Here is a 68,152-nt window from a genome sequence, read left to right on the forward strand (position 1 = left end):
TAAAATTTTGTGACTTGTGAAGGGGTTTCTTACTCCAAATAAATATTCTCCTTCACAGCTAATTTTGTATTCTTTTTCTTAAAGCACGCTCGCCAGATTTTATAAGCTTTAGACAACAGAAAACCTCAATATGTTCTGACCATCTGATGGGAGGAAGAATTTTTCACAGATCAGCTTCGGGCTCTGTGCAGCTCAGCCCTTGTTTCTCTTCTCCTACCTGCATACTTCTGGTGCTAGTAGTGACGAGGCTCTAGCCCTGCACCTGTCACCACATCAGGTGAATACCCACAGTGAGCGGTGGTAATATTCCAGAAAGCTATTCCTAACCAGATCACCTAGCAATCAATGTATCACACAACATAAATGTATTACATATAATCCGACTGAGTGTTTTCCCAACATAACCAAATGAATATATGACAGTAAACTCAAATGAATATATTCCCAACTCAAATTTCCTTAGTCACCCCCAAATGCTGCAGCCACCTCCCCCCCCTGACATGGAAGAAGGTGTAACAGAAGAGAAATTGGGTGGAGACAGTGGACTGAACCTGCAGGAGACATCAGTATTCATAAACCCAATCACTCCTCTTCTTGTGCATTTTCTTGATTTAATTTACCCTCTTAGTTTTTAAACCAAAATTTCTTCTGAGAAAATTCCAGGCTCATCTTTGCTGAATAGAAAAAGGGCAAAGGGATTTAGCTCCACCCAGGCCAGGTCAGTTGTAGGGATCAGATCACCCCAAGGGGTAGGCATGGCGGGGACAGAGCTTCAGCGGTGCCAGAGCCTCACGTGAGCCGGTGGAAGGGGGAAGTCAATGCCAGCATATATAGGAGGCTCTGTGATTTACAAAACGTCTTTCACATCCATTATCTCACTTGAGCTCCACACTCTCTCTGGGAGGTACATTGTGTAGGTGTTAGAATCAATCTTTTCTAGGTAAGAGAGATTAAGCAATTTACCCAAGTGTTTTCAACTAACAAGTAGCAAGGTCAGGATTTGAACCCAGGTCTTCCAAATTCAAATCCATAACAAAGCCAAAGACAGCTGTATCTGGGTTTACCATTATTACCAATAATAATACTACCTACCTTGTTTTTTTAGGCTTAATATGTGTCAGACCGTGCTGGTACTTTTCACGAATTCTCTTATTTAATCCTCACATCCTCTGACATGAGCTGGGTTTGAAGGATGGGGGGTTGGGCAGATCGAGACGGGCAGCAGTCCTCGGAGTGCACAACGTAAGCAAAGGCTCAAAGGCAGGACGAGGGAGCTCATTCAGCCACTTTCGCCACACCTGCACTGCTGCTGTCCTTGGGCCCCTAGTCAGGTAGGCCTCTGGGACCCCTCACCAGCACACTTCTCTCTTAGTGGAAAGGGGCTACTCCCACCTAAAGTGAGCTCTGACGTAGCCCCTGGCAGCAGCAGCTGGAAGAGGCCCCCAGCCTGCAACTACCCATATGGTTGCTGCTCTGTAAGGCCTGCCAGGGGGAGCTGGTATGTCACTGAGTCTCCCAACTTTCCAGCCAAGTGATGGGCTTGGCTCCCAACCCTCAGCTTTGAAGTTTAATGGGGCTCCTGGCAGCCCGGGCCTTGGCCAGCTCTGCCCTTTAGCTCCCCTTCCATTCCCCACCAGGGGCTTGGAGTCCTGGCAACTCCCTACATTAGTTGCCTCCCCGAGCCTATTTGGGTCAGGAGGTGAAGGGGGGGTAGAAAGCATAGGCTCTCCCTTGATGGTACAGCAGAAGCCTCAGGAGGCACAGGATGGTGGGACTGGATGGAGAAGTGCCTGCCAGACTGGCTTCCTGTGGTCCCAGAAGTCAGAGGCCCCCAGTCTTTCTCTGGCTTGGGTGATGAACAGGACACTAACAGTTCTCTCACCAATGTGCTCTGGATTTGACTTCCTGCCCCGAACCTCCCCCGCCTTTGAGCTTGTCTGACATCCTGACACCTAGACCCATCACTGGACATATAACCTTGGACAAGTTACTTTTCCGTGCCTCTGTTTCCTCATCTGTAAAATGGGAATAGTCATTGTCTTTACCTTGTAGGTTGAAGAATAAATGAGGTCACACAGACAGGGCTTAGAACAGGGCGTGGTGCCGAGGTACATGTTGGCCATTGTTATTACAAGAGTTCTGAGATTGTTCCCTTGGGCTCTTCGGTGTTTCCCTTGGGGGGTTTCAGTCACTTAAAATGGATTGAGTTTTCAGGGCAAGTGCTAGAGAAACTTTAAAATTCCTCCTCGTGAGGCCTTTTCCCTTTTTAAAATTTATTGATTTGAGAGAGAGATCGATTGATATGTTACTTATTTATGCATTCATTGGTTGGTTCTTGTATGTGCCCTGACTGAGGATCGAACCCACAACCTTGGCTAATTGGGATAATGCTCTAACCAACTGAGCTATCCGGCCAAGGCCTAGTGAGACGTTTGAGGCTGGCTTGTTTTTTCCCTCCTGCCACTGCCAGTCCCAGGCTAGCTTCCCCACTCCGGCTCGGTCTGTTTCAGCTTAGACACAGCTGCTAGCCGGCGGAGAGGTGTTTAATACCTCATTAGCACCTCCCCACTGCTTGTTGTGGGCACTAATCACTTCAGTTTGCTCCCTTTGGAGTGACTCTGAGCTGCCTTTGAAAAGTAGACCATGGGATGGCCGGGAGACTTCCCCAGCTGGTCCCAATTCTCTCCCTAGGCTGCGCCCTTTACCCAGAAAGTGAAACAATTTACTGCTTAGATTTTGGTGATACATATGCACATTAAAAAAAAAAAAAATAGATCATACCCTTAATCCTTCTGCAGCACCTGAAATAAAATCTTTAAGCAGCTTTTCCAAGAGCCTTCCTACCCCTTTTCTTCCTCAACCCACACCTGCAGACCTGCCCCTCGCCCTTGCCACCCACGGTTTGGTACAGGAATCAGGGAGAAGGCAAGGGCCCAAATCTGAAGCAGATGTTTGGGACGGTGAGTGAGCTTGGGGTGGAGACAATAGGAAGGATGTGGACCCTGCGAGAACTGCTTGTTGCTCTGACCCACTGCCAAGGCTGAGAAAAATAGAGTAACTGTTCCTGGTTAAATACCCAGCTTTTACTCGTGCCAAACTTTCCTGGGCCTCGGTCCTCGGAGTCTCTGGCTCTGTTTCCACAGTTCTCCGTATCCTTGTGCCAACCACTATCTTGGCCCATTTTTCCCACCACGCCAAGCCCCTAAGCTCAGCCTGACCCCCAAAAGTCAGGATTAGAGTTTTGCTTTGCTTTTTGTCCTCTCAGAGTTAATCCACAGTGACATTTTTGGAGCCCAAACTCAAGATAAGGTCTGACAAAGAGTCTTGCGCTGCTTCCGAGTGTGAGAGTCTATAAGACATAGCCTGGATGCCCCAACAATAGACTTTTCAAGGTGTAGAGGAATCAGAAGTCAGAACTGTTGAAACCAGAGCCATTGTGGGACAGGCAGATGTGTGGCTGCCATACCCACACCCACATTCAGACATTTCCAGAGCTACACACATGAGCCTGCCAGGATCCAACGTGTCTGCCTATCCTGATGGGGACAGCAAGTGTCAGGTCTACAGGAAAACACCCAAGTTTAATTCTATTGCCTTGACTTTTTGAGGCGACACAGGCTGGCATCATTACAAACAAGGTGTCAGAGAAGAAACCCCTCTGGGAAAGAAAGCCTGAAGTTTTTCCTAAAGACAGTGGCCTGACCCAAGACCCATCCAGCTGTGATCCAGCTCAGAAGCTTGGAGAATCAACGTCAAGGTCAGCCCCAACCCAGAGAAGAACAGGCATCAGCTGCAGCACACTACAAAGGGATGACCAAGGACTCCAGTCTCCTGGGTTTGATTAACATCGAGGGAAGCTGGAGTGAAGCTCAGTGTTTCCACCCACATTGGTCACAACCAACCAACTTCATGGCTGTTTGTGAAGTGGACTTGCCTCTTCATGCCTCTGGTTCATTAGAAATGGCGTTACTTTGTCTTTCCTCTGCCACCCCCTGGTCATCTGACCATAGTACAAATCCTTCTGATTGTTGTTAGTGTTGGAGGTACTTCCCTCTCCCCATCCACTCAAGATTTTAATTTCATTCACCGAGCTGCAGGCTGCTGGCCAGTCCCTGCTGCCAAAGTCAACACCTCAGGGCTGCTTTGTCTGGGAGAGTAGGTAAAAGGGAGAGTGGGTCCTAAGACCATGGAGTTTCCTTTCCCAGGACCTGCTCAGGTGATGGCATATTTATGGCACAATAAGGGGCTTGCTCCTTGGGTCTCTTGGTTTAAAATTCATCTTTGCAAGGGTTCTTGCTTCTCTGAAAATCAATAGGGAGAGTAATTTCCTTTCCTTTGTACATGTGTAAGGAGCTAGACAAATTTTACTTGCAGCTGTTACTCTGTACTATGGAAAGTCTCCAAATGCATAAACAGAAATGTTCCCCCCCTCCCCAATTAAACAGGAATGAGAGAAATTATGGGAGTGGGTGGCGATGGGTTTGGGCACTCAAGCTTTGGGGGAAGAAAGCCCTAAGGAAGATAGATTGTTTATATATGTCTCCCCCAAGAAGACTGTGAGCTGCTCAGAGGCAGGGACCACATTCTATCTTGTGTGTCTCTAGCTCCCTGCCCAGTGCCCGATACACAGGAACTGTCTGCTGAAATGCGGAGATGCAAAGAACTGAAGGGAAAAGGGAGGCCACAAACTCAGGGATGGAACAGAAACATCACATTTTCTTTTCTTTGTTTTGGCGGTGTGGCTGGGAGAGGTACATTATAAGAAATGAAATGACAACTTGGAGTAGGATTAGACCTACTAGCACAAAATGATGACACACACATAATTTCCTCTTACACAATAACACAACATTTTGTTTTCAACAAACATAAAAGCCATCAAAGGCTCTCCAGCTGGCTTGCGAGTACTCTGATATCCCTGACTCTGCTAATGGGCAAGCAGAGGAATGTCCTGGCAACTCCTTTGAGTGGGAGTTCTGAGGAAGAGGGAACATTGCTGGTCTGCGGAAAGAGGACAGACAGATTCCGAAAGATTCCTTCATGTGCAAATCCATAATGCAGATAAAGTGGGGTCTGTAGAGATGGCGACCTCATGCTAGAGAGGGACAGGACCCTCCCCCTGGAGATGGCATCTATGCTCATAGTTCTGGTAGAGTTGCAGTCTTGCTTGAGGTGTGTATCTGTCTCCCTCTAACTATAGCAATCTTGAAAATGTTTGCTTCCTCAGGCCACCAGGACTTTTGCCTTTGCCAAATGGTGCTGTGTTTCATGTAAGCAGAGTTTAGAGACGAAAGATTTATTTAAATGAGAACTTTTCTACAGTCTAAATTACCAGAGATGAACGTTGGGGTGTTGTGCAGTGGGTCTGACCTCATTCTAACTATTTTATTTGCCTTCGACCTACAGATTTCCCACCAAAGTGGGGATATTAAAATTGCAGGATTTCTACCCATTATATCCTTGGGGTGTCTTGTATTTTTTATGCAGGATTCATTTCCACTTGGAAGTCACTTCACTCAAGTCACTAGTTGGTATTCTATGGAACTTTGTACAAGCAAAGGATTTTAAAGCCATTACTAATAGCTGTATCTCAAAGTAGGGCCTTCTCATAAATCCCAAATCCTCAAGTGACCGAGACAGATAAACAAAGGTATAAAGTGTTCATCTGTCACACAGTGTCGCTAAGGGAACGTGAGGTAGAGTCAGGGAGCTCTGGTGGCCCAGTGCCTGGGCTGTTTTTAGACTAAACTAATCTGCCTGAGACAGACCAGCAATGCAGAGAGTTTAGACTTTGACATGAAACAGACCCATGTTCAACTACAGCTCTGCCACTTACTAGGTAAGGAAACGTGGCAGTTACTTATTATCCTCTCTGAGTCTCAACCGTCTTGTGTAGAATGGAGAAAACAAATCCTACCTTGCAGGGTCATTGTCAATATGAGACAACATGTATTAAAGCTCCAAGCATACGGAAAGTCTCAAACAATGGCAGATATTATCATGATTCAGTATTCAAGTAAGTTAATTAAACACCTTGCTGACCAGTCACAAAATAACTCATGTCTGCACTTACCTTAATTTCAGTAATTTTTTTTTATGTCTTTATTGATTTCAGAGAGAGATAGAAACACCAATGATGAGAAGATCATTATTGATCTACTGCCTCCTGCACACCCCCAACTGAGGATCGAGCCTGTAACCCGGGAATGTGCCCTGATTGGGAATTGAGCTGTGATCTCCTGGATCTCAGGTGATGCTCAACCACTGAGCCACGCCTGGTCAGGCTCAGTAATTTTAAATACTTTGTTGACCAAAGTAGCCAGCTGCATGGGTGAGTTCTGGTTCAAAACAGCCAGTCAGCAAGGTGTTAAGTCAAAGATATTAGGCTGCCTATTATTAGATTGCTTACCACATGACACAGGTTTAACATGCAGTCCCCTCAAATACCTCCTCTGGCCTTTAGAGGGTCCTATAAAGGAGGGAGAGGAGGTCTCTTCTGGGGACTCCTTCACAGATGTTCGGGCTAGGTGTCTTGGATACCCATTCTCTCTGGCCTGCCTCGAGATAAGGTGGGAAAAGAGCCACGACCCCATACCAGTCATCCACTCTATCACACTCTGCTGCTCCCAGATCCATATAGCCTCCAGCTATGGAAATTACCAGGGCCTTAGGCCATAGTCAATATGGCATCACACACGCTATATACAGAAAACTTTTTTCCAAGAGCTCCAAGTTATTAGCTGATTTTCTTATTTAGTTAATAGCATCATTTTTCAGGTCAGGAAACTCATATTAAAAAAAAGATTGTGTGCCCAAGTTGGAACCATGGAAGTTAAAAAATAAAATATGATTGTTCAAGTCTATCATCATCTCACTCTATCCTTTGGGGATCCCATTCTGCACACTTGATGCAAAAGTGTCCAAGAATATCTTCTTTGCGAAAAGACCAAATGACACGAGATGACTGTGCTGCAGGGGAGGCTGAAGGCCCAGGGGCCCTGGAGTCAGAAACAGAGGATACAAGTAGGCTCCTGTCATCAGGACGGGCCACCTGGTCAAGCATACATGAGGTTTAAAAAAGAAATTTATCTCCTCACCTAGCTCCTTGAGTAGTCCAATGCTGGCTTCTTCCTAGAGTCATCCCTAAGAGATGAAGTTCTATGACCTGGCTCACTCCGAAAGCTGCCTGGTTTGCCAGCTGAACCTGGTCTGAGGCATTCATAGCCATCAGACTACAAAGGCCATGTTGGTCTGCTAATTGGGTACACCAGAGAAGTAGCAACCACACCTGCAGACTTCATCCTGGATAAATTACCCATCATCTTCCTGAAGGAAGGCTACAAGGGCAACTAGACAGGCGTCCCACACTGTTCTTTAAAGGTGACTGAATGCTACAGTTTTGTGCTGTTTTGTCTGATCCCTGACCCTAGAGGTACCAACAGTGCTACCACCTTATGTTTAAGAAGCTGCTGCTTCCGGCTGGTATTAATAAGCCAGAGTTCTATTGACAACCTAGACAACTTTGTTAAAACCACCTCTGATGCCGTATCAAAAGCCTACAGCTTTCACTCCTGACTTCTGGTAATAAACTGTGTCCTCCACATCTCCTTACCAGGAATTCCCTGACAGCCTGGAGAGACTACACCCGAGTTCACTGCAGAGAACCAGGTGGGTCCCTGCTGTGGTTACCACGAAGTGTTCCTCTATGAACAAAATTAAAGTGAATAGAATCAGCTGGCAGGGGTGGGGGGGGAGCATTCACAGCAAAGCATAGACCAACTCTAGGCACCGTCACGCCATCAAACCAACCAAGATCATCACAGTACACCCTAAATCCACCCCCTTTGAACTCCAAACAGAAAAACTAAGCTCTCCAGTAACTCTGGGATGGCTGTTGGATGGTGTGGATTCCATGCTCAGAGTCACAAATCCTAGCCCATTCCACAACTTTTGAGACAATTTAGTGCCAAGTCATTTTCAGTGCTACTACACTTACATGATACTCAAGAACCTGCTGCTGACCACCAGAGAATCATAATCATGTAAGACCAGCCCACAAGACCTGTTCAGGGTACTGCAGAGGAGCATCCAGTGTAGACACCTGCGGGGGAATCTTGGCAAAGAGACCTTGTAGGCATTGAATACAATTGATCAGATTCAGCATCAGGAATCTTCACTAGAGTCTCATGGGGCAATGATGGTCTCAGGGGACTTTTTAAACAAATTGTGAAGCATAGCAATTACTATGGACACTCTGACTTTGCTTAGCATCTTATTAAGAGGCCACATGGGCTCTTTCTTCCCTTCTCCCCACTGTGAATTTTAGAACGGGCTGTTTGGAAAGGGAACAGGAAAAATGATCAGCATACAAGTTGGGACAATAGCTACTGCTAAAGGGGTAGGATGAGACCTGCACTGCAGTGCTGCAATGTTTTATTTCTTTACCCAGACGGTGGTCACACTTATAATTACTTATTAAATTATACATGCTCATATACCCTTTTTTTTTGTATATACATTACATCTCAAAATAAAAGTTTCTCATTTTTAAATATAAGTATTACAAGATACCTGGAGCTGGTCTATTATACTTTAGGATCTAAGTGAAGCCAAAGTAGAGGTAAGGAGTCCTCTGGTTCAGCCTCTACTGTGGTCCTAAGAAGTGTGGCTGAAAGCTGTCTGCAGTGGTTCAGAGGTAACAGTGCATGAGAAGCTGAAACTAGCATTTATTGTTTTAATTCAAGAGTCATCTTACTAGCCTCTTGAGAACTTAGTGATGGGCTAAAATCAAAGAGTGTTCATAGTGACCCATTCAAAGCCACAAGAACAGCAAGTACAAAAGACGTAGGATGGTTAACCTAAAAACGTAGTCAGAGATAGAATTTTGTTTTGTTTTGTGACAACTCATACCATTCAGGAGCTTGATAAAATAGGGGTAGAATAAATGCACTGTAAAAGTTTTCTAGCTAAAATTCCAATTCATTGGGGCTGCGGATAGGGGCAAAAATCTGTATTTTAAAAAGAATTCCAAATGAGATTTTGATTTTCCATATTGGAAACCACTGTACAAGACACCATGTTACTTCTCTTAGAAAGCCAGGGTCCCTAATACTTTTCTTTCTAGACCCAAATCAGGCCCGGTTTTCTCTGCCAAGCTTATCTTTGGTTGGAAAAGAATTGGTACCACCTGCCAATTTTGAGGAGCTGTGATTTTGTTTGCCACACCCAGAGCACTTGTGGGAGGGGGTGGAGTGGGGGGATGTTGGGAAATAAATGTGATTATATGCAAATCAGGATATATAAAGTGTTTATAGTGGTTACCTCTGGATGGCAGGTGATTTATCCCTTGCATTTTTTATTTCCAAATTTTCTACACTGGTTTCTTATGTAGTAAAACTATAACAAATTATTGTTTAAAAGACTGATGAGAACAGACATCCTCTGCTCTTGTCAAACTGCACAAGCACTTGTCCCGCCCATTGGTTATCTGTGCAATGACAGTGCCCCTGCTTGGCACCATGGACAGCAATCAGGGAAGGGTGAAAGGGCAAGAGGCCTGGGATAAGCCAAGGCTCCCAGTGCACATTCTACCCTGAGCTGCCTGCTTCTGAAGGAATTCCTGGGAAAATGCAAAAAACATTTCTACTCCTTAGTCCTTTTAAACATTTATTTATTTACTGTACAAAATATTTACACAATCACTGCAACTGTCTGGCCCTTTTGCCTGGCCTGACAAATTTGCAGCAGGGCTTGGTCTCCACTGAAGTTCTAGAAACATGCCAATGTTCTCCTTGGTGTTCAGTTGGTGTCTGGTCTCCTTCAGAGACACTGAAAGGCCAGGAGGTTAGCTGACCCCAAAGTACCTGGGCCACAAGGACATAAATAAAGAAGTGGCCAAAATAAGAAACATGAATAGAAAATTGCCCAAAAAGTAACAGACACTAGTCCTTCTCTCTGACATTCTGTACCTTTCCCCACACTGCCTAGTACCAAAGCAGGATTAGAAAGAGAAGGTAAAAGAAAGGCCAAAAAAAGCAACGATACATTTGAACAGAGTTAGGAGAGAGAGTAAACTGGAAGAATAGAAAACCACAACAGTACCAAAGGGTTTTGTTAAACAAAGGCCCTGGGGCCCAGGACCACCACAGGGACACAGCTGCCCCTGCTGGGCGGCAGTGGTGCCCAGGGCGCTTTGAGAAGTGCTATGACTAGAGCTTAAAATGACAGGTCTAGCCAAGAAAATCAAATAGAGCTCCAGCATCAGTCTGTGGAGGGCTGCTGGAAGGGAGAAAGCAGAATCCAGAAGAGGAATAACTGCCAAAGACAGCAGAGCCAGCCCAAGTGCCCCCTGCTGGAAACTCCTCTCTGGGCCGGAGGGGGCAGCTTCGTGTTTCCCAGGGTGATGACCAAGCTTGCCTTTACACATCCCGTGGGAAACACTGGGGCAAGCAGCAGCACCTTGTCCTGGTCCCTGAGGAGAGCAGTGACCGTGTGGCATGGAGGACCCTGTGGTGTAGAGGCCCTGATGATGGATCCTGGACCCCAAGAATGAGTGAGGTCAGCACCCACACCAAGGACAAATGACAACTGCGAAGGAGTGAGGTCAGGCAGGAACAGCAGCAGCTCAGGAAGGCTTGTTCCTTGTGATCCCTGGGAACAGAAGGGCTCAGACTTGCTTCCAGGAGGCCAAGGCAATGCCACAAGTCCTGCCTCCTCTCTGGACTCTGTGTACTTGCTGGTTTTGGCAATAAAGATGGCTTGTAATAGTCTCAGAGTTGAGCGCCCCACTGGGAATGGTGGCTTACAGCAAAGCCTTCTTAAAAACAGAAATTTTGGATAGTTGATGAGATTTTGAGTCTTGGAAATGTTTTCATTCAAATCGTAATGGAAAGGGATGTTGCCATAATCCAAGAGACAGCAGCAGGTTCTCTTCCATCATCACGTAATAGTGAACCTAATATATCTCCCTCCCTTCTTAGTTCCCCTGCTGGTAACTGATGGAGTAAAGGGAAGTAACTGGGACAGCTAGGTGTTTACTGCCTGACAGATCTCCTCTATCTGATCCGTGTCCTGACCCCAAGGACCAGTGATAAGCCTTAAACTACAGGTCCCTTTTCCCTTGCCTCAGTGGGGCCAGAGAACACCAGAGAGAGAAGCAGGGATCACTGGCATTCTAGTCTTACGGTCCCAGTCCCTTGCTCCAAAATGTTCTTCAGTAGAAAGCAAAAGAATCCCCAGCTATTAGCAGACTGCATAACTCGGAGGTAGGTGGCCAGACCCAGCCACGCTCCAGTGTGAAGAACAAACTCAGGGACAAGCATCAGTAGTCTTCAAGCCAGCCATGTGCCTAGATGTGCCCCAAACCTTACATAAGATCAGATTCAGCACTGAGGCCATAGCCCAGCTATCTTTCACATGCTTAGGTCTTCTCACTGGCTCAAACTCAAGAAAAAGCTTAGAGTTCTTCTTTAGAGATTAATGACCATTTCCAGAAACACCTGCAGGGAAAGCTCCTTTTCCAGTTCAGCCACCACACAAAAAGATCCTTTTGTGCTCTCAGCCCCCATTAGAGGTAGTCCAGTGGCACCGCCTATGCCTGCCATTGTGCAGAGAGACAAAACCAAAGACAGAGCATGTGGGCCACTTCCTGTCTGTGCTTCTCCTGGCTGCTGATGAAAAGAGGCAATAACCCTGCCTACAAGAAGGACTCACAGACCTCAGGTCAAGTAATGAGGGCCCAGAAGGACCTCGAAGGAGCATAAGCAGAGGAGGTTGAGCAAGGCGAGGACACCAGCTACCCAATTGGAGCTGAGCCCTTTGTGTAATCTCCTTCAGCTAATGAGGCAGCTCCTGCTACTGAGATCTTCTAAGAGCCAAGTGGAATTATAGCAGCACGGTCCTCTTCTCGTGACTGAACAAGTAGCTCAGATTACGTACCATGCCAAAGTGGCTGGGGCGGTGGGGGGGACAATGGGGCAGGGAGAGGGCGAAGGAAGGACAAGGCTTGTAGGTGACAAAATAGTCCAGACACTGGGGTGCATGCAGCAGCTTCTGGTTGATGGTTAAGTGTCATGTTAGTATCAGTGGTTATGATGTCTGTTGCGTGCACCCAGATACTCCAGAAAGCACGGGAGCCAAGAGGATGGCAGGAGAGTGGTCAGAGCATGCCAAAGCCCTCACAGCCCTCGCTGATGGCCAGCTGCAGCATCCTGTGCACCTCTTCATACGAGTCGTACGTAGGGAGGCACAGCTGGTTAAAACTGGAAGGGCAAGATGAGAAGGGATTAACTCAGAAACACTGCAAAGGCTGGAAAGATAATCCCCCAGGAGAGCATGCACTGGGCAATCAGACACCTACCATGTGTGGGCGGTTGGGAGCGTGCTGTGGGTCGGAGCAGCAATAATCTGGAATGAGGGACAGAGCGCAGCAAAGCCTCCGGGTGGTAGCTGAGAGGAGCCTGTAGTGAACTGAAGCAGCCGAGCCAACTCCTCCTGGGTCAAACTGGAAACCACCGTCCAAAACCACCTCATGACCTGGCAGGGAGGGCACAAGGCTGGGGTCATACCAATATGCAGCTCAGGATTTGACCCTGGGGCAGGGAAGCAATAGGATACCCCAAAGAGGGGGTGTGGCCCAGTAACCATTCTATGAGGACATGGGTAGGAATGGTTAGAATTCACAAACTCTTTAGGAGTTTGCATTGTCACAGTCAGGAGGGAAGTCGTCGACTGCTTGGTTCTCTTTCTTTGACTTTCCCATGCACTGCTTCTGTGGCAGTCAGCATGATAGCCAAGAGAGACCAGGGCTCCCTTTTGCCTAAACCACCACCTGCCTTTCCCACATATATCATTTTCCCCAGCTGATATGTCTGCTTTTCTGACTCCTCAACTTTTCATTTTTAATCGTCACCTGAGGATATGTTTGGGGGGGGTGGGGGGGTGGAGAGAAATATTGGTATGAGCTTCCTGTATACACCCTGACCAGGGATGGAACCCACAACCATTTGGCACATGGGACAATGCTCCAACCAATTGAGCCATCAGGCCAGGGCTTCAACTTTTGTCTTCTGAAACCTTCTTTACAACATGGCACAAACCCAACTAAAATAAATTTGGCCCACTTACCTTTTCTCTGAAATGCCATGAGCCACCAACGACCATTGCATGAGCTTTGAAGTCAGACACACTAATGTCTCCAGTCCCACACATCAGCAGCTGGAGAAGATAGTCAGGTGTTACTAGGACAGTCAGAGGGAGAAAGACCCAGCATAAGGTCAATTACCTCTGTTAATATGCAAAAATGTGGAATAAAGAAAACACCAGGAAAAAGACAAAAGGTGAGGTCACAATGCCAAAATACAGCTTTAGGAAAATCAATTATAATAGGCCAATGGTTCGTAACCAGTGCGGTAAAAAATCATACAGCCTTTTTTTTTTTATGCAGTTTTTTGTTGTTTTTAAATATATCTTTTATTGATTTCAGAGACAGGGAGGGAGAGGGAGAGGGAGACAGAAACATCAGTGATGAGAGAGTCATTGATCGGCTGCCTCCTGCACACCCCCTACTGGGGATCGAGCCGGCAACCCTGGGCATGTGCCCTGAGCAGGAATCGAACAGCGATCTCCTGGTTCATAGGCGAATGTTCAACTGCTGAGCCATGCCGGCCGGGCTTTTTTAAATTGACTTTTGAGAGAGAGAAAGAGAGAAACATGGATGTGAGAGAGACACATCAACTGGCTGCCTCCAGCACATGCCCCAACCATGATCAAACCCATAACCTGAGTATCTGATTCCTGATCAGGAATCAAATCGGCTACCTTTAGGTGCATAGATGACTATCAGCCAACTGAGCCACACCAGCCAGGGCAAATCACACAGCACTTTAAAAAAGATATAGATGCCTGTGGCCTTATCCTAAACCTATTGAATCAGAATCTCTAGGAGTGGGTTACGAGCTTATATATTTTGAAAAAGTTCCCCAAGCATTTCTGATGTGCACACCTAATTACAAAAAGGGAACTAAGTAGCTATCTGACAGTCTTCTCTGGACATAGCCTGGAAATACCAGGGAGAAAAGCAGGCCCTTTCCCTTTGATGAAGACCCCCAGCCCCATTGATAAATCTTTCAGATGGCCTTTCCTTTTCTCCAGGATCCATCCTTTTGTGGACTGAACTTATACCACCTTCCTTCCCTTCAGCCCTGCCCCTATTTAATCAGATAAATTTAAAAGCACGCCAAAAAATAAGAACATTAATGAGATCAGCACCCTCAACATCTCGTTCATGTCTTGGTCTGGTTCAGGATCCTGCACCTTACTGCACAGACTGTGAGTACTCATCCAATAGCTATAAGGATGATACGTCCTAATCAAGAGACAAGAAAGGCTCAAATTAAGCCTCGGAGCCTCAGCTCCTTCAGAAAGAACTTGTTAAGCTAATGAGCAACCAAGAGCAACTGTAAGAGACAGTGTCCTTCCTTCCTACTCACTTTTACAAATTGTTATAAATGCTTTGCTTCGTGATAAAAACAAAATACACCAGTAGCTATTCCTCAGCCCAAAAAAATAACAGCACTAGGTTTCTATCGGACACTTTAAGCTGAGATGGAGAGTTCACTTTGTTTAGATTTCATATTTAAGGGGACAAAATGTGACAAAAATTGCACAAGACTTTGAGTCTTGTTCTCTAAAACAGTTCAGTTTATAAAAATAAAAACTACAAACAAGACCACCTAAACTTTCTTGGTTTTTCATTTTTAAAGAAAAACTTTCTCCATACAGGAAACAGTCCGCAAGAACACACTCCTCTTAAGAGCTACGGAAAGTTGAAACTAATAAATTGCATTATATGTATCATCTGTGAGCAGCAGGTAAAAACAAACTGATTTTAGGTTTTGTCTACACCTGATATGAACTTCTACTGTGCTACTTATAGAATGGCATTTACCATCTTAGAGCCATTTTTTGGTTGGTAGAGGATCTGAAATAAGAATATATTAACTGTATAGCATTGTGGCCCCAAACTTTAAAATATGTCTCCTTCACCGGAACGTAGCTCCATGAGGGCAGGGCTGTTTCATTCATTGCTATCTCCCTAGTGCTTTGAACGCATGCGGCATACAGGAGGCACTCAATAATAGTGCCTGAACAAATAAATTACATTATTGCCTTAAGTCACCTTTAAACGTCAAAGACTGTACATGATACCAATTCTTTAGTACTCAACCAGTATTAATAATATTTGATAAATAAGTGAATAGTAATTATTCTCTTCAAAAATGATTAGTTGCTTGCTGGTTTCTAATTTTCACATTCTAACGTTCTAAAAGCTGAAAAATGGGCCAATGCAATGGGAAGAAGGTAAAAGTGAAGTCAACCTTGCACAAAGGGCTTTCCTACCACATCTCAAACCAGAAGATGCAATAAGCTAGTTTCTGTGGGCAAGGTAAACACTGGGTCAAGACTGGGGGTTTGTGATTGTAAGCACTTACCTCAAGCTCATTTTCATCAAAAATAGCCAAAAGGTTCTCCGGGACCAACTCATTCAGGCCTGAAACAAAGTAGTCCAGTTAAAACCATACCCACACCATGGATACAGGTATTTCCATCTTAAAGCTAAGAGCAGACAGAGTCTCACCTTTCAGGAAATGTTCCACCTCCTCTTTCACTTGACTGGCCAGCCGATATTGGGCCAGCAAATTTAAATAGAAGATTTTATTAGCATTGGTGACTGGGGTTTGAGCTCCACCTGTCATGAGTTCTATAACCTAAAATAAGATGCAAAAGACAGACAGGGAGAGGCTGTGGATGAGAGTTTGTAAGAGGATATCTGCCCAGTATGTTCCACAAACACAGCATTAATGAGGTCCATCACAGTTGGAAGTTTCTGCTTCACATTCAGCTTAACACACTTGGTTTTATACAGTTACTAAGCTTCAGGGTTCCTACCACTATTGCTGTCTTCTACTAGCTATTTCTGAAGTGGGTATCTGAGGGAGTCTTCTCTGACCTGGTCAAACAGGTTTGTAATATTTTAATGTCTCCATGATCCGAAATTAAACCATCACTGACCTCTTCTCTTAAACCCCTGAGCCACTTGAGAATAAATAAAGCCAGATAAGTACTGAAGTCTTTTTAGGTCTCAGAAGTTCTAAGATGGGAATGGCTGTTCCCTTACACATCCTTCCCTTACAGTCCCACATTGGTCACAAAGGATATGTGATGATCAGTACAATGGTATCAATCAGTGGTCACAGTTTCTCAGTCATTGCTATTTTGTTTTCAATTGTATGTTATTGCGACTTTAGCTTCCCCTTTATCATTTGATAGACAGAACTACATTTGCATCAGAAATACTTTTGGATAATTTTGTTGTTGTTTTTTGTTTGTTTCATTTTGTTTTTAATATGTCTTTATTTTTTTCAGAGAGAGGAAGGGAGAGGAAGAGAGAGAGAGAAACATTAATGATGAGAGAGTCATTGATGGGCTGCCTCCTGCACGCCCCCCACTGGGGATCGAGCCCGAAACCCGGGCATGTGCCCTGAACGGGAATCGAAGCACAATCTCCTGGATCCTAGGTCGATGCTCAACCATTGAGCCATGCCCGGCTGGGCTTAGATAATTTTGTAATAAAAGGTTTAAAAATATATAGGTACAGTGTTAAAATAAGAGTTACCACCACTAACTAAGTTGAGATAGACACTTCTATCCCTTCCAAAGTTCCTTGTGCAGTGACAGACACTTCATATCACTAAGTTCTTTTTCTACTGGAAAGTAGAACAAGTGGGAGAAATGGGCCCATGTGTCTTTTGTTCCATTTACATGGGCCAAGATCATAAAGTGTGCGATGCAATGCCCTGAAGCTACGCTCCCCAATGTGGCTGCCACTAGCCACAGGCGGTTATTTACATTTAAGTAAATGAAAATTTAAAAATGAGAAATTCAGTTATTTGGTCATACTAGCCACATTTGGGGTGCTCAACATACAGCACAAATAGAGAACATTTCCATTATTGCAGAAAGTTCTATTAGACAGCACTGCTCTGGAAGAGGGTGGGAATCATGGGACCCACAGGCTCTGGTCCTCTTTCTCACCTTATCCAATTGGCCTGATTTGTTATATTTCTCTTCTGCAAAGACCAGCTCCATCTCACTCATGTCATTGTTGAGGATGAAACAAACTTTAGATTTGTAGAATTCTGGGTCATCTGTTTCAAAGTACTAAGGAGACAGAAAGAGACAGAATAGAACATACGACTCTTACCCAGACATGAAATTATAACTGCTTGGGACCAATTACCCCTTCAGCCTTAAGAAGAATTAGCTCAGAGCAGAGAGACTCCAGAGTTAATGGCCAGCGGCCTTAGTAGAAAAGACACACCTCAGACATTACCTTGTAATGCATACGTAATCCTATGATTTGGGCCAAGAAAGAGCGGGTGAAGCGAGCACGGACCAACTGCTTGTAGGCTCCTCCTAGAGAGGACTCATAGAGGCACTTGCCCACGAGCCGCCCCGCAAACTCGTACATCTTCAAGCGCAGGTGAGCAGGGCGATTAGGGTTGGGATGCACCTGCCAAAGACAGACATTAAAAGGCTCTGGGCCATTTTTCTTCAAGCCTAGTTCTGGAAAGACCCTCCCTCCAAATCCATTCCAAGGGAGCAAGAATTTCAGGATTCGATCAAAGAGCCCATCCAAACGGTATTGGCCTTTTGGTGGCCACTACTGAGTAATCCAGAGTGACGGGAGGGTGAGGGGCAAAGGTGGACTTACACTAGGCTGAAGAACCTTAATGAAGCTTGAGGCCTCATCTGGCTGACATGGAAGTGAATCAGTAGATGATGTGAGCCTTCTCCCTAAACCAGAACTTCTTTCAGCCAGTCTACTTCTCTACTCCTGACACCTCTGCCTAGTCAAAGGTCCAGTACAGAATTCAATAGCTTCAGGTATGTTTTGAGAAAATGGATTAATTATTATTATAATTAGTAAAATAGCCATTGCATTATAATGCTTTTTAGTAAAATATTCATCTGTCTGCATTTTCTCTTATTCTAGAGATGAAATAATGAAGGCAAAGCAGAGGGAGGCAATCTGATTAGTTCATATTATAGGTATCAAAATTAAGAACGGCACAGGTTGTCAGATTCCCAAGACAGGTTATTAACCTTAAACCCTTGTCAGTCTATTGCATTATAACATAATCTACACCCACCCATCTACAGGGAAGTCACAGACTCACTAATGCTTGGTTGTTGTCACTGAATCGGGTGAAGAGCTGGTTGGTGGTATCAAATAGTGCTTTGCAGATTAGCTCAAACCATTCCCGGCGAGGCCCTCCCCAGTCCAGAGCTGAAAAGCATAATAAAAATAAAAAGTGACTCTGGCCTGCTACCTTTTATCATGTTTGTTAATTAACTCATTATTTTCTACTCTCCACACTTCCTCCATTCCACTACTTTAGTGTTTCCCCCTTCCAACCCACCTAAGCTGGGGACTTATTTTGAAATCCCACCCTTCTATAGGATTAAAGGTCACTATTTCCCCTATTGTGGAAATACAGGAAATAAGAGATCCCAGGAAATGGACATTTTTCTTAGTTCTAAAAAGATTAAAAGTTTGCCCTTCTGCTTCAAACTCATAGAACTCTCCCTTCAAATCCCTGTATGTCTGCACTCTATGAGATCCACCAAATCATCCAGCCTGTAAACACCACCCTTTTTATCCTGACTCGTGATTTTTTTCCCTTGGAAAAAGAAGCTGAGATGTGTTTAAGGGGGTTTTGTTTTTTGGGGAGAGAGGGTAAGAAAGAGAACAGGAATGGGGAGTAGAATTAAAAAGATGAATATGAAATTTCAAAGCTGACCTTCTTCATCCTGGAAAACCACTTCAAAGTTTTTGCTCCAATCTGAGATGGAAAAATTCCGAGTGGCTTTCAGAGACTGAAAAGCAGGGAAAGGAAGTATCAGAACACTGGCTGGCATCTCTTGGGTGTTAACGACAAGAACACAAGAATAATGACATTGTCCACTAGTTCTCAGAGGCGACCTATTTCTCATAAACAAGCTTTAATAACACCATCCCATATTTAAAATGCCTGTGTCTCCAGAAGAAATTTAAGGTTTTAAGGTTTTAAACAATAATCTAATTCATCTAAAGTTGAAGCTGGTTTTTCTTTTTATAACCCTCATTAATGAGAAAACACTTAAAGAGCTAAAAATGGCTCAGATTAGTAAGCTGTCAGCAAGAGAACTAAGGAGTCCTGGTTTTCAGTAAAGCACAGTCTACTTGCTAGACATCTTTATCCGAGGCTAGGTTCAGACAGGGAGCCACACCACATGGAGAATGCAGCAGAGAAAAGGGGTTTCCAGTCACACCTACCAGAGCCAAACATCACAAACACATTCTGGACTGCGACCAAGCCTTCTCATTCTTGGGGAATGTAACAACTATGCCAGTGTCTGTGCAGTGGAGACAGACACACATCAGGTGTTCCTTTTCCATCAGACCAGAGAGACAACAAAAATCCTTGCCTTTTAATCCAACAAGAGCTCTTCTATTCCAGGGATTCAATAACAAGAACTTTCTTCTGTAACAACTACTTACACCTGCCCTGCATATGAGTTCCATGAGCTTATTCAGGAACTTGTGCAGTACAGATTCTAAAGCCAATTTGTCAACCAGTCTCTCTCCTCAATAACATACCTCCAACAAACCTGCCCCAAACTTAGTATGGCCAAACAGAAGAACAGTCTTTAATAGGTATGTTTAGAGAGGAGAGAAATTCAGGTTTCATGAAAAAGATAACCTGAAGAATATAACCAAATACCAAAGAAGTTTCTGGTTGGGAAACTTTGATAACTATCGACAGAGATGAAACTTTACTCACCGATTCCAACAAGGCATGTCTGCTAACCTTCAGGGTGACTTTGGAATGTGGTCTTTTCATATGTACCTGCCGAAGCTCTCGCTGGAAAAAGTTCACCTTGTCCTGAAAGGTCTCAGAGCCTCCTGAGGAGCAAGATTCATCATGATTACAGCCTATTACAAGACATCTGCACAGGTGACCTCTATACCCTCAGGCACCCACAGTAGCTGTGGTCACTGCCCAACTTTACCTATGTTCTTATGGAGGGAACGGATGAAAGTGGCTGCGAGGATGTTCCTCTCCTTACAGCTGAGCTCCACAGGAGGCTGTATGCCATCATCCACCACCAGGGTAAGGAGCTTATGGACAGGGTCGGGCCCAAGGTATGAAAACTAGCAAAGGGAAAAAAAAGTTAATTTATAAAACCCTCTAATCCAATAAAAACCACCCACATCCCTACCCTTCTGTACCAACCAACAAAAACAAGTTAAGCCTGTTTTCTCCAAATGAGTACCTGCCAGGAGTATATCTCCTTGTTTTTCACCTCAGGGCTCTATAATTCAAATTTTATTTTAAATTACTTGATTCACAGAGATTGCCTTTAGTAAGGATCACAGGCAACACTACAGATCTTTCAACAAAGAATATAAGCAGGATGAAAACAGTAAAGACATATCAAATAGCAACTGAATACCTGAAGAGGTTAGGCAAACTAGATGGCGGAAAGTGATTTGCCTTTAGATTCCAAAAGCTCAGAAAAATTAAAAATTTAATATATGAGATCACTGATTCTAAAAGAGCTTCAGCATACTGGGAGACCAAGCTGGGGGCAAAGTTACCAACAGCCTCTCCGTTAACTTAGTCCTAAAGTTAACGGGAAAAAGAGAACTCTCACAATATTCTGACTTGCTTCTAAATTCCTGCTTCTGTAAGCACTTGTCTTTCCAGACTGTTTCTATTCTTCATGACATTTCATGAAGAGATAACAACGGACAGGCTGACATATTCCAGAGTTGAAGTCTGCTCAGTAAGGTTCCACTTACTTTGGTTCCTGGGCACACTCGGAAGGTGTAAAGGCGCCAGGGAATGATCTTCAGGTAGAACTCCTTCACTGAGAATTGCTGCAGGACCAACATACAAAAAATGAAGTGAGTGATAAGTAAGGCTCTATTTGGGTACTGTAACTCAAATACCAGAGTCCCTATCTAAACTTCTCATGGTAAACCTTTCCCTCTATGTACAAAAAAGATAGTTTACGTCAGCACTGAAATCAAAAAATAACATCACCCTATCAAAATAGGCAAATTAAAAGTATTACTCCGACAGTGCAATTTCAATTAGAGACATTTCGTAATCTTAACACTCGAGTCTTCCTCCCATTTGTAAATATCTGAGCTTAGGTTTCACTTTATGAGTAGAGAATATTTCACCTAGAAACAATTAAAATCTTCTGCTCAGCTAGGCGCTGCTCAAACAGACTTCTTATAAGTCAATGGACAGGGAACACCAGTGGCCCATACCCACTGCTTTGTCCCTATTTGAATGGTACCAAGGATTTGCCGGGGAAGAGGGATAGGGAGTAGAAGGGTGATGGGGGTGGGGTGAAGTTGCAAACCAAAAAGTTCATAAAAATCCATTATGTAAGAATAAAAAACGATCTCTTTATGCCACTTACCAAATGGGAAAAAAATGACATAATTTTTATTTTAAAAATAACCTATTATCTGAATGTGTAGTAGGTCAGATTTTTTTTTTTAAACTCTTCATTAAAGAAAATTTCACACACATAATAAAGAGTATAATGAACCCCTCACCAGCTTCAACAATTATCAATTCATAACCAATCTTGTTTCATCTGTACCCTACCAGTTCCCTCATTACCATTACCCCAGGCCAAATTAAGTCTAGATTTTTAAATGATGAATGGTAATGGTACACAGAAAAGTGTTCTGAAGGAGAACAGAATTAGAAGTCGTTTTGATTATGAGATTAAAGGATATAATGGGATGTTTCAAGAGTCTCATTTCTCTGAGGTTTGAATGAATAAGCAAAATACAAATAATAAAAGAAAATCCCTTAACACAAGGCACCTCTTAGCTCAGGGGCCTTGGGAAGTTCACCTCCTTGTCTCTGCCAAAATTTCTCTGTTCTAATCCTGTAGCCTGATGGTGACATCCATTTATTGTGGTTTCACAGATCACAGAATGAAAGATCAAATTGTTTTAAAATGGCACAAGGGGAAAACAGTAATTTTTTATACTAGTGAGATACTTTAAATGGTTAAAGTAGCCTTCTTTAAAACTCTAAGAGCCATGCCTTGAAAAAAAATCTTCCCAGAAGCACTCAAAGGGCAGAACACCACAGGTTCCCTAAAGCTCCACGGCACACACTAGACAGAGATTTATTCTGGTCCAAACCAAACACTGGCAGAAGAGGCGGCACACTCTGCTGCTTCACTGTAAGTGGCCTCTCTTAGTATCCTAGAAACCCTCCAAGTCAGTGATCTTCCCTGATTCTCACACTATTACTCTGTGGTTTTTGTTCCCAAATCCCAAATACCAATCACATACAGGCTCAGGCACAGGGATTTTGAGGCAAGAATGGGAGTTCCAACCTTTGGTGACACATAGCAGTACACCTTCTTGGGTTTCTTCACCTTCTCAGGTGTGTGACACTCAGAAGGTGAATCTTCATCTTCCTCCTCAACAGCCATGGAAGGCCGGCGCTGGGAAGAGCTCATGTGCATGGGCGGGAGGTGCCACGGTGTGCTGGTACAGTTGGTAGCATTATAAAGATAAGCCTCAAAGTAAATGCTCACTCCTGAGGTGGACACATTGCGTTCAACAATATTCTTCTCATTCTCTGAAGTCGAATAAAGAATAAAGTTTAGAGTAGGAGTCAGAGGAGAAAGAAAATTACCTGCCACTAGACCTTTAATCCACTGGACTCTAAGCTAAGTTTGGCTCAAACAGCAAATGTCTGTGAGGTCGTCAGAAGAGCACAGACATGCAAAGAACAAATCACAGCTTTTCTTTCAACTCACCACTTAGGACAATAATGTCAAATTCGCCGTTATTGATTGGTTGATTTTGGTACGAAATGCAAGCATGGAAGCAGCCGCGAGAATGCAGGGTGAGTCGCAAGAACACCTGGCAAGTCTGCCTGTTGGATGTCACTGACTTCTCAAAGGACACACCAGTATGTTCTTCTTCTTGGGGACCAAGCTGTAGGAGAAAAACAAAATATCACTAAACATATATAACTTTCCCTATTTGCATTTTAATTTATTCTTTACAAAGAACTTTCCTATCTATGAGCTAATCTAAGTCTCAATTACTAATGAGATGGGTATTATCAGTTGAAGGAAGAACAGCACAGAAGTCAAGAAGACGGAGAGAAGAGATGGAAGTGAATTAGAAAAGGTGAGAATGACAGAGAAAGGAGCACACAGAGAAGGAAAGGGGAGGCTGCTTACCTCATGAATGGACAAACTATAATTGTGCTCGTCTCTGAAGGACGTAGAATTGTTGGTAGGGTTGTCATACTCATCTCGGGGCACTATTTGAAGGGTGTGTGGCTGCCCACAGGTCAACACAAGAGTAGAAAAATGGCACACAATTTTTGTCTTGGAAGGAACCACCATTCCTGGAATAAAGACAGTATAATCTAACATTTAGAGAGGTGCTTTTCAGGGAACAAAGATTCCTCATTCAGTGAGTCCTTAGAGAGCTGGGTCCAGCCCAACTCCTAGGGATAAACACCACCATCAAGAGGCAGAGGAAAAAAAAGAAAACAAAGAGATTAATTCAAATAAACTTTGGGGACTCATTTTTACAAATTCCTAACCACTGCAAGCTCTAAACAAAATGAGAAGAGAAATTGGAGAAAACAGCACTGAGAGTTGCAGACACAATGCCTAGAGTCCCAGTGGAAATCTATGAGTGAGCCAGGCCTCAAAACTAAGCACTGAACAATTGCAAAACAAACCAAAACCCCCTAAATGCTCAGGTGCAAATCTAACAAAACATATACAAGGCTTGTAATTGAAAACAACAAGATGCTGATAAAAGAAACAAAAAAGGTCTAAATAAATGGTGAGATGTACCACGTTTATGAATTGGAATACTCAGCACAGTAAAGATGTCAATTCTTCCCAAATGATATAAAGGTTTAACACAGTTCTTATCAAAATCTCAGCAAGATTTTTTGTAACTTTAGACAGTATTATTCTAAAATGTATATGGAAAGGCAATACCTAAAATAATTCTGAAATAAAAGAGGGAAGTGGAAAGAGGCAGTTTACCCAATTTCAACACTAATTATAGAACTACAGTATCAAGACTGTGGTATTGGGGGAGGGAAAGACACATCAATCAATGGAACATAACAGAGAACCCAAAAAGAGATGCCTACAAATATGCCCAACTCATCCTTAACAAAGGTGTAAAAGCAATATAACAGGGCAAAGACAGCCTTTTCAACAAATGGTGCTAGAGCAACGGAACTGCTATGTGCAATAAAACAAAACAAACAACCTAAAAACCCCTTGACCCAAGTCTCGTTCATAAAAATGAACTAAAAACAGATCATAACCTAGAATATAAAATGTAAAACTATGTAACTTTTAGGGGGAACAAAAGGAGAAAATCTTCAGGATCTAGGACTACTCAAAGAGCTCTCCTACACTAAAGTATGATCTATAAAAGGAAACACTGATAAACTGACATCATCAAAATGAAAAACTTTTGCACTGTGAAAGACCCTGTTGTGAGGATAAAAAGAAAAGCTGAAGATTGAGAGAAAATATTTGCAAACCACTTATCTAACAAAGGACTAGTATGTAGAATTTATAAAGACTCTCAAAACTCAATAGTAAAAAACCAAAAAATCTAATTAGAAAATGGCCAACAGACATAAAAAGACATTTCACCAAAGAGGATACAGAGATGGCAAATAAGCACATGAAAAGGTGTTCAACATCACTAGCCATGAGGGAAGTGCAAATGAAAACCACCACACCCTCACCAGAATGGCTAAAATGAGCACTGGTGACAATATCAAACGTTGCCGAGGACGAGAAGAAGCTGGACTATTCACACACTGCTGGGGGTATGAAGTGCTATAGGGACGCTGGAGGAGAGCTGGGCAGCTTCTCAAAGATACTAAGCATGTAACTACCATGTGACCCAGCAATTGCATTCCTAGACATTTATATCAAAGAAATGAACTTACGGTCACACAAAAACCTGTACCTAAATGTTCGTAGGTTTATTCATAATAGCCAAAAACTGGAGAAAACCTAAATGTCCTCCAATTGATGAAAGGTTACAAAGAAAAAGAAAAAGGGAAAAAAGGAGGGAGGGAAGGAGAGAAAGGAAGAGAAAAAAAATGTACCAGGCTGAAAAATCTTGTAGTAGGGACTGTAGGCCACATTTAATCCACCAAGCTTCACTGAGATTTCATAACGCCCAGCCCTACGCACAGTGAAGGCCACCTTGACCACGTTGGAGCTGGGCTCCTGGAGGACTTCCTGGGTCACTGGAATTTCCACGGCTAGCTCCACATGAGAGATGTGAACTCTTAATCCCACAGGCCGATGTGCAGGGAAAGGCTGCCCGTTCTTGTAGAATAGCTGCAGTGGGAAGAGGAGGGGCACCCGTTAGTGAACAGGGGGAGAAAATCATTAGCCATCGAACTCAAAAGAGTGTGAGGAGAGAGGAGGTAGCTGGTAAAACCCAGTATCTACTCCCTCCTACAGTCCTGCAGACACAGGGAGAAACAAATTCTCTCAACACTTCAAAGAAAGCCATTAAATCATGAACAAATTCGTAACCTAGTTTCGAGGACGGGGTAAGATATACCATTAAATCAACTTTGACTTGACGTTTCTGAACCACAGGTGCTGCCTCCTCTGCCTTACCTGCCCTTGTTATTAGGTTATCACTGCTAATCCAGTGTAAAGGTAAGTCAGTGGGTACCACTGTCACTGAGTGACCTAAAGCACCAGGCAAGGCTAGGGGGGTTCAGGCTATCAAGCTAAGCATGTTGCTATAGTCAAGTCATCACAGGGGACAGCAAACTTTTTCTAGGGCCAGAGAGTAATTATTTTTGGCTGTATGGGTCACACACAGCTATTCAATTGTGGTTAACTACTCAAGTGTGAAAGCAGCCATAGGCAATACAGGAAGATGAATGGGTGTGGCTGTGTTCCAATAAAGTTGAATTTACAGAAACAGGAGGTGTGCCTGACTTAAGTCTTGGGCCACAGTTTGCCAACCGCTGGATCTACAATAACACCAACTCTATTTAGTAATATTTTTCTCATTTTGACAAGGTAACATTAAGTTTATACTTCTTCGAAGCTAAGCACCCATTAAACCAAAGTCCTTGAGAAATTCATGACTCTTGAGATACTAATAATTCCCAAGTTCCTGGGAGGGACTGAAAAACAAAGAAAAGTGTTAATATTTCAGGCCAGCACCACCAACAGACTGAACTGGACTCTGGAAGTAAGTGACTCAGAAACCCCAATGGGGACGGAGACAGAAACATTCCCTTACATGCACTCGGAAGGCCATGCTGTGGCCCACCTCATAGGGGTCCTTCCAATCCCAGGAGACTTTGCAAGACCTGGGATCCAGGTAATTTCCCCGCACGTAGTCATAAATAGTCCGGTCCCCTCGGCGCTCACGGTCCTCATTCTGGAGGAAGCTGACTACACGTGCAGCGAGCTCGAAGAGGAACTTAATTGTGAAGAAGAAAGCAACCACAGACACTGTGACTCCGCCTGCAGGAGAGAGCACACACACCTGCCAGTTACACACGACAGCTTCTCTTTACGGAACAGGCCAGCCACCTCTCAACATGTACGGGAAGTCAGGAAGAGAAAGCAAGACTTCCAAGGAAACACTGTACTGGCTGTACCTCAGTGAGTGAAGAGGGGAATTTCTATACCAGGACTCAGACACAACCACCCTGGGGCCAAATCCCACCCAGTGCCTGTTTTTGAAAATAAAGTTTCATTGGAATGAAGCCTCACCCATTCATTTACATATTGTCTAGTGCTGCTTTTGCCCTAAACTAAGACAGTTTGGTAGTTGTGACAGACATTGTATAGGCTTGGAAGCTGAAAATATATACTCTTTAGGTCTTTATAGAAAGTTTGTCAACCCTTGTTCTATACCATGGACCACACATATCATGCCTGCCTCCCACCTTCCTGTAGGTGCTGGGCTCTCACAAAAGTAGTAAAAAGAATGTGCATTATATTCCTGCCATTTGGAAGCTTTCCCCTCCCTTGTCCACTGGCAAAAGCCCTCCCCAACCTCCACTAGAGTCTGGAGTTCCCTCTTCTGGGCTCCCTCAGACTCCTTACATTCATCTACTCTAACTTTACCCCCCCCTTGACCATCCACCTCCTTGTTCACTGCGTGAACTTCTTGTATGCAGATTTTTGCCTTATCTGACTTTGACTCAGCAGGAAACGACGTCTGGCACTGACTATAATTAGTCAATAAATATTTCCCAAATGAATGAATTCCACTGCCAACTCTGTGAAGGTACTTTCCGGCATGACTGGAAATATGTCCAAGTCTATTTTCAAAGGGAGAGAGGATAGATAGACAGGGAGACAAAAAGGATGTAAGAATCCCAAAAAAAGATAATAAAGAGAGCTCGTTCCATAACATACCAATAACGTAAAACATCAGGTCCCTTCAATGCCGACAGAGGCCGAGGATCACAGCTGCAGCTGCAAACGAAAACTTGTTTAGTTTCTTTTCCAACTCCTTCTTACAGCCATTTCAGATTGACAGGTGCCCTATGACATATTTCAGACAAACATACTGCATCATTCCCCAAAAGACTTCTAATCTACCGACCACCCTAGGAATACCACAAACAGCCATTTGCTTTATTGCTAATTACAAAATGCAATAACATGGCTTTCATCTTCTCAGATCCAAAGCCCCAAGATAGTTTCCCTCCCCAAAGCAAATTGGTGCTAATTAAGACAAGCAAAGAGGATAATGGAGTCACTTTCCCCTTATATTTGCCTTCTGGAAGTAATTCATCTAAGTAGAAATAGTTATATAAAAATGTGGATTTTTAAAAGCAAGTATTATCATCATCATGTTGGCGTTACATAATTAAAATGAACTCTGGGTCATTCCAATAACAAGCAGTGGGCACGCAAGAGAAGTCATTTTTGCTGTTACCAATCAGATAAACTAATGGGCCCTGTGGAAGATGAGCTCAGCAGGAAGGCCAAGGAGAGGAACAAAAGGAGATCGTTCTTCTCATCGTAAATGATGCCTGCCAAGGTCACAACAATTCAAACAAGGGCTAGAGTTTGAGGGTAAACCTTCACTGTTATTAAACTTGTTTCCAGAATAAGGCTTCAATTGTCATTGCTCATTTGAACCCCCCAAGGTACTGCTAGGAAAAATGCAATATACACTGACTTTTGTATCTTATCACTGAGTTTTGACCTTAGTATGTATGAACTATATATATTCTCTATTCTACAATGCACTGAATTCACTCTTTCTTTTAGGGTCAATATATATTAAGGTTATCAATATTATCTCAACCCAGAACCTTTTATCAGTACTAGACTGTTACTTAGAAAAAAGGCAGCTGAAAATTTATAGGCTCAGATTTGAGAGGGACCAAAGCAACTTTTTATTTTATTTTATAAAGAGGGTGGGTGTACTTTTGTGTCTGATTGCGTGAAAAAATTTTAAGAGGGAGACAAAAAATGGCAGTAGTTCCTTTGATAACAATATACCCAATGAATGGCCATGTCAAGTTTCATAGAAATCTCTATTTAGACTGAAGTCCTACCAGAAATGAAATCCACACAGGAAACATTAGCATTGCCAATACACATGAATTAAGATGCTCCCAAAAGGGTCTATTATAAAGAGGCACTATACAGACCCAAAATTTGGGATCACAATTATTGAATCTCCTTCTCAAATAAGTATGTCATCTCCTGGGGCCCTATGCTGAAAAGTTGCTATCATCTCTCAAAAAAACATCTGTCTGCACCTTACAAGATGTGCTAGATGGCTTGGTAGAGCCAAAACTGGCAGTTTAACTGTTTTAGGTACTCCCTCAGTTAGATGCCATCCAATCTGATCCTGGCTGTGAAACTTCCAATCCTCAGAGAAGTAGTAACACCTAGCAGAAAATGAAGTATATGTGGCTTCTGTTATAGGACTTATAAGTCTCTTGCTTCCTGATGGAATAAAAGCAATGCCAAATTTATGGCACACACCATAAAGGTGGGGAAAATGCTTATCTACTATCTCTGACAACTACAGTCTTTTCGGAAAGAGGCAGCTTGGAGACCAATTCCAGGGCTGTAACTGTGTAACCTGTCTAGGATTCATTGCTGAATAAAGAGTTGAGATTTAATCCTTTCTATGGCACCACCTCCTTTAGTATGATAGTACTTCAATATAACTCCCCATAGCCATCAAGACTCTAAAAATCAAACCGTATTAAAAATAAAAGAGGATAGCACAGAGGATGAGGGCATGGACTCTCGAACTAGAATACCTAGGTCAAATCCATTCTCTGCCACTGACACTGTGATCCTGGAGAAGTCATTTAATCTCTCTCTAGAATGTCAGTTCCCTGTGTGTACCTCACAGGGGTGTTGTAAGGATTAAATAAGTTAACACATGTAAACAGCCTATAATAGTGCCTGGCCCACAGTGAGTTCTCAGTTTTAATTATTATAATAATTATTAATAGTAGTAGCAGTATCACTACTCCTTTGCTTCAGAGCCAACAGGAAACTCAGGGACCCTCCCTACTGGCAGTAATGAACTTGACCTTGTTGAATCCTTACCCATTTTTGCCCCCTTCACTAATTTATTAACCAAATCATCACCACTTTTCCAATAGGTCAATTCTACATTTCCATTCCAATTCCCTTTATTATTTAAAACTCAGCATACCAATTACAACTTTTCCCCAAACAACTCTCCTTGAAATCACCTTGTGACCAGGGAGTTAGCTTTGTCAATTCATCACTCACTGATCTGACCTTTACAAAATATCCTATTTCTCTCTAATAGCTCTCAAAAACCTCCCCAACAATATTTATCCATCTGCCAATTTTACCTATGGCCACAGTCTGAACTTCCTTATAGAGTTGCCATTTTCTGGTTCTTCCTGAACGCTGTCATAAAGCCTCCCTACCTTTGTCTCTGAGTACCTGATATCCTTCTAGGGTGAACCCTCGAATCACTTTTATTCCAGATTTACCTCTTCTGTAGCATTTCTGTCCTCGTACTACCCTGCCATGCCCTCTCTGCCAGTCTCTGCTCCCACCACTCCCTACAGTATTCTGCTTGGTCCCATCACCCACAACACCTTATTCACCCCACGTTCTGTCCAAATCAGACCCTTTACACTTTTACATATAAATAAGCTCTGAAATGTCCCATCTCCATGCCTTTGCAAAAGTCGTTTCCTCTGCCTAGACTATCCTCTCCCCTCAGTCTCTATCCATGAAAAACCTCTGAATCCTAAGTCCAGGGAAAACCCTATCTCCCCTCCCTGAAATCTTCCCTGATCTTCAATTTAAAAACTTATCTCCTCTGAATTCTCACACTACTTTGTTTTTATTTACCTCATACCACTTATGTTCTTTTAGTCCCTTGTTTTATTTTCCATTTCAGAGTGGTAAATAACATGAGGCAAAGACCAGTGTTAAAAATTCCCCACAGCATCCAACATGATTGCATATAGTAATTGCAATATATATGAGTAAAATATCTGCTGAGTGAACAGGATCAAATGTCTGTTCTTTTCTTTGCCCATAATGTCTAAGGATCAGGAATTTTCTAGATGGGGCCTTCACTTTAGATACAATTTTTAAGACTTCTCTAATTAGCAGCACATTCACTTGAGCCAGGGGTTATAAACCCTTCAGACCACCAGCTGCCAGTCTACTTCAGTTCTGCAATATGTGTCAAATACCCATGCCTACAGACGTGGGCTCTCCCGCACAGCACGGCACCCAGCTCTATGGCCCCATCCTCCTCATTTTGAGCACTTATGTTTCTACAACAGTTTCCACAGCACCCTCCACTTTCTGCTGCTCACACTCCTTCATAAAATGATTTTGGAAGTCTTCCTGAGTCTAATTCAAGCACAAAGAAGTAGTATATTAAGCCTCCACCATACTATTTCATGCAATTCAGCTATATGAATTTGTTTTCAAATTCATCCATCTCTTTAGTGTTCTTGCCCTTATACAGTTCAGCAAACTGTGATACCCTAGGCTAGCAGAATAATAGTAGTATATAATAACTTACATGCTACTATTAGCTACTATTAGTTATTACATACTACTACTATGTATGTAAGTTGTTACACATATAGTATTATGTGATAACTAATAACTTCAACCCCCTTATCAATCTACTTACCATAGGCCAATTCATCACTCACTGATCTGACCTTTACAAAATATCCTATTTCTCTCTAATAGCTCTCAAAAACCTAAGTGCACTAAGTGTTTTACATGTTAGCTTAAGAAATTGTCACCATAACAACTTGGTAAAATAAGCATTATTATTCTCACTTTACAGATTAAAAAAAAAAAAAAAAACTGGCTTAGAAAAGTTAACTTGCTGAACATTTCCCAGCTGATTAAGTGACAGAGCTAAGACTTAAGCCTACGTCTAACTCTGAATCACAATGTTCTTAACCTTGTACAACACTAAATAATGAAGAGGAATGGAGTCATGAGGAACAGTGAAGTACTTAGGAAGAGAAAAGATTTAAGAAAACAGGTACAAAAAACAAATATGAAAAACATTACCCAATATTGATATGAGAATCTCACCATGAGACTAAAATTAGAAAGATAAATGCTTATGGCCCCCTTTTAAATCTTTTGAAACATAAATAAAGCATGACAGAGGAAAATGGAATGCCGTACCAATTATCTAATGCAGAAATATCACTTGCTTACTAAAAGATCCCAGGCAAGTTGCTTAATATTACAGCACTTTGGCTCACATTACCTACAAAAAGCAGGGGAGGGGGAAAATACTTGAAAATACCTTTCTCAAGGGAATGTTAGAAAGCTGACTGATATACATATTCTAGAACTCTTTATCTTTTTAGGAGTATAAAGATTCATAATTACATCAAATAAATTTTAGCCCTAACACTGAAGATCAGTTGTGAACAGTCATTTCCCAGAAATGGAAAATTGATTTCTTTATACTCCCAGATGCCCTGCTGGGAGCAAAGTCAATTCTAATTGCAACTGTGCGCTTCAATAGCTTTTCCTTGCTAAAAAGGATCTGGTCACTGAGTCTATGTTCTGCATCCCAGTAACAAGTGATCCTTAACTAGACTATTGCCTTACCTTTATGCGAGGGCCCATGTTCTAAGAAACAAGAGGAGCTCTGCTATTCACCAAAGCAGGTAACTTGGCCCTTTCACCTTGTCTTCAACTTCCACATGAGAGAATACAGTTGCAAGGTCAGTAGAAAGTGTCTGTCCATCAGACCTTCACTGAGGGTGTGTCAAAGAGGCAGGCGATCAATGTTTCTGGAACGAACAGGGTGACTTCCAGAGTGGAGAAATATAACCCCAAAATATATCATCCTTGGGCTTCTCTCTAGTGCAAGGCGCAGTTAACTGCCAAAGGATGCATCTGTTCTGCTGTCTCAGGATTCCATCCTACAAAGAAAAAAGGGTTGGTGGAATAGGTTTTTATTTCTGAAAAAGAATCCCTCAAAACAAAAAAGAGGTAGAACAGGCAGTGGAAACCCTGGGACACTAAAAATAGTCAAGGGCAGGTAAACTCTGACCAACTTTTTCCAATTAAAACTCCACAAGAAAAGTCAAGCAAATCTCATTGCCTTAATTGTGTTCACTCCCAGAAGGAAGCTCCAGCACTTCAGTTGATCCCAACCCTTCAATAGAAACAAACTAGAGCACAGATTTAGAGTGAGCCTCACACAACCACAAGCCCAGTTTCAGTTTGATGGAGCTGGAGAACAAGGTCTGGTAACAAGATGAAGAGAAATGACACGGGACAGGCTGGGACAGGTTACAAAGGGCCTCCCCATGCATTTCCAAGACATGGTTAAACAATGAAGATCTTCTTTCAAAGAGTAAAATCTGTGAACTTTCAAGATAGTCATTGAGTAATGAAGTTTAGCAAAGTAAGTCTGTGACGCAAAGATATTCATGAACTAATATAGCAGAAAGGAGGTATGGCAAGGCATACACTAACAGCCACCATAAAACAAATGAGAAGAGCCCACTAATCACTAAGTGAAAAGAGACCATCTCTTTCTACATGGCGGGAACTGTTCTTAGTGCTTCATATGTATTAACTCACAACCCCAAGACAGATATAATTATCCCTATTTTACAGATGAGGAAACTGAGGCACATTCTCAAGATTATGCACAAATAAGTAGTCGCGCCAAATCCAGACAACCTGCACACAGAATCCATGCTCTCAATGACTACTCTATTGCCTCCCTACCATGCGAAACCAAGAAAGGAAACACAAAATGCTAGTAAGAGCACAAGGACAGAATGAGTCAAGGCCAGCAGATCAAACAAGTTGGCAAACTTTTATAATTAAAGATAAATAAGTATATGTATTTATTTTTAAAATATGGTGACAGACTTGCCAAGTACATGAGCCAAAACCTGGGTCAACTAACAACTGGAACCAGCTTAAAGGATCTGCAAACAAGAGATGAGTTACATAAACTATAAGAGATCCATCAGAATGCTATATAAGCATTTTTTTAAATGACACTTTTAAAGAATAACACAAGGAATTGCTCATAAATAAAATGTTAAACGAAAAAGCAAGCAAGAAGTTACTTACGTAGCATGAGCCCATTTTTACAAGTATTACATTACATAAAGAGGCCTGGAAGGAACACAAAAATGTTAACAGTGGTCCTCTCTTGATGCATGGAATTACAAATAATTTTTATTTTCTACCTCTACGTTTAGTATTCTCCAAATTCTTAATGAAGCAAGAACATATAAAAAGTTTCTAAATCTGAATACTTTTTTCTAAAAAAGGGAAAGAACAAGCAAGTTGTCCTTTTTTCAAAGAAGGAAACAGTTAAAAAATTAGCTAAAGATAACAGAATGTACTAAACTTTTATTCTGTTCATTGTGATCTTAGTGGGCCTCTAACCCTGTGATCAACTACTTCATTATTAAATCAAATAACTTCTAGTTCTATCATCTTTTCTATGCCCCACCATGAACTACCATGTTTACCCCCATCACCTCCCTTACCTGCTGCCCCCAGTGCTTCAGTGTCTCTAATGAGCTTCAAGACTCAACAAGTACCATCTCCTTTCCTGGTCCAACTCCCAGGCCCCTCTGAGGGATACTCCAACACCAGGCAGAACTAACCTCTTCCTTCTTCGTGATACTTACTCATGCTGAAGATACCCTGATTATAGCATTTATTAGTCTGTATTATAATTATTGGTTTATACAGTAGTCTCTCCTAATGGATTGTGGACTTCCTGAGGAAATACCCTGAGTCTTACTCATCTTTGCCTCCCAGTGGCTAGTATGATGTTCAGAGTCTGTCTCAAAGCTTATACTTTCTCAAGTTTCCCAGGTGATTCCTATGCATGTTAAAATTTGAGAAGCATGGTCTAGACTCTGGAGCAGTCAGGCTGAGAAGGGACCCAATATTCTATATCTCTAAGAGGATCATAGGTAATGCTGATGCTGCTGGTCTGCAGATCGAGCTTTGAGGAACAAGGGGTCTAGTGCAGGAGTTGGCAAACTACAGCCTCCAGGCCAAATCCAGACGGCTGCCTGTTTTTGTAAAAAAAGAAAAAAAAAGTTTGTATAAAAAGAATGAACACAGCCAAGTTCATTCGTTTACATATGGTCTATGACCACTTTTGCACTACAACAGCAGAGTTGAGTACTTGCAGCAGAGACGTATGGCCTACAAAGTTTTCCTATCTTCTTGACCCTTATACAAAAAAAGTTTACCAATCTCTGGTGTAGAGGTCTTGTTAAAGCTATATTACTGCCTTATATAAATGAAATCATTTTTATAAAACAGAAAAGCATAAAATCATTTTCTTCCAGTTCTATTATCCCCTCTTAGGAAAAGAGCAACATTTTGCAAATATTTCTCCTGGCTAATTTCAACTGCTATTTAAAAGTTTTATGCCTCTCACACCCCAAATAGGAATTTTATACAATCATTTCCCAAAGTACATGTTTCATACAAAGTTTATGCTTGCACTTCACCAAGGCTGTAATTTCCTAAAACCAGTACCCCAGGAACCAAATACTATAGCCAGGTTTCTAAAATTCTTAAAATACTTATCAACAACTCAGTCTCTACTTTTAAAGTACTATTCTAAAAAACTGTGGGGAAAAACCCAATGTGAATGTCCACCTAGATTCTGATGAATAAAGAGGCAGTGGAAGCACACAGGAGTTCCGAGCATCACCTACAGAGTTCCACAAAAAAGATAGGACAAAAGTGAAACACTGGCTTGGTAAGATGTAGTCTCCAGCATTCTCTACACAGAAGCACCAGCCACGAGTCCAAGGAAATCAAATTAAAAAACAAATCATGCAATTAGCAAAAGGCCCGTAAGGTTAGTGGTCTAACTAAGGAGGTTCCAAGAAATAAAGTACACCATCAGATATTTTAGATAATTTGTTTACATTTTCCTTTGCTTAATTTCACCCTTGGATTGTTCTCCCCACCCCAAAATCCCACCATAAAAGATTGCCCTCCCCCATCAAGTTTATACTCTTGAGATATTTACATAGCTGTGTATTCCTGCTATCTTGGTTCAGCCAAGTTATACAGTTTTCATTTCTATTCTTTCCTCATCAGTCAGCCCCTCCAGTCTCTCAATCATTCCTGTGGGTCTTCTGTGAACTCTCTCCAGCTAGTCCCCAGTGACCTGGTAATGAGGTGCCTCCAACTGACTGCAGCCTTCCAGGAACAGCGGCGTTACTCAGAACATGATGAGCTCACCCTCCTCGGCTCCATGACATAATACTCCTGAGGAGACAATCCCCAAATCGCAGAAAGCTAGAATGTGCCATATTAGACTATAGCCCCATTCCATGCTTCCCAGATTTGGGCACTGTATGCCAGAATGTGCTAGAAGCCAGAAGATAAAGGAAACATGTCCCTGTAGCATCTGGTTACTTGAAAATGAGGTGGGTGAGGAGAAAAAGTATTTTCGTGTTTAAAAAAAATTCACAGATAATAGAATGCAAAATATGCATGAATTTCTAAAGATAAAACATGAATACGTTAAAAATAATCACAGATATTTTGTCCTTGAGGCAGAAAGGCTGCTTGGGGCTCTTCTCCGAGCCCCCAAGGAGTTCCATACCCACTATCCTCTACCCCTAGAGGTACCTGAACTGAAAAGTTTGAAAAGCACTATAACCCTGACTCAGCTTCTGGTCTATTACCCTATTACCACCCATCCCATATACTCACATTTTAAATAGAACTGTTTTTCCTGCTATGATTCCCCAATGACTACCAACATCTTTAGGTTCTTCTGTATTGTTCATTCATTTCATAGTTCTTGAGCATTTGCTACATGACAGACTGTTTGCTAAAAGCTAAAGTCACAAGGATAAATAAGACGGTGGGAGATGGACAACACAATGTGGCAAGTACCACAAAAGAGGAATAAAAAATGTATAGTGGGCAAAGGAAGGAGAGAGGGAACTCTGCCTGAGAGAGTGGGGAGGTCTTCCCAGGAGAGAATCCAGCTGTCGTTTAAGAGCGAGCAAGCATCTGAAAGACAGGAAAAAGGAAGACCAGCATGCCAGGCAGAAAAACAACATAAGCAAAAGTACCGAGTCAAGAAAGGGAATGATGAAAAGCTCAGCATTATGAATGCACTGTGTTTAGAAAGACCACTTGGAGCCAAAGGAGAGTGACTGGTTCTAAGTACATTTGGCGTAGTGGTCAAGAGTATGAATCTCACTACTGAGTGACAAGCTACTTAACTTCTCTTCAGTTACCTTAGATATAAAATGGAGATCCACTGAGAAGAGGAAGGAATTCAGCTGCTCTTGGGAGCAAGACCTGGAGTATAAGGGAAAGGAGGGCTGGCTGAGACTGGAAAGTAGACCCAGGTGTCTCGGCACTACAGGAGTGCCTCTAGAGATATGGCTCTATGCACAAACCAAGCTGCTGGGTTGCCAGGATATGATGGTGGTTTGTGCTGAGGCCACAGGAGCCCAACCCATAATGAGAAAGATGGCACTGAGTGTATTTGAGGGACTAACTGGTTTACTCTTTTATGTGTGGCATTTATTTCACTTGACAATGATTTTTAGATCCATACATGTTGTTACATGTATCAGTAGTTCATTCCTCTTTATTGTTGTGTAGTAACCCATTATATGAACATGTAACAATGCATGTTACATTGCATGCATCAGCTGAAGGACATGTGGGTTCCATCCAGGTTGGTGCCTTCTTTGGTATTCAAATCTTTTGTCATTTTTAAAAATTGAGCTGTTTGTTCTCTTACTATTGAGTTGTAAGACTTCTTCATATAATCTGAATACAAGTCCTTTATTAGATATATGTTTGGTAAATATTTCCTGTGGCCTGTTTTTTCATTTTCTTAAGTGTTGTTTAAAAAGAATAAAAGTTTTAAATTTACTGAAATACAACTTATCAATTTTTTTCTTTTATAGTTAGTGTTTGTGCCCTATTTAAGAATACATATATTTGCTTAACTCAAGGTCGCAAAGATTTTCTTCTAGAAGTTTTATCTAAAAGTTTCACAAAAGAAAATCTCAAAAATTTTAACAAGAATTTTAAAACTCCTGCATTCCATTTACCTCATAATTAGTTACTCAGGTTTATTACCCCTGTTTCTTTCAAATTCAACTTCCACATTACCAGGCACTATTTAAGTTTATTTCAGAATTTGGAAAGATTTTTATCTTTTAGCAGATTTCCCCGCTCTTCAACCTCATAAATGGCATTTCTAAATTTAGCCAAGGTTTTAGTCCCTCAGTTCTCTTCAAACTGAGATAAAACCTCTAGACCCTCAAGGCTGGTTCTTAAAACAAAATTCTAAAACCCAGAGCATGCACCTTCAAGTTAAGCCAGGGACAATGAACTACTTATCCTTCTGGTTTTAAAGAGAAGCTTTTATAACATCATTCTCACCATACTGAGTCACTCTAATCTGGTAGGAGGCTGGAAAAAGTTATCACTCACTGGTTAAAAGAAAATTTAGGCTTCAAAGGTTAAGTTCACCAAGATAATAGCACATTTTTAGACTCAAACTGTACATTTCAGGCTCAAAAATGAAACAAATAGTATACATGAAAGCATAGTTTAGATTCAACTGCACCCCTGGAATAGACTTTGCCATTCTCAATAGTTTAGAGAAAGTAGAAAAAAGGACTCCAAGCTAATGTGAGTAAAACAGGGAGAAGTAACAACTTAATCATTGCTCATTTTGTAACTTCATGAGATATCTGGAGAAAAACAAAATATAAAACTGGCTTATACATGCCCCCGTCACAGTTGTTAATCTAAATCAAGAAAATAGCAGTTTCTACTTACAACTCCCTCCTATTCTGATGTTTTTGTCTATTTACCAAACTGACTCTACAGTGCCTGGTCCACAGAATTAGGACAGGAGCCTGTGTCCCATACCACGGCAGCTTTTATGCTCAAGTGACTCTCAGCCACTGAGTCTTGGCTATAACAGGAAAATTTTTAAAACTAATTCTCTGAATCTGACAAGCCGTCTCCTTCCATAAGTCTAGGAAGTTGTTAATTCATTAACTGTGCATGAAGTGGCAGGCGAACAGCCAGAGCTACAGCCCAGGAGGCAGAACTGGAATTGTCACATACATACTTAAAAGCTAACAAAATTTCTACCTCTACCACCATCCATTACTTTCAATTCTACTTCTATTTTTAAGGAAAATAAATTATTTATGTAATCAGAAGGAAGAGCAACCTTAAGTGAGCATTCTATAGTTCTTTGTTAAAGACTCCAGGAAGACAAAAATGGCACAGAAATGGCAACCTAAGAAGGCTCTATTTTAAAAAACTCAACACTTTAGGTAATCAAAACAAAACTTCTGTTGACCTAATAATACTACCAAACAAGGATTTTAAAATTTCTTCAAATGTATATTAAGAACCACATCCCAAACAATATGTTGACCATGAGGGTTCTAAATGAGGGTCCCTAGCCCCCTAGAAACATAGAGGTTAGTAAAGAAGACAGACAAGAAAATAACGTGACAGTTCCATGCAGTAAAATCTATGAGGTGAGCACACTGTGTTAGTGGAGCCCAGGAAGGGCCCCTCAATCAGGATCAGCTCTTAGCTTCTCAGAAAACTTCACACCACCCTCCTGGGAGCAAAGCCAACTCTTCCTCTGAGTTAACAGAGCTGTGGAAATCAAGGGGTACAAAACACTACCTATGTAGTATTGTTTATTCTCATGGTTAATGACATTCTCTTCAGCACTAGTCAGAAGGGATTACTGTACAACATACATGGCATGGAAATAGCTCATTGGAAACCCCAACCTGTTTGTCAAAATTACACAGGGTCTAAATGCAATGTGGTATTCTAGATTGGATCCTGGAACAGAAAAGGGATATTAGTAGAAAATCGAAAAAAGTCTGTAGTTCAGTTAATAGTCTTGTACCAATGTTACTTCCTTAGATGTGACAAACATACCACGGTTCCGTAAGATGTTAACATTAGGGGAAGCTGGGTGAATACACAGGAACTCTGTACTCTCTTTGCAACTTTTCTATAAATCTAAAATTATTCCAAAGTAAAATGTGCTTTAAAAAATTACATATGGTTCCCCACACTACATTTTCACTCCCCTTTAGGATTCTGATCATGCCTTCCTAGTCGCTGCCCCAATTCAGATTACCTTTGAAATGTTTTTCCAAAGCCTTTTCAATTCCTGTCTATAAACCATTTATGCAGCCTGGCTGGGTTTCCATCTTCAGCAAGACATAAAAAACTATATCACAGCTGGGAGGTTTTACTGTTTTCTCTTCCTAATAGCTTCACCACATACACCAGGGGGTATCCTTGGAGTTTAACTTTCCTAAGTGGACAAGAGAGGGGTTAAAATAACCTGGGCTGGATCTCTGGATAAAAGCAAGGCTAACGAAAATGTATGTTATATATTATTAGATTACCTTTATCTGATCTCTGGCCAAAAAGGATAATGAATAGAAAATACAATGAACAGATGCTGACTATTAGCATCTCAACACCAATAAGCAAACTGCTGAAATGAATGTGTTGGCTACAAGCTCTGAAAAACATGGCGCAAATTCCTCAACTACTCAAGGTAACAAATATCCATATTAAAATCATATGGTACTGTTCAATTCAGGCTAAATGACAAAACATACCTACCATGAGTATTTTGTTTCTAATAAGTAAATGAATACTTATCTCTTTCTCTATTAAACCATAATTTGCAGAACAGGCTTCAAGAGTCCCACCAGGAAAACATCATGGGATATAACACCATATCAAGGCCTCAGGCATGTGCGTGTTGCAAAGGCACATGCATGCACACACAGACACACACACACACACAAACTACAGTAAGGTTAAACGACCTCAAAAGTTTGAAAACTACTATATAAACGAATGTCAGTGAAGGCTAAACATTCATGAACGCTTCAAAGAAAAAGAAACCAAATAAAGGTAACTGAAATTTAAACCTAAGCTATTTAATGGCTAAAGTCATTTAAAAGGTAAAATGATATACTAGAATTCATTAAGGTCATACAGTTTGATCTGTTATATGGTATGTTATAGTATTAAATAAATATTATAACAGTACTCTGACCTGGATCACTTCCAGAAAGATTAACAGGTAGAGTAAATCCTTTTAAATATTTTAATTTGCATATTTGTGTCAATCACCTACCATAATTTATGTTCACAAATCTTTTTCCAATACAGGCCTGAGTTCTTAAAGAGTGACTAGCACACTGCCTAGGGCAGAATGGGCCCTCAATGAAAGCCTTCTGAAGGAATAAATATTCAGCAGTGATGTACCTCTGAGGCATCCATACAAACCAACTCAAAATCAACACCTTAGGAGGAGAGCATGCTGTATACCATGCTACCACATTTAGGAGGCAGTCAAGTTCATTGGAAAATAATTAATAGCAACTAGTATTTGTTGAGAAAAACATCTCAGGTCACAGGAGATAAAAATAAGTATAAAAATTATAACTTGAAAATGAAGAAAATATATGTGAATTAATTTTTTTACCCTTAAAGGCCACAACAATGAATTTACCTTTCACTTTCTAACACTGAATTAAATTACAAGATGTTCTTTATGGAATCTTTCGCCATCATAATTTTATAAAGAAATTTGTTACCAATTTAAATGAGTAAGTTAGACCAATTAGTAAATGGGATGAAGTCCAAACCCAATAATGAGTTTAAACTGGAATGAATACCTTAAGCAATATTTTCTCTTCAAGACTGCAGAAAAATACAAAACAACCCTCTTGATTGCTGAGAAGGGCTAAACTCATTTCTTTCTCACAAGTACGCAATCAAAAGTAATTACTTTCTGCTCCCACCCAACACAAAGCGACACCATCTCTCCCGCTCCCATCACCATCAAAACATGCTATAGAGTATTTGAGTATTTTAATATTAGACCATAAGAATCTCAGGTTGCAATAGAAGTTACAATGCAATGAAAACATATTTCTCTAAATATGTTCTCATCCCCCATGGTGTTCCTACACTAATTTAGCTCTTCATCAAGTATTAACAGTCAAGGAAATCAGAAAATTCTCAGAATAGATACTACAAACTGCTTGGGTTGTTTTTTTAATTTCTTATTGTTCATGGATTCCAAAATTCAGAGTACAAATGACCAGGAGAGTGTTTTTCTAGTTTTTCAATATCTGAATTTAAATGCAAATTACTATTTAGTTATGTGCAATCTTCCCTCTAAACCTATGTATACCAAACAGTCTCCAGATATTTTTTAAAAAACACACAGCTGATCATGTTTACTTAATAAGAGTACTGCCTAATAACCAAGAAGTTCCATTTCAAAAAAGTGGTCACTATCAACTTTACCCATGAATGAGTCTGGCTGACAAGCTGCTCTGAAAAGATTAGGAACTTCCAGTGACTGCAGGATGCACATACAGTATCTGTAGATACCTCGGTAATAAAACTTTTTCAACATCAAACATTCAGAGCCTACAAAGTCATAAATGTGAACTGCAAAGCTATCAAAACGCACGCATGTCTAAAAGAGAAAGAAGCAGAAGGAAAACTGTCTATATTCAAATCAACATGAGAGATCACCCTTCACTTGATCTGTTCAAGAACTGAAAACTTAGTAAGGTTCTTTAGGTCATCAACACATTCGAGTTCCAAAATAGAGCAACCATATTAAAATACAACTGACAAAAAATTCCAACACAACAACAATATTAGAAAACACTTTAACAGGGTTTATTTGTGATGGGCACACAGTTCCAGGGACTTCACATTTTAACTAAGTCCTAATAACATCCCTGTAAAGACAGGTACTATTATGATTATCTCTATTTTACAGATAAAGAAACCGAGGCACAGAGAGATCCACACACCCAATGTCATATAGCTAGTAAGAAGTAGAGCGTGGATTTTAGCTCTATCAGTCAGACTCCAAAGTTCATGTTAACCAATACACTAAGTTTCATAGTTAGGGTCATGCAATGGACAGCTTTTTGCATTTTTTTTTTTTTTATACCTAGAAACCTTTTTGGATCTCAAACACTAGAATAGCTTTGTGCAATAAGAAAAGTACAGGCTTTGGATTCAGACTCAAACAAATCCCTGTATAAAGTCTAAGCCTCAGCTCCCCCACATGTAAAATGAGGATACTTAAGTTATGGTGAAGGTCAGAGAAAATGACTGAAGTGCCAAGTACAACATACAAGATAGAGGTAAGTTCACAGACACCTAGAGGGTCCACGGTTGGACTTCGGAGTCCAGAGCCTCATAAATTGTACGACAAATACTGTATGTGTACCCATTTTAAAAGAATCGTCCCTCTTCCCACAAACTATCAAGGGGTTCGTGATCGCCAAAAGGTTAAGAACCACCGGAGTACAAAGCAGGTACTCAGAAAATGAGTTATCTTTCCTTTCTTGTTCTCTAACACTCTCCTTTTTCCACTAAGGATGACACACCAAGGCTCCACAATCAATGTCAATTATTTCCCACCATTTTCCTGGCTTGGTAACTAGTAACATATGCAAGATTATGCCCCAATACTCTAAAGGAGACCCTCAAACGCTGTTTCATCTTTCTCTTCACCGAGAGGAACACACGGTATTTACTTGGGAAGAATCTTGACAGTCGTCCACCTAGTGCACGAAGCACCACGCGGGCTAGGAGCACCAAGGAGGAACCAGAGCCTCCGAGTTGCACGATAGAGACCTGACGCCCAGCGCTGAGGGACGAGAAGAATGAGTTTCCCAAAACTACTGGACAACCCAGAATTCCGCCCCCCAACTCCCTCATCCCCACACACTCGGTCCTCCCTCTCAGGAACTCGGGTGCAGGCAGGTCCTCGGGGCTCTGCCCCGTGCGGGAGCGGTGGAGGAGGGAAACGTTACCAGAGCTGGAGGGTACTGCGCGCCGACGTCCCAGCTCCGCTGCCCTGACAGGTGGCAGCCACCCCTGGCACAGGACCGGCCCTCGACCGTTCCCGCAAGAGATCCGAGTACTGATCTCCGCCAGGACTGGGAACCGGCTCCGGGCTTTTCCGTTTTCCAAAGCAGCTTCCGCTTCCGGGCTATCCTTTGCCGGAAGCAGTATATGAATGACGCAAAAGTGTCGCGCCGATGGTGATTCCGGAAGAAACAAGAGTGCGCCGTGAACATGGTGAGAGAGGCGGGTTGAGAAGGGTCATTGTCAGACCGTAATTGAGCGAAATTCAGAAAGTCAGCCGCTGGCCAATTTGCATTCCCCTTGCTTGTTTTCATTCTACTCTTAGCTCTTAAATCGCTCCGAGTGGTGCCTGTTATGTTTTAGCGAGTAGGGAGAGAGCCGGGTTGGGGCAGAGAGGATCAGAAGAGCTGGGTTTTTGAGGGAAGAAGGGAAGGGAATGGACGAAAAGAAAAGAAGGGACTCAACATGGGATGTATTTCCAACTTCTTAACTCTAAAATTTCTGTTTCAAGGGAAAGCAAAAGAAAACAAGGAAGTATGCGACCATGAAGCGAATGCTTAGTCTCAGAGATCAGAGGCTGTGAGTGTCTGGAATCAACTGGGTTCATAGACTGCCCAGAGATATAGGAGTCACAAGGGGATAAGTAGTTAAAACTTTTGTTCTTTCTTTGTATCCAGTTTTGATATCATTGTGTCTTGGGTTAATATAACATGAGGTAGATAGTAGTCAAGTGTATAACAGCCACACAGCTGGTAAGCAAGTACACTGGTGAATGGGAGGGGAATTAAACATCTAAGTGTTCACTTTGTTCCACCGTTTTTATGTACTTTACCATATCACATTTAAGCCTTCTAACAGTTCTGTGAAATGGATAGGACTATCTTTATGGTCTTGTCATCAGATTCCTAGATTACACAGGAAAAAATGTTATAATTGTTGAAGGAAAGTGAGGTCAGAGATCATGTTGTCTTGTGTCTCAAGCACCTGACACTCAAATATTTTTCAAAGAAAGAATGGGACACACCTAGATGTTCCCATTTTATAAATCTCATAAGAATTCAGATGACTGTGAAGAAGAGAGTGGAATGATACTCCCGATTATAAGCAGGCTGTGAAAAGCTTCGTTTCTTCAATGAAGAATGGATAAAGTTATTAAATAATGACTGGTCTTCATTGTGTTTAAGAGCCTCAATACAAAGGAATGGTTGTTGGACCCTTCAGAGTTACTAAATTGTATTTTTAACCTTTAGTATGTATTTATTATGTAATTTTTACGCAGTTTGCGCATTAATATTTCATTTCTAGTTAAAGGTTAGATTTTGTATATGTATTGTTACATTTTAGCCCTTTTTAAAAGGTATATGGTGGTTTCTCCCCCCTCCCTACTGTTGAAGTATCTGAGTCCTCACAAGATAAATGTCAGCCTTTTTACCCACTGCTTGGAAGTGGGTTTTGATCCTTGATAAAAGCTTCTGACTAAGAAAGAAATGATGGTATAACCAACATTTATTTATCCATTAACAATTTTTAAGGGTTATTGGCTAGAGATTTTTAAATTTAATTGTATCTAATGAATTAATTATGTTAATTTCAGGCTACTTCCCACACATTTGTGCTCAAAAATATGTATATTTATATTAACATAAAAATGTATGCTTATATTAATGTAAAGAAGTCACAAAGGTTTTCTCTGTAAACAAAAAAGAGAAACTTTAAATTTTGAATGAGATTCTAACTGCTATTGTGTTTTCTTCCCTCCTGTATTTAATTTACTATTTTTTCTAGTAAAGAAAAGGATAGATTAAAGCCTAAAAAGAAAGAAAAGAAAGATCCCAGTGCACTCAAAGAAAGAGAAGTGTGAGTAATCAACATTTTTAAGTTTTCCTTTAAAACATTCTAAAACCATAGACCCCTTAGAAATCCAGGCTTTCCTTAACTCATTTGCTCAGTCATTTCTAAGGCCAGCACAACTCTGCAAATGAAAGTGATATTGATGAGCATATACCAACTCCAATGGTTCTAAGGTTTTTGGATTTCATGGAGCAGCAAAATTTTCCCTAAAATCCTAGGGATTAACTCCAGTATCATTATTTGCTTTCTTTGCCAAAAATCTTTCAAAAGAAAAAATTGCCATTGTTTAACACACTGGCATTTCATAAAAGATAGCATATTTTCAGAATAAGTGTTATTCCTTTTAAGTAAATACATTTAACTTTATGAAAACTCATCACATTTTACTTATTTTTCTCATTTTGCCCTCGAGTGGTAATGGATAAATCATCACAGGATTTATTTTCAAGAACAAAGGAAAAGGAACTTAAGCTATAGCAAACTAATCAGTGTAGATATTACTTTATGTTTTGTTTCTTTTTCTTTCAGCCCCCAACACCCCTCCTGCTTATTCTTCCAATATAACACACAGCTGGGCCCACCTTACCACATCCTGGTTGATACCAATTTTATCAACTTTTCCATTAAGGCCAAACTGGACTTAGTGCAGTCAATGATGGACTGTCTCTATGCCAAGTGTGAGTATCATACTTTTACATTTCTGCGCATTTATATAGAATAATCATATTTATCCCAAATACATGAAAAGAGGGGAATGGAATTCTAGTTAACTTAATTGCTGGGCATTTAATGTGCTCACCATTGCAATGCCCATTTTCAAAGAATTGAAATATAATGCAAACTTGACCGGGAATAATTAAACTTTCACATTTCAGAAAACACTTAGTGTGCTTGGATCATTATTATGGGCAATAATTTTGAACATAGGAGGGGAATTTTCTGTTTCCTAATTCTGGATTTTAAAATTCTGGATAATTGAGCCCTAGCCAGTGTGCCTCAGTTGGTTGGAGCATCATCCTATACACTGAAAGGTGGCGGGTTTGATCCCTGATCAGGGCGAATACGGGAGCGGCCAGTTGATGTTTCTCTCTCACATCAATGTTTCTCTCTCTCTCTTTCCCTCTTTCTCCCTCCTTCTCTCTAAAATCAATAATAAAAAAACAAAGTAAAATTTTGGATAAATGAAAATTTATTATATTTCTCATGTATATGTTCTTTTACGTTGAAGGGGAAGCATTCTTAATTCCACTCCAATGTAAAAAAGCTAAATAAGACGTGTTGTCTTTTACAGAACCAGAAGTGATGATGGTCACCAGGTCTAGTTTATTCAGTTTGGTATTTATTTGTACCACAGAGGATCTGGGGTGTTTATTTACACCTAGGTATGCAGTTTACCATTAATAGATTTCCTTGTGTATTTAGATGTCCCCTCCTTCAAATGATCTTCCCTCACTACCATGAATAGGAAAAAGAAAATTTAGGCCATGTATCAGGGATTAACTTCCTAATAGTGAAATCTGTTGCATACTGTGGTGGATTTATATTCATATTTTCCAGTCATCTTGTTAAAGGTACAAGTGAGGAAAATAGACTTACACTTTTCCATAAAGAATAAACTCTTGGAATCAAAGAAAAATATTTGCACTCCTTCTTTAATATTTAAAAGATACTATAATGAACAACATTATAGAGTGATAGTAATGTAAATGTTGTTTATTGATGTATTACAACTTGCAAGATGTGTAAGGGTGTGATAGGTAAGAGAGCTAAATTCTTTAAATGCCTAAAATTAATATAAAAAGTGACTGTATAAGTTTATTAATATACGAAGGTAACCACCAAGGGGGAAAACAGCTAATAGAGTAAAATAGTTATCTCTTAAAGGTCAGAATTGATGGGGTGGAAAGTTTCAGGGGACCGATATTTGTTCATATAGGCCTTTCTATATTTCTTTTTAAAGCTATGTATATGTAATACTTTCAATTTTTAAAAAATCTCTTGGAAATAATGAAGATTAGTCTGAAGTTGGGGCACTACCATGCCTGTGAGAGTGGACTGGCAAGGCCCTGTATGAGGGAAGACACTAGACTTGGTAGACTTCTTGTCTTTTTGTTTGATAGGTGTCAGACAGAAGTTTTATGTGATCAAATTTACATTTTCTGGTTAAATTTTACGGGTTCTTTCGGTTCACATTAAAAAATTTTTTCATCTCGAATTTATTTTAATATATAAAGAATGACAGGGGCCCAGCTTAATTTTTTTCTCCAGAGATGTTTATGGCAGATACTTTATGGAATCTGTGATGCGTGGTTGGAACAGTTCGCTAGTTCCTTTATAAGTAGAGATTTTATTCTCTAGTTTTTATTGTTCATTTCAGTGTGTGTGTTCTGCTTCATTCCAGAAGTCTCGTGGGCCTTTTTAAGATTCTCAACAGGATATAATTCAGAGAGAGTAAAATCAGTTTAGTCACAAATTCTTTTACTAATAATGTGTGTTTTTTTCCTGGCAGGTATCCCTTGTATAACTGACTGTGTAATGGCTGAAATTGAGAAATTGGGGCAGAAGTATCGAGTGGCTCTAAGGTAGGAAGAAGCTGGTCAGTCTAGATTTGTTCTAGATTGGTGTACTGAAGATCCTTTTGACCTTCCCTCATCTGTTTGCTGTCCAAAGACTTCTTGGCTGAATAGATTAAATTAAAGTATAAAACTAGTTAACTATGGTTAAGAACACAGACATTTGAAGGCCGGAGTTTTTTTTGTTGCTGTTAATCCTCACCTGAGGATATTTTTTCCATTAATTTTCAGAGAGAGTGGAAGGGAGGGGGAGAGAGAGAGAAACATCGATGTGAGAGAGACCCATCGATTGCTTGCCTCCTGAACACTCCCCACTGGGGCCCAGGATCAAACCTACATCCCAGGTTGGTGCCCTTGACTGGAAATCCAACCTTCAACCTGCCGTGTCTGGGCCAACACTGTAACCACTGGGCCACATTTGCTAGGGCTGAAGGCTAGAGATTTTTAAACTGAAGCCTTTTTTTATATTTATTTATTTATTTATTTATTTTAAGTATATCTTTATTGATTTCTGAGAGAGGAAAGGAGAGGGAAAGACAGAGATAGAAACATCAATGATGAGAGAGTCATTGATCGAGCCCGCAACCCGGGCATGTGCCCTGACCCGGAATCGAATCCTGATCGCCTGGATCCTAGGTCGACGCTCAACCGCTGAGCCAAGGCCGGCTGGGCTGAAGCCTTTTTTTAAATTAAATTTATTGGGGTAACATTGGATGATAGCATTATAAAAATTTCAGATGTACAACTTTATAATACAGCACCTGTATATTCCATCATGTGCTCACCACCCGAAGTGTAGTCTTCCATCACCGTGTATTTGACCCTCTTTACCCTCTTCAGCTCTCCCCAAACCCCCTTCTCTGGTAACCACCATACTGTTGTCTGCGTTTGTTTTACTTATTCACTTGTTGCTTTTGTTCTGTATCCCACACGAGTGAAAGCATGGCTTTTGTCCTTTCCTGTCTTATTTTGCTGAGCATGATACCCTCAAGGTCACTCCTGTTCTTACAGGTGGCAGCATCTCATCTTTTCTGTGGCTGAGTATTCCATTTAAGGTTCGAATGCAATGAACCTGTCACTTTAAGGGAAGCAACTTGCTGTATTAGTTATCAGTGATAAAACTTGAGCTTTCGAGTGAGAATTAGAGTTTTGGAAAATCATGAGTTTATCACATGTCCAGTAGTAAAGACCTTTCTGTTGAGACTAGTGCAGATATTAATGAGTATGACTTTTTTTGGTATTGTACAATGAAATATGTCAGTATTTGGAAGATCTGTATAATTCAGTGAATCAATATTTCCAAATGATCCGTGCATGATATTAGAAAATCATGCATGGATAAAAGACCCAAAGTACAAGATATACCTGTAGATTTATTTGTGTCACCTTTATAGAGGTGTAATTTATATACCATAAAATTCACCAAGTTTACTTGTATCATTTGATGACTTTGGCAAATGAATACAGTCATGGAACCACCATCATAGACATGAAATAGAACATTCCATCACTCTAGAAATGTGATTCCATTTATATGAAATTCTAGAAAAGGCAAAACTATAGTAATATAATTCAGACCACTGGTTACCTGGAGCTGAGGATGGGAAAGGGAGGTTAACTATAAAGGGGACACAGGGAACTTTTTGTAGTGATGGAAATGTTCTGTATCTTGATTGTAGGGATAGTGACATGGACATACAAATTAGTCAAAAACTCATTGAATTTTATATTTATAATTGAATTTTATTCTATTTCTCTTATACCTAATAAAGCTAGTTTTTAAAAGAAAAAAAATGGCCCAGCCGGGCGTGGCTCAGCGGCTGAGCGTTGACCTAGGATCCAGGCAATCAGGGTTTGATTCCCGGTCAGGGCACATGCCCGGGTTGCGGGCTGCAGCCAATCAATGACTCTCCCATTGATGTTTCTCTCTCTCTCTCTCTCTCTCCCCCCCCTCTTTTCCTCTCTCTGAAATCAATAAAGATATTTAAAAAGAAAGAAAAAAAAAAGAAAAAAAATGGGACGCTAATGTATGAATGGTGGTATTGTTTAGATTAGTAGGAAAGTGATAAACTTTTAAAATATTGATTATCCCTGTGTAAAAAAATAAAATTGGATCCTTATCTTACTTCTTTCACAAAAACCACTTCCAGGTAGATTAAGTGTCTAAACTTTTACAGAAAATATAGAGAATATCTTAGTGATTTTGGAGTGAGCATGGATTTCTTAAGTCCAAACCATAATGGAAAACTAATCAATTTGACTATATTGAAATTGAATACTTTTCTATAACAAAAGACATGATAAGCAAAGTAAAAAGACAAGCCACAGGTATTAGTAACACATATAACCAACAAAGGGCTAATTTTAAAAATATATGAAAAACTACAAATCCATAAGACAAAGATAAAATCCTTAAATTCACAGTGAAATATCATTTCATACCCAACAGATTGGCAAGAATTAAAGTATGCTTGACAGTGCAAACACTAGTTGAGAATGTGGAGCAATGGGAATTCTTATACTCAGTTGCTAGGGATATAAATTAGATAATCACTTTGGAGAGCAATTTGATAATATCTGACAAAAATGAGGTTGTCCATACTCTTACAACACTCTTTCAACCTGGGGAATCACAAATCTGTAGGTTGTAAAATGTATTTAATGGATCACAACTAGTATTTTTTTTAATTAAATATAGAATACACTATAAAATACCAGCATGCATTGCAGGTAGCATAGGTAGAGTATTGTATCACAGAACTTTTGTCACTTTTATACATATGTGTATATATGCGCTTACTGCATGCTAGGTAAAATGTATTTCATACTGTGGATCTGCTAAAAAAAAAGGGGGAGGGTGGCTGCCATAGAGAAGCTCATACACATATATTGGAGACAAGTATTGGAATTTTCTTAAGTGTATAGTAGCAAAAAATTACAGGCAGTTAAAAGATCCATTAAGATAATGAATAAACTGCCGGGCGTGGCTCAGCGGTTGAGTGTCTACCTGGGATCCAGGAGATCGGGGTTCGATTCCCAGTCAGGGCGCATGCCCGGGTTGCGGGCTCGATCAATGACTCTCTCATCATTGATATTTCTATCTGTCTCTCCCTCTCCTTTCCTCTCTCTGAAATCAATAAAGATATATTAAAAAAAAAAAAAGATAATGAATAAACTGTGGAGTGTGAATAAAATACTATACACGAGTGAAAATGAATGAAGTAGAGTTATATGTCAATATGGATAAATCTCAAAAACAATGTAAAAAGAAAAGCAGGCACATATGAGGAGCATATCGTTTATAAGTTTAAAATCATGCAAATTAAGCCTTGGCTGGGTAGCTTAGTTGGTTAGAGCATTATCCCAATACACCAAGGTTACATGTTTGACCCCCAATCAGGGCACATACAAGAATCAACCAATGAATGCATAAGTAAGTGGAATGAGAAATCGATGTTCCTCTCTCTCTACCCCCCTCCTCTCTAAAATCAATCAATAAATTGTAAAAAATTTTAAAACATATAAACTACATTGTTTATAGGTACATACATATGTAATCTTACACAGTAAAATTTGTGTGCAACTGATAAATACCAAATTTAAGATAATAGTTACTTGTAGGGAGGTAAAAGATTAGGATTGGACAGGGGGCTTCATTTTTATTTGTAATGTTTCATTTCTTTAATGAGGTGGTAGATACAATTTATCATTCCTTATACCTTTTTACGTACTTGAAATACTTCAAATAAAAATGGGAAAAGAGGCAATTATTTTAAAAATAATTATAGCCCTGACCCATGTGGTTCAGTGGTTAGAGCATCAGCCCACACACTGAAGGGTTGCAGGTTTCATTCCCAGTCAAGGGCATGAACCTGGGTTGCAGGTTTGAACCCTGAGGGAGGCAACCAACCGATGTGTTTCTCTCCCTCTCTCTCTCTCTCTCTCTCTCCCCCCCCTCCCTCTCTCCCTCCCCCCTCCCTCCTCTTCCTTCCCCCTCTCTCCCTCCCTTCCACTCTCTCTAAAAAATCAATGGGAAAAAATATCCTTCGGTGAGAAATAAACAAACAAACAAACAATGGGAGGGGAGAAAACAGAAGCACCAAGTTTGACTGTGATGAGAAGCAGAGAAATGGGATGCTAACTGGAGGGGCTGGTATAAGTAAAAAGAAGGATTTTTTTTCTTTTTTAAGGTGGATAAGGTGCTAGAGCATGTTGGTATGTTTCTGGGAGAGAGCAGTGGGAAGGAGGAGAGCAGTGATTTCCGCAGGGAAGGGATAAAGCAAAGGGGCAAAGGCCTGGACTACTGCCCGCCTCCTTACTCGCGGCCAGTCTGCATTTTTTCCAGCATGTCCTCCTCACCACAGCCTGCTTAGCCTCCCTAAGACAAAGCTCTCCTTGTGTCGCTCTGTCCTGGAGAACGCTTTAGTGACCCCCCATCACCTGTGTCACAGAGCTCACACGCCTCAGCCTGGCGTTGGAGACTCTTGCCAGTCCTGCCTCACTTTCCTCTGCACCAGCACTCTTCTCACTCTCCCCTGAGCACACCCAAACCATTGTACAGATGCTTGGTGCCCTGTTTGGAATGTGCCTGCCTTCACTTTGCTTAGAACATTCTTTCATCTTCATTTTATTTTTATCTCCATGTAACTTTTTTCTAAATATACCCAACCCACATTAACCTAGCTCTGAACTGCTGCAGTGTGGAGCATTTTTTTGCACTTGGTACCTGTGTGCTGCCTTATATTTTTATTCATCATCGTTGTGTAATAGAAAGAGTATGGCTCTGGGGATCACAGACTTGGGTTTTTCTGTTTCAGATTTGTATGAAAATAATATATGTTTGATTTGCTAATGGCAAGCAATATAAACATATACATACACGATAAAAAGTCAAATCCCCCCTCCGTGTTCACAGTTTGTCCGTTCTCCTACCCTGAGATGGACAACTGAGAAGAGTTAGCATGTAGTTAATATGTATTTTTCCAGGCAAAAGCAAATCTAGAGAAAGATTTGTGTTTTCTTAATTGAATAATATAGATAGTTCAGTGGCCTGTTTTGTTTATTAAGCAGATTATAGACCCTTCCACATTGCTACATACAACTCTATGTCATTTTTTTTAATAGGATAGGAACACCAAAATGGATTTAACTTTTCCCTTGTTGGTAGGTACTCAGATTATTCTCAGTTTTTCACTATTGTAAACTGTGCTGCAGTGGCCATCCTTGTGCCTACATTCTTGTACATTTGTGTAAGACAATTTCCTGAAAGTTAATTGGTTGGTTTAAAATTGATTTGGTTTTGAAGCCTGGTTTTCCCAGCTGGGTTACTGTAAACAAATTAATTCATCTTTGAAGCTGCTACCTTATCTATAAAAAGGAAATAGAATAACTCAGAGTTTTATGAAGATTACATGATGTAAGCTGTCAGCGAGGAAGTTTTAATTTTCTTTTCTATAAGTTGTCTTTCCAATTAGAAGGTAAGCTTCATGAGGAAAGGGATGCCTTAAAATCTCCACATAGATCATGTTACTCTTTTTTTTTTTTTTTAAATACATCTTTATTGATTTTAGAGAGGAAGGGAGAGGGAGAGAGAAAGACAGAAACATCAATGATGAGAGAGTCATTGATCGGCTGCAGCCCGCAACCCAGGCGTGTACCCTGACCGGGAATCGAACCCTGATCTCCTGGATCCTAGGTTGATGCTCAGCCATTGAGCCACACCCGGCCTGGAGATCATGTTACTCTTATTTCACTGAGTGAGACTCAAAAGTTATCCAAGTGACAGAATGTTTTCCTCAGTCTGCTTTTGTAACCTTATAGGATCGCCAAGGATCCAAGATTTGAACGATTACCATGCACACACAAAGGAACCTATGCAGATGACTGCTTGGTACAGAGAGTAACTCAGGTATCGTCAGCTTTTAAATATTTACTTTGTGCTTTTAAAAAAGAGTAGGTAAACTATTGTCTCCTGAGTGTTCATAGTCAGAAAAGTGTCTATGAATATAAAAGGTTAAAAAAAAAAGGAAGAAAGAAAGAAAAGAAAAATTATATAGAATCCCTTCATAGAAAGTTTAGGTGTCCTCATTTACTTGAGAAAGTGGATTAGAAATTATACTATAACCATAATGGAAAGATTATGGCTTGGGGAGGAGACATGGGTTTCAAATATCAGCCCCTGCATACCTGCATTTATTAGGTGTGTGATTTGGGACGTTTACTGATTCTTTATTCCATAAATCTTCTCTATAAAATGGTTCAAGTGAGTGAGTGTAGATAATGATACAGTTGACCCTTGAGCAATGCTGGGGTTAGGGGCTCTGACCCCCCTGCACAGTCAAAAATCTGTGTTATTGTATTACTTTGGACTCACCAAAACTTAAGTTGTCCCTTGGTATCTATAGGGAATTGGTTCCCCTGTGGATACCAAAATCAGCAGATGCTCAAGTCCCTTATATAAAATGGTGTGGATCAACACTTACAGTCAGCTCTTCACATCTGCAGACTCCCGCCCACAGAACAAAAATAGTACAGGTATTGAAAAAATCCACATATAAGTGGACCCAAGCAGTTGAACCCTGTGTTGTTCAAGAGTCAACTTAGATTTCTCTTCCCTATAAATCTAAAATAAGGTTCCATTTACTCCCCATGAAGGAATTCTGTTCCTCTCTACCATGCCTAACCCAGAAGTATTTCTCAGTTACATCTAAGTCTCCCAGGGTGCTATCTCACAGTGGCCCTGGAATCAGTGGGTTTTTTTATTTTTTGGCAAGCACCACAAGAACTTCTGCTACTGATTGCCCTTATAAGAGCCTCTAGGCTGAGTGAGGATAATCATCTTCATTGGGTGACCATATTGTCAGCCCTTTAGCAACTCCATTCCATGGACATAGCCATCATTTCCCTTAACTTCCCATAGCACAGCTGACATCAGGCTACAGCTCTTTATAAAACTCAGTGGGAGATTTGGATATAGTAGAAGTAAAGTACAACACAAATTACCTTCCAGGTGGCCCCCACATATTGCTTTCAGAGTTGCTAGGCTCAAACTTGTTCTGGAGATCCTATTCTGGTTTCATGGCCAGGAAGGTATCCTACCTCCACTACTAGAAGACCTCAGACCTTATGATCCTGGGAAAGGCAAAAACTGTGCCCTCCAATCTAAGGCATTTACTCTACCTTTGCATAGAGTCCCTCAGAGCATTTCTCCAAAATCAAGGAATTGTATACCCCAGATGTGAAAGTCCCTTCCATTTATGAGACAAAAATTGGTTTGCAGCTTTTAACTTTTCTGTCTTCTCCCCCCTCATGATTCTTAGAGCTACATTCGGCCAAGACAACTTATTAATGTTTTATAAATATGAGCTCCTAGATCATAGTGTCTACTCAGCAAATTGTTATAACCTTTCCTTTGCTGTGTACTGTGAAAATGAATTAATTCTTCAGACTGGCTGGTGGTTGTGCCATTTATAGTATCACTAAGTAGACTCAGTAAACTCTATGTGTGTCTCTTATAGCACAAGTGTTACATTGTGGCCACAGTTGACCGAGACCTTAAACGAAGAATCAGGAAGATCCCTGGAGTTCCCATCATGTACATTTCTAACCATAGGTAAGAACTTCCTCTTGGGGAAGTAATTAAAAGTATATAGTTGATATCAATTAAAAATGAGGTCAGGTTATGGAAGAATTTAAGAGAGATTGTTGTATCAAATGTTTACATAGTTGTATTTGAAGAAATGAGACAAAATAGCAAGAACAAGGGCAAAAGATAAAGCTAGGATTTAGGAATGAGGCAGACATTCACATTGTTACAATATGATTACCAGAAGAAATAATGATGTGTTGCTTTAAATACAAAGCAGTAATTTAAATTAAGCTAAATTTTTTGGTCAGAAATGTTTATTTTGAACACCTAGTACATGTGATTAGCACCCCTCTGGGAAACTAAAAGCGTATTTTCTAAAAAGCTGCTCTTTATCCTTCTTGGATGTTCCCATGTCAGCCCTCAGACTATTGCTGCCCCGCTTTTCAGCCTGGTGAGAACAATATAGAAGGACTAACATGGGCTAAGGAGTTGGGCCTATCTGAACTGAGCGCCTGGCTCCCCCAGTTAAATTTACAACTTTGAAGAACAAAGAAAATATAGTCAGCATTTTGTTTTAAATCACTCACTATGATATCCCTTTAAAATGTTCCTAATGACAAAAAGGATTCACAGGGGTGAGAGTATTGCAGTCAGTAAAGGATGGGTTTTTAGGTGGGTACTGGACCACCTTTCTTACCATTGTCAATTGTTTATCCTGATCAGGTACAACATTGAGCGGATGCCAGATGATTATGGAGCCCCTCGGTTCTAATACTTAAAAGACAAAGTTCCTCTGCTTCTCTTCAACCAACTTCCTCTGCTGCCAGTTTAATAAACATGCTACAGCATGAGTTATCGCTCCACTCACCCACTTGCTCTATTATGAGCTGAGTATGGTTAAATACACTTACTTTTTGATGTTTTGAAAATGACATTTTCTATCATTTAAAATTTGTTGCATCTTTTTATAAATCACATGATTACTCACTACTGTGATGGTTGTTTTATATTAATTAATCAGCAAATACTTATTAAGGTTATTCTAGGTATTTAATAAGATATGGTCCTACCCTCAAGACACTCATATTATGGTAGGAAAAAGAAACATGTAGATAATACAATAAAATAATGGTGCTAGAATGAAAGTATGAGGGAGCAGACACAAGAGAAAAGTGATTTCTTTCCACTTGGTTGGGATACGAAGGGAGGAGAGTCTAGAGGTGGTAACATTTGAGTTAGTCTTTAAATAAAGAGTGGCTTGCCCAGTAAATGCAGCAAGAAAATGAGGTGCAGGAAACGTGAACAGAAGCATGGAGACAGATAGTAGGACAGGAATGAATGTGTTTCGCCTGTTCAGACAGCTGCCAGGTTTTTATAACTCAAATGCAGGGGGAGGTTGTCTGTACCCACATCTGAGACTCCAGGGAGATGAGGTGGGAGGAAAGGGGTCTTATGTGACTTTCCAGGGTTTGGACTTGATCTTGAAGTCAATAGGGGGTTATTAAAATTTTAACTAGGGTACGTAACAATCAGAATAGATATTTTAAGAGATCACAAGGTGGTGTAGGAATAGACAAATGGATCACTGAAACAATAGAAAGCCCATAAACCCCTATATTTATGGCAATTTGGTATCTTTTAAAGGTTATATTTCAAGTCTGTAGGAAAAGGAAATTGTATAGAAGGGCAAATAGTGTGGAGTCGTTCTACTAGGGTTCGAATCCTGATTTTATCAGTTAATATCTGTGAATTGGGCAAACTCCATAACCATTTGGTGCCTTCCTTGTAACTTAAAAATGTTTTGAAAAAAAGTTTTGTTTAATCCTCAAAACAATCCCAATAAGATGGGACTAAATTGAACAATACCTGGCACAAGTAAGAGTTATTCAATAAATGTTAGTAATTATTGTTATAATGGCAAGTTGTCTATTCACTTGAAAAAAACTTTAGATTCCGATTTTATATCCTTCGTGAGAATACATTTCAAGTGGATCAAAGATCTAAACTTTTTTTTTAAGCTATGGAAGTATTAGAAAAAAACGTGAAAAAATGAGTGTAACCTTTGGATAGAATTCTCAAATAAGATGAATGTAAAAGCCATAAAAGAAAATATCAATAAGTATGAATATATTAAAATTATAGATTTCTGTGCAAAGCAACTCCCCCAAATATTAAAACAAGGGACTGACCAGAAGATTTTCCAAGTATATATATAACAATTGAGAAAATGGGTAGTCATGTAGTGCCGACAAGAGTGCAAATAGGTATAACCATTTTAGACAGCAGTTTGGCAGCATCAATTAAAATAAAAATTGCAGATATCCTATGAGCCTAATTCTATTTTTTGGCTATTTATAAGTATTACACAAGTGATTTCCTTTAAACTACATGATCAGTGTGATGATAAAGTGTAAAGATACATCCACACATGTACAAGGAAATATATAGAAAGATGTTTACTGTACCACTTTATAATAGAGAAAAATTGGAAAGAATGTAAACGTATATAAGAAGGGTCTTAACTGTGTTATGTCTATACTATGAAATGTCATGAGCATTTAAAAGAATAGGATAGATTTAAAAATGGGCGAATGACTTAAGTAGACAGTTCCCTGAAGGAAATATGCAACTGGCCAACAAACACATGAAAAGATGCTCAACATCACTAGTCATTAGGGAAATGCAAATCAAAACCACAATGAACTACCACCTCACACCTATTTAGGGTGGCTACTATTATGAATAAATATATAGCCCTAGCCAGTATGGCTCAGTGGTTAAAGCACCGGCCAGCGACTGAAGGATCCTGGGTTGGATTCCAGCCAAAGGCACATACCTCAGTTGCAGGCCTCATCCCCGGCGGTGGGGCACATGCAGGAGGCAACCAATTGATGTGTCTCCCCTAGATCAGTGTTTCTCTCCTTTGCACTCTCTCTGAAAAGCAATGGGAAAAATATCCTAGGGTGAGGGTTAAATAAATAATAAATAAAGGCTGTTGATGAGGATGTGGAGGAATTGTATGGTTCTTTTGTGTGTGTTTTTTTAAGGCAAATTATTTTATTTAAAATATGGTGGATTTTGCCTTACTAAATAATTTGGAATATTTTTATGACTTTAGTTGAGAATAATTCTTTTTTTTACTTTTAATTACATAACTTAATAAGTGATCACCCCAATAAATCCCATACCCATCCAGCACCACACCTAGTTATTAGAATATGTGAAGAATTCCTGACACAATGCACAATGGCATTACTTCCAAGGCAATTTTTAGAGTGTTCTCTGTTTTGATTGTTGTGGTTACTTGAATGTATTGATTTGCCCAAATGCATTGAAATGTACACAATATGGGTGTATTTTTAAAAAATATGTTTTTATTGATTTTAAAGAGAAAGGAAGGGAGAAGAAGAGAGAAAGAGAGAAACATTGATTGGTTGCCTTGCGTACACACCCCGACCAGGATGGAACCTGCAACCTGGGCATGTGCCCTGACCTGGAATCGAACCAGTGACCTTTCGGTGCATAGGAAGACACTCAACCAACTGAGCCACACCAGTGAGGGCAAAATGAGTGCATTTTATTGTATGTAAATTATACTTCAGTAAATTAAAAGATAGAAAAGGCATGCAAGAGCCCTGGCCACTGTGGCTCAGTTGGTTGAGCGTCTTCCCATGCACTGAGACGTTGCCAGTTCGATCTCGGGTGGTCAGGACACATGCGCGGGTTGCAGGCTCGATCCCCAGTCAGGGCACATGCAGGAGGCAGCCGATCAATGTTTCTCTCTCTCTCTCTAAAATCAATAAAGACTCCTCAGGTGAGGATTTTAAAAAAGGAGAAAATACTTGTACACTGAAAATTACAAAACATTGCTAAAAGAAAGAAACCAAGAAGATACAAAGAAATGGAAAGATCCTGTGTCTTTGAAAGACTCAATATTGTTAAAATGTCCGTGCTACCCAAAGCTTTCTACAGACTCTTTGCAATTTCTTTCAAAATCCCAATGACATTTGTTTGAAGAAATAGAAAAAAACTGTGCTACAATGTATGTAGAATCTCAAGGGATACCAAATAGCCAAAACAATCTTGAAAAAGAACCAAGTTGAAGGCCTCAGACTTCCTGATTTCAAGACATACTACCACCAAGCAATAATAAGACAGTATTGTTCTGACATTAAGATAGAGATATAGACCAATGGAACAAAACGGAGAGCCCAGAAATAAACCCCTGCATATATTGCCAAGTGATTGTCCACAAGGGTGCCACAACTACACAACAGGCAAAGGACAGTCTCTTCAGCAAATGGTGTTGGGAAAACTGGATATCCACATGAAAAGAACGAAATTAGACTTACCTTATACCACATACGAAAATGAACTCAAAATAGATTTAAGACCTAAAACCATAAAACAAGAAGAAAAGCTTCGGGGAGAAGCTTCGGGACATTGGATTTGGCAATGATTTCTTGAACATGACACCAAAAGCACAGTCAACAAAGACAAAAATAGTCTAATGGGACTGCATCAAACTTAAAAGCTTCTGTGCGTCAAAGGAAACAGCAGCAACCTATGGAATGGGAGAAAATATTTAGAAGTCACGTATCTGCTAAGGGATTAAAATCCAGAATTTATAAGAAACTTCTACAACTCAACAACAAAAATCCACATAACCTAATTTTTAAAGTGGGCAAAAGACTTGACAGTTCTCTGAAGAAGATATACAAATAGCCAACAAGCCCATGAAAAGATGCTCAACATCACTAATCATAAGAGAAATTCAGATCAAAACCACAGCGAGATATCACCTCACACCCACTAGGGTGGCCACTATCAAAAAAACAAAGTAGTAAGTGTTGGCGAGGATGTGACCAATGTCCTATTAACTGGAACACTTGTGTGCAAGGAATGTAAAATGGTACAGCCACTGGGAAAAACGGCACGGTGTTCCTCAAAAAATCAAAAATAGAACTACCATAATCTGGCACTATTGTATATATGCAATAGAATTCAAAGCAGGGGCTCAAAGAGATATTCGCACACTCATGATCGTTGCAGCTTTTTTCACAAAAACCAAGAGGCCGGAGCAACCCAAATATCCATTGACAGATAAGTGGATTTAAAAAAAAAAAAAAAAAAAGCAACATATACATACAATCAATAAATAAAAAAATAAAAATAAAAAAGAAGGAAATTCTGTCATATGCTACAACATGGATAAACTTCAAGGACACTATGCTAAATGAAGTAAGCTAGTCACAAAGGACAAATACTTCCACTCATATGAAGTAGCTAAAGTAGCTAAAATAGAGACAGAGGTAGGCGGGTGGTTGCCAGATGCAGAGGAGAGGTGGGAGAGGGGATTAGTGTTTAGTGGGTATAGAGTTTCAGTTTTGCAAGATGAAAAAAGTTCTAGAGATTTGTTGCCCAACAATGTAAATATAAACACTACCAACTGTACACTTAAAATGATAAAGATGGTAAATTTAATGTGATGTGATTTTTACTACAATAAAAATATATATTATGAGATCAAAGCAATGTACAGTGAGAAATGAAAGTTTAACTATCAAAGGAAGTCACACACCCATTAAGAACTGCTTCTTTGCTGCGATCTTGTGGGACTCATGGACACAACGTCTGTTGGCTTTGAGCTGGGTGTTTTGGGAACCCATCCCTGGTGTGGGAGCCTTAAAAGTTGGGACACTCGATGTGTGGCCCAAACACTTTGCCCTTCAGGGAGAGGCTGGTAGTCGGGAGCTCCCTCCCAGCTGTATAGTGCTCCGCCGAGGGTGAGGCTCATGGTGCGAGTGTGTCTGAGCCTTTCCTACCCATTTTGAGGTATTTTCTCATTTCACTCATTGTGTAGGTGTCACTCAGCTAGTTTCTGGGTTTCTGTCAGATGGAATTGCTCTATGTGTAGCTGTACATTCTGAGTATTTATGGGAGGAGGGGTGTCCCAGGAGCTTCCTATGTCATCATCTTGGTCCCTCTCCTTAGGAAATACATGCTGAATGCTTAAGTGTGAAGGGTCACAATATCTTCAAGTAACTGTTTAATAGTTTGGGAAAAAATAGGTAGGTAGATAGATATATAGACAGATGAAAGAAGGAAGGAGAGAGGGAATGTAGCAAAACATTAACAGATGGTACGCCTAGGTTTAGGGTATAGGGGTGGTTTATTTACTATTCTTACAACTTTTCTGTAGGCTTGGCATCTTTCAAAATAAAAAATTTGGTGAAAAAATAAGTGAAACATACAGTAGAGAGAAAAGATAACTGGCAGAGTAGTGTCAAGAGATGGGATCTAGATCATAACGAACAGGATTACCTGGGACAGGAGAAGAGCCACTCTGAAACTAGAGGATAGGAGGCAGGGGTGGCTGCCATGAAAGATTAGAGTGTAGGTGTGTGAGCACAAGTTGGAGGAGCTTGTGCTTACTGTTCTCAACACTCTCTGTGAAGTTGAAAACAAAGCCATTTATTGAGGGACAAGGTTTGGGGATGGTGGTGAAGAGTTGAGATAGTTACTGTCGTGAGTGGAAGAGGTCAGTGACATGTAAACTGATGGCAAAGTAATGTTGAGAACGCAGGCAGGATTGCAGAACCTGAATTAGTAGTCACACCCATTGCATGTTATGTGGTTTCTCTAGAACCATTCAACAAAGTGGATGGGGCCCGGCGAGGCGTGGCTCAGCGGTTGAGCATTGACCTAGGATCCTGGGGATCACAGTTCAATCCCTGGTCAGGACACAGGCCCGAGTTGCGGGCTCGATCCCCAGTAGGGGCGTGCAGGAGGCAGCCGATCAATGACTCTCTCATCACTGATGTTTCTCTCTCTCCCTCTCCCTTCCTCTATCTATTGAAAGTATAGAGAGTATTACCAAAATGAACACTCCTGGGCCTATAACATGGTTTAAGAAAAAGAATATTACCTATAACTCTGAAGCTTTCTGTACATAGTAATCCCCTCTGACTACACTCCTTTCCCTCGACTCCACCCCGCCTCTGAGGAAACCACTGTTCTGGATTTTGTATCTGTCATCCTCCAGATTTTCATTATTGTTTTACCCATTACTTGGATACCTGAACAATATGTTTGTAATGTGTATGTTTTTGAGCTGCCTGTAAATGAAATCATGCTGAATATAGTCTTTTTTATTGTGTTAAAATGTAAATAACAAAATTCATCATTTAACCTTTTTCAAATGTATAGTTCGGGGGCATTAAGTACATATGCAGTGTTGTGCAAACCATCACCAGCATCCAAGTCCAAAATTGTTTTAGTTTCCCAAATTGAAACTCTGTACCCATTAAACAATAACTGCTGATTCTTTGCCCACCTGGTGTGGCTCAGTTGATTATCACGCCATGCACTGGGGGTCCCGGTTCGATTCCAGTCGGGGACATGCCCAGGTTTCAGCCTCGATCCCCGGTGGGGGCGCAGGGAGGAGGCGGCCAATGGATGTTTCTCTTTTACATCGATGTTTCTCTCTCTCCCTTCCTCTGCCTAAAATCAATAAAAACATATTTTTAAATACCCTACCGATTCCCCCTTATTCCAGCCCCTGTAAATCGTGATTCTATTTTTTGTCTCCATGAATATGACAACTCTAGGTACCTCATACAAGTGGAATCATACAGTATTTGTTTTCTAGTGACTGGCTTATTGCATTTAGCATAATATTCAGGATTCATCCGCATTGTAAATGCATCAGAACTTCCTTCCTTGTCAGGCCGAGTAACATCCCAGCGTATGTATAAACCACACTGTGTTTACCCATCATTGGCGTCAGGCACCTGGGTTGCTCCCACCCTTTGGCTATTGCGAATAGCGCTGCTGTGACACGGGTGCTCGCTCTCCGTTCCTCTGGGTACGGACCAGTGTACACAGTCATTTGCAGCTTTCTCTTTTGGCTGAGTTCCGTTGGTGATACTCACCCATGTTCATATGAGTAGCTTTAGCTCACTCCCCTTAAGTGCTGTATGATATTTCATTGTGTGGATATTAAACAATTTGTTTTCCATTCTCCTGTAAACGATCACTTAAAGGTTTTTCTAATCTTGCTGTTACAAACAGGGCTGCATTCTTTTATGTGCCTCCTGTACACATGTGCAAACGATCTCCAGTCCAAGATATATACTTAAAGTTAAATGTGTCATAAGGCATTCTGTGCCTTCACTTATAACAGGTATTATCAAATCACTCATAAGTATACATTTGTACTCCCATCAACAGTGTATGAGAGCTGCTGCTGCTCCAACAGCCTCGCTAGAACTTGGCAATGTCAGTGCGGCAGATACTACTGCTGGTTCCCAGCATCCACTCTCCCCTTGTCCTTTTATGACAGATCTCATGCGTTTTATCCAGGTTGCCCAGGTAGAAACTATTTCCTAACTTTCCTTGCAGCTAAGCATGGCCAACCAACTAAGTTGTAACCAACAGGATATAACTGAAAGTGATTTGCATCTCTTCTGGGCTATGACCTTAAAAGGCATGCTCCTTAAAAAATCTGCTCCCCTGCCTGGCCAGTGTTGCTCAGTGGTTGAGTGTCAACCAATGAACCAGGGGGTCCCCGGTTCAGTTCTTGGTCAGGGCACATGCCCAGGTTGCTGGCTCTATCCCCAGTGGGGGGGGGGGGGTGCAGGAGGCAGCAGAGCCATGATGTTTCTCTCTCATCGATGCTTCTATCTCTCTATCCCTCTCCCTCTTTCTCTAAAATCAATACAAACATATCATATATACATATATTCCCCTAACCCATTCTACCTTTCCACTGGCTAGATGCAGATTTTTTTCAATGTTTTTACTGATTTCAGAGAAAGAGGAAGAAAAAGGGAGAGGGAGAGAAAGATAGAAACATCAATGATGAGAGTCATTGATCAGCTGCCTCCTACACTCCCCTTGCGGGAGATCGAGCCCACAACCCGGGCATGTGCCCTGACTGGAATCAAACAGTGACCTTCTGGTTCATAGGTCGACACTCAACCACTGAGCCACGCCAACTGGGCTAGACGCAGATTTGATGGCAGGAGCCAGAGCAGCCACCTTGAACTCAGAGATGGAAGCTTTATGCTGAAGATGACAACTTTGGGCTGTTTACCTCTGAACTGTTCTATGAGTGAAAAATGAACTTTTATTTTGTTATAAGCTGCTGTACTTTTAGTGTCTTATCATTAAAGCAGCTTAGATTGCATCTTAATTAATACATTCGTCATTCAATTTTGAAGTCATTCCCAATGCACCCTTGCTCAGAAAGCCTGTATTTATTCTCTCAAGATCATTTTGGTGATGTTCTTATGGCATTTCACCTGTATTGCTAAACTCCTTTTTATGGGCCTGTTGTAGAGCACATTTTCTTGGAAATGGAGGTTCTTCCCCAGGGTTAGTGGATATTTGTTGGTTTTTTTTCGCACACATCCACTTCTTCCTAGCAGTATCCAGACTTTTTTCTTGAAGCATTACCGTTTCCCAAATTGTGTGCAATTGTATTAGGATTTAGATCAGAGTGCCCAGCCTTTTCACTATAGAAGCTGAAGGGAGCACTGGAGGCTCCTTCCATATCCTTTCTCTCACCACCCCATATATCTGAGAAGGCACTGAGTGGTTAAAGAAAAAGGAAAGAGCTGAACATTGTTTCTTACAGCATGCAGGCTTTGATGGGAGAAGAGCTCCTGCCTCGTTTTTGTCCTACTCCTACACCTAGTTATATCGCTTTCTTGTCTATTTTGTGGCTTCCACAATATCTTTCCAATACATTTCCTTTTAAGTTTTAGTAGTTGCTATGCATAGCTTCCAAAAAACTATAATGAATACAACCACCCTCAAGTTCCAGGCTCTCCTAAACTGTGCAGATCCACCATGAATGGTTGGAAGCGCTGACTACATGCAGCTGAGATTACTTATGAACACCTATGGGTTCTTTAGGATAAAATGAGAACATGACTCTGTCTACATAAGAACGTCCAAGCATTTAGAGAATTTTTATAAAAGCGTATTAAGGAGGGAACGTAAGGAAGATTACATGAATTACAAAATTATATGGGAGGAAGCAAGGCAGGGGAACCTCAATGATTGTATTTCAGCAGCAATTTTTCAAATGGTGTGCCAAAGAATTTTGAAACATGTAATACCTGACTATTTAGTCAGGGGCACTGACCTCTTTTCACTTAGACTGTCAAATTAAAAAATAACAACAGCCAACACAACAATAGCTGTCCAATGTTAATGAATCAAAATTATACCCCCCCCCTTTTTTTGTCACACTGGCAAAACAATTTTTTTTAACTTGCCAAAGAATTTTAGTAATCAGTTTATGTGTGCCATGAGTTGAAAAAAGTTAAAAATGGCTGGATTACAGGATAATTAGCAAGGTTATGTGCTCCCTTGAGCGTGGTCATGCCTGTTTGTAAAATTCCTTTGAGTTGTTGCATGTAGGTATAGTTCACTCATTCTAACTGCTGTTTTGTATTCCGTATATAAACAGACTGCAATTTGATTATCCATTCTAGTGTAGGTGGATGTTTGGGTCATTTTCCGGTTTCAGTCACTACAAATACGGCTGCTGTGAACAACCTTGTACATGTCATGTATTTCTGTTGGCTCTATGCCTAGGGGTGGAATTCCTGTGTGAAAGGCTATATGTCTGTTTGGCTTTAGTGCATATTGCCAAAGAGTAAATCAGAGCGATCATCCCCATTTTTACTCCCACCAGCAGTGTATGGGAATTCTGTCTGTTCCACTCCATGTCTTGCAGCTACTTCATAACTCCAATCTCTGCCTTCACCATTGCATGGCCTCTCCCTGTGTGTCCATGTCCTCACATGGCCTAGCCTACTCCAGTATGACCTCATCTTAAGTAATTACATCTGCAACAACCTTATTTCCAAATAAGGCCACTCTCCGAGGTACTGCAGGTTAGGACTTACAGCATACCCTTTTTTAGGGGGGTACACAATTCAACCTATAACAGATATGATGATCGTGGACATCTGTTCTTGATCTGAATAGGAAAGCTTTCAACTTTTTACCATGAAGTGTGATGTTTGCTGTAGTATTTTTTTGTTTTTAGTAGATACTCCTTATAAGATTGAGGAAGTTCCTTTTTATTCTTGGTTTGCTAAACTTCTTAAAAATCCCAAATGGAGGCCCTGGCCAGGTAACTCAGTTGGTTAGAGCATCATCCCAATACACCAAGTTTGTGGGTTCGATCTCCAGTCAGGCAGGACATATACGAGAAGCAACCAATGAATGCATAAATAAATATAACAACAAATCTCTCTCTCTTTCTCCTTCTCTCTCCCTTACTCTCTCTCTCAAAATCAATTTTAAAGAATCATGAATGGATGATGAAATTTATCATATCTTTTTTCTGCATCTAATGAGATGATCACCTGATTATCTCCGTTAGTCTATTACTATAGTAAAATACTTTTTTTTAATTTTAACTTCTCAAAAGAGAATTTCAGTTGAAAATATGAAAAATACAAGTACCTGGGATTTCTGAGTTGGGTAATATTCTTTTTTTAAAAAAAAAAAAAATCCTCACCTGAGGATATTTTTTCCATTGATTTTAGAGAGAGTGGGAGGGAGGAAGGAGAAGAGAAATAAACATCTATGTGCATTGGCCAGGGACTGAACCTACAACCAAGGACACTTCAGTCCCTGGGCCAACGCTCTAACCACTGAGCCAAACCTGCCAGGGGGTACAGTTCTGCTTCATCTGGGTGCTGGTCACACAATTGTGAATATTCACTACGTTGTTTGCTTATGATGTGTAATTTTATGTACATATGTTATATACCAGCAAAAAGTTAAAAGAAACAACTAAATTCCTCTCTGAGAATGAGCAGCTCTTTCTTCTGAGAGGTACTTAGGTTTCCCGCTTTGCACTCACATCGGCTCCTGGGAGAGGTGAAGATCTGGGCTGCTCATTAGGAAGCAGGGTCAAATCTTTAAGTGGCCCACAACTGACACACTGACACGCTTAATATTCTCAGAGTTAGGTAGTGTTTTCAGAAGTCAGTGTGCATCAGCTTTGTTTTTCAGTGATTTATTCAAGCCAAGGGGGCTCGTGTTTAGCATCACGCTGAGACTGGGTTGTCTTCTCTGGACACTCTTTGTATCTGTTCTTTGCTATCTTTGCTTTTAGCCGAGATTCTCCAACATGAGTTTTCATGTGTTGAATTGTTCTAAAGAAGTCCCATGTCTCCCCTTTTGTAACCACCGCAGGTGTTATCTTTCAGATGCCTGCAGGAATTGGTGTCGCCTTATACTGTATTCTGTCTTCAAAATCCGTTTCCACTCTTCACAGATTTGTTCCCAGTTGGGTTCTTTGTTATAACTGAATTAAATCTATTCATTTAATTTAAAAGAATTTGACATCTTTACCATTTTTTCCTCCTTTTATTCAGATCACGGTAAGCCTCTCCATGATTTCAAGTCTAATTTTATCCCACTTCGATATGATTTTGTATGGTTCTGTAGTTGTCTTCGTATAAATTCTACATATTTCTTATTGGAGTTATGT

The 68,152-nt window shown here is 40.7% G+C and overlaps 2 protein-coding genes across 4 annotated transcripts; one reads left to right on the forward strand and one right to left on the reverse strand.

The window, feature by feature from the left end:
• Positions 1-9,652: 9,652 nt before the first annotated feature.
• On the reverse strand, positions 9,653-43,737 carry AREL1 (apoptosis resistant E3 ubiquitin protein ligase 1). 3 transcript variants are annotated; one of them, XM_081147577.1, is made up of 20 exons: positions 43,563-43,737; positions 32,263-32,579; positions 27,556-27,615; positions 26,456-26,652; positions 25,260-25,497; positions 23,341-23,510; positions 22,909-23,089; positions 22,480-22,727; positions 20,909-20,986; positions 20,116-20,257; positions 19,887-20,008; positions 18,864-18,939; positions 18,240-18,349; positions 17,393-17,572; positions 17,095-17,220; positions 15,638-15,767; positions 15,492-15,550; positions 13,126-13,215; positions 12,359-12,534; positions 9,653-12,260 (listed from the first exon to the last, which is right to left on the reverse strand). In XM_081147577.1, the coding sequence occupies exons 3-20, from the start codon at positions 27,569-27,571 to the stop codon at positions 12,158-12,160; spliced, it is 2,442 nt and encodes an 813-aa protein (XP_081003703.1). In that variant the 5' UTR covers positions 27,572-27,615; positions 32,263-32,579; positions 43,563-43,737; the 3' UTR covers positions 9,653-12,157. The 3 variants fall into 3 exon arrangements, with proteins under 3 accessions (XP_081003703.1, XP_081003704.1, XP_081003702.1); XM_081147578.1 differs by having other exon boundaries at positions 22,522-22,727; positions 26,426-26,652; positions 43,563-43,725; XM_081147576.1 differs by having other exon boundaries at positions 26,426-26,652; positions 43,563-43,725.
• Positions 43,738-43,766: 29 nt separating this feature from the next.
• Positions 43,767-56,619, forward strand: FCF1 (FCF1 rRNA-processing protein). Its single transcript, XM_081147606.1, has 8 exons — positions 43,767-43,830; positions 44,129-44,196; positions 45,403-45,474; positions 45,997-46,145; positions 47,978-48,050; positions 53,862-53,949; positions 55,559-55,653; positions 56,353-56,619. The coding sequence occupies exons 1-8, from the start codon at positions 43,828-43,830 to the stop codon at positions 56,399-56,401; spliced, it is 597 nt and encodes a 198-aa protein (XP_081003732.1). The 5' UTR covers positions 43,767-43,827; the 3' UTR covers positions 56,402-56,619.
• Positions 56,620-68,152: the final 11,533 nt, after the last annotated feature.

This window comes from Miniopterus schreibersii, assembly GCF_964146895.1.
Source record: "Miniopterus schreibersii genome assembly, chromosome: 1".
Lineage (NCBI taxonomy): Eukaryota > Metazoa > Chordata > Mammalia > Chiroptera > Miniopteridae > Miniopterus > Miniopterus schreibersii.

Excerpts from the sequence above, each read along its gene's own strand:
- AREL1 (XM_081147576.1), bottom strand. Across the intron at positions 20,009-20,115 it reads TTCCCTCCATAAGAACATAG|GAGGCTCTGAGACCTTTCAG; the intron begins GTAAAGTTGGGC and ends CTTGCTCCTCAG. Across the intron at positions 18,940-19,886 it reads GACATGCCTTGTTGGAATCG|TCTCTGAAAGCCACTCGGAA; the intron begins GTGAGTAAAGTT and ends CCTGCTTTTCAG.
- FCF1 (XM_081147606.1), top strand. Across the intron at positions 44,197-45,402 it reads AGTCTCAGAGATCAGAGGCT|TAAAGAAAAGGATAGATTAA; the intron begins GTGAGTGTCTGG and ends TATTTTTTCTAG. Across the intron at positions 55,654-56,352 it reads ATGTACATTTCTAACCATAG|GTACAACATTGAGCGGATGC; the intron begins GTAAGAACTTCC and ends TATCCTGATCAG.